The sequence below is a fragment of the Coregonus lavaretus genome, assembly GCF_964263955.1.
Source record: "Coregonus lavaretus genome assembly, contig: HAP1_SCAFFOLD_998, whole genome shotgun sequence".
Lineage (NCBI taxonomy): Eukaryota > Metazoa > Chordata > Actinopteri > Salmoniformes > Salmonidae > Coregonus > Coregonus lavaretus.
The window spans coordinates 92,011-164,099 of record NW_028163081.1 but is presented as its reverse complement, the minus strand read 5'-3'; the positions used below and the strand labels follow the sequence as shown (position 1 = coordinate 164,099).

The 72,089-nt window shown below is 39.5% G+C and overlaps 1 protein-coding gene across 1 annotated transcript; it reads right to left on the bottom strand.

Moving 5' to 3' along the window:
• Positions 1–30,760: 30,760 nt before the first annotated feature.
• On the bottom strand, positions 30,761–61,445 carry LOC311118509 (NACHT, LRR and PYD domains-containing protein 3-like). The gene is made up of 14 exons (XM_084193301.1): positions 61,126–61,445; positions 55,553–55,669; positions 51,250–51,366; positions 46,833–46,949; positions 42,691–42,807; positions 42,356–42,440; positions 41,998–42,226; positions 39,835–41,596; positions 39,380–39,545; positions 35,692–35,861; positions 34,077–34,250; positions 32,478–32,651; positions 31,946–31,992; positions 30,761–31,327 (listed from the first exon to the last, which is right to left on the bottom strand). Exons 1-14 carry the CDS (start codon positions 61,206–61,208, stop codon positions 30,801–30,803), a joined length of 3,885 nt encoding a protein of 1,294 aa, XP_084049427.1. The 5' UTR covers positions 61,209–61,445; the 3' UTR covers positions 30,761–30,800.
• Positions 61,446–72,089: the final 10,644 nt, after the last annotated feature.

The window sequence follows — 72,089 nt, the reverse complement described above, 5'->3', positions numbered from 1 at the left end:
ATTTTAATTGTCCAAATGAATAATTTTGTATATGGTGTTAAAGGTGTAGGCAGGTATGGACAGTGGAAACATGCTGATGATGTAATTCAATTCAGGAGCTTTAACCATCTTTATAACATGTGGCCTACCCCACAATGAGATTTGTAGCTTGTCCCAGTTCTTCAACTGGAGTTGAATTTTGTTCAAACACTGTATTGATTGATTGATTGATTGACTGCAAATACATTCATTCACCATTCAGTTAGTATTGGAAAAGACAAAGGAATTACACAGAACACACTATAATCACACTGTATTGATTGATTGATTCACTGTAAATACATTGATTCACTATTCAGTTAGTATTGGATTGAGGAAGGAGTAACACAGAACACACTATAATCACACTTCAAATACAGGTTCTTCAGTTTGACAAATGCCCTGTCCACCTCAGCTGACCACTGCAAATGAACCGGACCCCCCTTTAGCAGGGACGTAATGGGAGCTGCAACCTGTCCAAAGCCCCGGATAAACCTCCGGTAGTAATTAACAAAACCCAAGAACTGCTGCACCTCTTTTACAGTGGTTGGAGTTGATTGATTGATTCACTGTAAATACATTCATTCACCATTCAGTTAGTATTGGATAGACAAAGGAGTAACACAGAACACACTATAATCACACTTCAAATACATCCAAATACTTTATAGAGGCTAACCTGTTAGTAGATCCATAGCGAGCTTTAAACATTGTCTTGCTTTGGTCTGAAATACAGAGGACAGAACAATCCGCCCCAATACACCAACCTGAAAGACATCAATTAGACACAAACACAACATAAACAACATGAATATTCAATATCAAATGCATCTAACTAATCTGATCTGCTTTATGTATTCTTCTTTTTGTCAAGTCGAACATAATCTACATTGGGTCATCTGTGTGTGTGTGTGTGTCTGTTTTACCTGTTCGTGGTGGTTGATACATTTCTCTATCAGAGCTCACAGCTCCCAAACTCTCCACCACTTAACTGGACAGGGGCAGGATAAGCCAGGTACTAAAGGGAGGAGGATGGAAGGAGATGGTGAGAAAGTATATCATGGGTTTAAATGACTACAATTTCTCAATATTGAGTCTAGCTAGCTAAAGTTAGCTAACGTTACAGTAACTTTAACTAGCTAGCTACTGTAGCTAACGTTAGCTAAAACGTACCAACATTTATACAACAATTACCAGCTAACATTACAGGCTATGTAGCTTGGCTAGCTAATGAAAAACCAAGAGTACATTACATCATGTATTGTTTTTTAGTAATTTGATAGTAGTTTGATTAATTATTATCTTAGCTAGCGAATAGCTAAGGTTCACTCACCTTTCACGTCAATCCGTTGCAAGTCATCTCTTATTGGTCCCGTCTCTCCAACCATCCACGCGCTTCCCGCTTCCAGTAGTCTTTTGACCAACGGTCTCAATTTGAATTCTACGCTGGAGCGCCCTTTACTCACGAGGGCGCTGCTGGTTCCAAAATGAACCCCTCTTTTGAAAAGGCTTCTTCAAAGAACCCCTGAAGTCTACAACGGTTCAACAACGAGCTGATGGCAGAGTATAGGCTTGGAAATTCATCTTAAGGTATATTTTTTACCATATATTATCCTAAAGGATCCTACAGGAAGCTTTTATTTTAAGAGTGTAGTTCACTTTTACTCATTTATCTGCAAAACCATGCCTTCCGAGTTGTAAAGGGGTGGCCAGCCACATAATTAGTTTTAAAAGTCTACCACGACAACAACTATCCCATTGACTATATCCAGTAATAGTTTCTTATTGTTCTAGTTAAGATCTCACAACACAGTTACGCTACTACAATTAAGGCATAAGACATAAGTATATATCATTTGAAAATGCAGACAAAATTGGCTTGAACTTGTCGTGTAATAACAATTTTGAAAAACACTAAAAAGGTATTCTCCCAAGGTCAAAACTTAAAAAAATAATGAATCATAAAATGTTTGTCCTCTGTAGTTGCGTGTCTTTCTTTAAATGCTCGTTGTCCAATCAAATCACGCAATCTACAGATGGTGCTTCAACCAAAGAAAACTTTATTGACTTGGCACATTTTCTGTTTAGAGATACTGAGAAATAACAACCAGGAAAGATAAATCATAAAAATATATGTTTATTTACATATTACAATAATTGTATAGCCTAGGTTTCATTTACAAACAGACATATTCACTACATTTGTTAAATTATTCACTTAATTACTTATATTATTTTCAGTAAACTCTTATTCTACAACATTTATTGTTTTAACATTCACACTGCTAGTTTTACACATTATATTTATATATATATATATATACACACTACCTTCATTTATATAAATATAATATATAATGATCAATATATAACCATATAATATATATATATATATATATATATATATATATATATATATATATATATATATAGCATTTACTATATAGACACACACACACACACACACACACACACACACACACACACACACACACACAGCTAAGGAGAAGAAGGTGAGATTGGCTGTTACACCAGCTAAGGAGGAGAAGGTGAGATTGTCTGTTACACCAGCTAAGGTGAAGAAGGTGAGATTGGCTGGTACACCAGCTAAGGAGGAGAAGGTGAGATTGTCTGTTACACCAGCTAAGGTGAAGAAGGTGAGATTGGCTGGTACACCAGCTAAGGTGAAGAAGGTGAGATTGTCTGTTACACCAGCTAAGGTGAAGAAGGTGAGATTGGCTTGAACACCAGCTAAGGTGAAGAAGGTGAGATTGGCTGTTACACCAGCTAAGGAGAAGAAGGTGAGATTGGCTGTTACACCAGCCAAGGAGAAGAAGGTGAGATTGGCTGTTACACCAGCTAAGGTGAAGAAGGTGAGATTGGCTGTTACACCAGCTAAGGTGAAGAAGGTGAGATTGGCTGTTACACCAGCTAAGGTGAAGAAGGTGAGATTGGCTGTTACACCAGCTAAGGAGAAGAAGGTGACATTGGCTTGAACACCAGCTAAGGAGAAGAAGGTGAGATTGGCTGTTACACCAGCTAAGGAGAAGAAGGTGAGATTGGCTATTACACCAGCTAAGGAGAAGAAGGTGAGATTGGCTGTTACACCAGCTAAGGTGAAGAAGGTGAGATTGTCTGGAAGACCAACAAAGTCCCCTGTCCCCGAGGTGAAGAGGACACATTTACATTTACATTTTAGTCATTTAGCAGACGCTCTTATCCAGAGCGACTTACAGGAGCAATTAGGGTTAAGTGCCTTGCTCAAGGGCACATTTACGTCATTTAGCAGACGCTCTTATCCAGAGCGACTTACAGGAGCAATTAGGGTTAAGTGCCTTGCTCAAGGGCACATTTACGTCATTTAGCAGACGCTCTTATCCAGAGCGAATACAAATTGGTGCATTCACCCTATAGCCAGTGGGAAAACCACTTTACAATTTTTTTTTTTTTTTTTTTTTTTTTTTTTTTTTTATTCAGTTGATATAACATACCATACATCTACAATGTAGGATCATAGGTTTGTGTGATTTCTATGTACTTTCAGAGAAAAGGAGTTAGTGCTGGAAAAAGATGGTCCCTTGTCCCAACTCGTGGAGACAGAGGTCTTTCAGACCTTTTCCTGGAGTGAGACTCTGGCGTGGGCAGAGGAGAAGGCACCTTTGATGACCACCTGTTAGAGGGCAACCCTTCCCCAGGCCAGAAACCTCAAAGTAGACCTCATCAAAGGTAGAGAAATCACCACAATGTGAGGATTAACCCAATGTCATGTTCACACTAGATGTCCAATATCAATCATTTCACAATTGACATGTTGTATATAGTTGTACCGTTTCTACAAGTCAATTAGTAAAGTAAGTACAACTCTGACATGTAAGCCTTGTCCGAGACAAAAGACAAAACTAAGAGAAGAAACCTTCTAATGTCTCCTCTTTTCAGAGACGACTTTCAACGTAAGAAGCAGGACCTCCTTGACAGAGGGACATGGATGGTGCTGTCAATGGCCTTGTTCACCAGCAGGCAAAATATAATGACGTTTGTACCAACATGCCTGGACATGGAGCTGTGGAGGGGAGGATGCTGTGAGAAGATATTCTTCACTCTGAACTCCATGGCCACCTGCCTATGTTCTGATGCCACTAGAGGACATGTTAACAGGTTGAGGGTCGGCAATGATACCCAGATCATGAAGTGGAAGAAACAGGCTGAGGTAAGTGTGAGTCTTAAACATATGTAAACACAATTTGATTCATTGATTCATTGATTCAACACAACAATTTCATAATTCTATTATTTCATTGAATTTCTCATCTCAGTCAGGATGCTCTCGAATAGGCTTTGTCGTGCCCTCTCCACATCTTATACTTTTCTCATATTTTGTGTGTTCTTTCTTCCATATGGGAATGAATGCTGACAAATAAATGCTCATATTATTTTATTGATGAAGTATTCCACTAAATGAAAGAAGATAGAAATGAACTTTTGACCAATGCTAGCTGATAATATTTACTCTTCCATATGCGTTGTGTTCTTACATCTTCTTCAGTATGAGGTCTGGGATGTACACCATGTGATTTTCTTTGCCATATGCCTTTTTCAACAGCTTTTCTCTTTCTTTCTCCCTCTGTTTCTTTTCGTTATAGTTCCTTGCCACCTCGTCCAGGTGGGCTTTCACCCTCTCCTTATTCTTCCTGACTTCTTCCTTACTCTCTGCTTTTCTAGCTCTGAGCAGTTATTTTACTTTGTTCTTCTCCAACAAGTCTCTTTCTTTCCTCTCCTTTTTCTCCTGCTTTGCCCTGACTCTCTGGGCGCGTTTAGTTTCCATCTGAAAGAGAAAGTCCATACATGTTGGTCAGTGATCTGAAATATGATTATTACTCCTTCTCTAGCATGCAGTCAACTTAATCTGTTGAATCTGATAGTATAACCATTAGGAGGTGACTTATGACCTCCCTGAACTGTGACTGGTTAAATGGAGTACTGTACCTGTGCCTGCTCTTGCTCTCTGAACCTCAGGACAGTCTGCATCTGATACAGCTTTATGTACGCCTCCTTCATCCTCTCCACCACATCCCTCTTCTCTATTGCCCATCTATCTTTGTCCCTTTGCATTTTCTCAATTTCACTACTCTTTCTCTCCCGCTCCTCTGTAATCTTCCAGTTCTCCTTCTCCATCTCTCTCTTTTCCATCTCCCATCCCTTCTTCTCTTGTCCATTCAGGCACAGAATCCTAATCTTTTCTCTTTCCAGAGCCTCTATCGCTCTCTCCTTCTCTCTCAGCTCAATTATCCACTCCTCTGCTGCCTGCGTGCTCCTCCTCTTAATCTCCTCCTTCTCCTTCATCCATCTTTCCCCCCGTTGATCCAAGAGGCTTCGTAGGCCAGCCTTGGCCTTGGCCCATCTCCCCCTGTCCTCCTTCCAGGCTACTGATTCCTCTCCTGGTCTGCTTTGGCCAAAGCTGTCTCCAAACCATTTCTTATGAGGTTCCATCCATTCCTCTCTCTCACCCTCTCCTTCCCCACCCTTTCATTCTCAGCTAACAGTCTCTTCTTGTTCTCCACTGTCACCTTCCATAACTTGGCCAAGGACATCTTCACCTTTGATATCTTGTCCACCATTGTTTGTTTGTCGGTCGCTGCGCTTTCTCTCTGTTTGTCCGACACCTCTCTCACCCTTTCATTCTCAGCTAACAGCCTCGTGTTCTCCACGGTCAACTTCCCTATCTTGGCCATGTGCAGTATGTTCTGCACCTTCAGCTTTGCCATCTTGAGCTCCATATTTTTTCTGTCTGACACTGCACTTTCTCTCTGTTTCTCAAACAACTCTCTCTCCAGCTTCCATTGGTAGCAGTTTACCTCAATAGAAGCCTCAGTCTCCCTTATCTGTCTCAGCAACTCTTCAATTAGCCTTTCTCTTTCTTGCTCTGGTTCCACCCTCACCTTGTTGACTTCCTCCAACACCTCTCTCTGCAGCTTCCACCGGTAGTGGTCTACCTTGTTACAAGTCTCAATCTCCTTTCTCATTCTCAGCAGCCCCTCCATTTCTCTTTGTCTTTCTATCTCTCGTTCCCCCCTCATCTTGTTGCCTTTCTCCATCTCCTCACTTTCAGTCATCTCTTTCTCCATCTCAATGACTTCTCTCTGCATCAATATGTATGGAGAAACATGTATTCCTTATTTATTTTTATTTTGTGTGAATCTTTTCCATGTCATTTTCTTAAAACTGTCTGGCCATGCCAGTTTTCCAACTTCAGTTACCTTCAGGCTAACTGATATAATTTATTAAATGGTAATAAGTAGGCCTACCTTCACTGATTTCCTTAGAAGTCAAACACTTTTACACATTATTATGTTCTAACTCACCTCTCCTCCGCGATGTCTGTCCACTTATGAAGATTTAAAAAGATATACACTTGAGTAGTTATGGTGTGGTGAATGGATATGCTGGTTGTTTTCTTTGGTTTGGAACTTGTTGTAGCCAAGTTCTAATTCCAAATTCTATGGTTGTAGCCTAGCTTAATTGTTGAGTCATAATGAGATTGGAATGTTGGCTTGAATTCTGTATTATGGACAAAAATCTCAGAATTCTGAAGATTTTAGAATTATATTTAAAAATTATTGTTTGTCATACATTCTATATACATCATTCTAGCCCTTGGATGCTCTCTCAGAGTTATACGTCTTATATTCTCAGCCCAAAATAAATTTGGTCTATTTCAAAAATATTCAAAATAAGGATTACTTTGTAAGTATTGGTTGTCATGGTGCCGTGAGGAAGCCTAGGCAGAGAGCTCTGTTAATATGTGACCGACGAAATGATTGAGAATGACGAAATGATTGAGAATTACTTTCACCACTAAATAAACTTCCACAGTTTGACAAAGACACATCAGGGGAAAACAGCTACTCGTATTAAAAACCTTTCATTATGGCGATAGCTATTTGCTGCAGTGACTGAGAGCCAATTGAGGCCCAGTATTCTCAGTGCTTCTGGGGCCTGTGCAGTGCAGGTGAATGGTGTGCGTGTGTGTATGTGTGAAATGTAGGATTGTCTGAGCACAAACAGAGCTACTTATTTTGGCAACGCATGAAGCAGAGTTAGCAAACAGCTTGAGTGATGAATGACAGGCTGCTAGGAGAGGCAGAGAACCCAAAGATCCTTCCTCACTCACACTCCCAGAAAAAGCTTTTGAGTTGCTGTGGATCCAGTGGTTTGTGTGTGTGTGTGTGTGTGTGTGTGTGTGTGTGTGTGTGTGTGTGTGTGTGTGTGTGTGTGTGTGTGTGTGTGTGTGTGTGTGTGTGTGTGTGTGTGTGAGAGTTCAGGTGTATCCCTCAATGACTGTCTGTTCTTCTGCTTACCGCTACAGTGTGGAACATGGTGGAGAGAACACAATGAAACCTGGACTTAGAAAATGTGAGTGTTGACTGCTGTGAAGAATATGACTAAGAATAAGTCTTAATTCAAGTGAAGTCAAAGTCAAAGACCACCATCATTACTTACTTGGTCATATTAAATATCAGCTGTAGTTCTACAGAAGCACAAATCAGGGACACCTAAGTTTACTAAGAGTTGCTTTGACAATGTGTGTGTGTGTGTGTGACGTGTTCGTGTTACGTTAGAAATGTGTGTTTGTGTTCAGTTTGTCTGTGTATGTGTGTGTGTGTGTAATTAATGGGAATAAGTGTGTTTTATATTACCATACAGTATAACATATGATCATTCAACAAATATCAAGGTACCTTAACTTCTCCTTTTGATACCTAGAAACATCTACATTAAATGAATTACTGAAAAGTGATTTAACATTCTAATGTGAATGATGATGATTTCTAATATTGTGTCTGGTTTCATCCATCAGATGTCTGTGATCTCACACTGGACCCAAACACAGTAAACAGACGCCTCTCTCTGTCTGAGGAGAATAGAAAGGTGACATGGAGGACAGAGGAGCAGCCTCATCCTGCTGTGTAGAGAGGGTCTGACTGGGCGCTGTTACTGGGAGGTAGAGTGGAGTGGGAAAGGGGCTGGTATAGGAGTGACATATAAAGGAATCAGCAGGAGAGGAGGGGGTGATGACTGTTGGCTTGGATACAATGACAAGTCCTGGAGTCTGTTCTGCTCTGACAACAGTTACACTGCCTGTCACAATAATAAGTCCACTACCATAGACGTCCCCTCCTCCAGCTCCCACAGAGTAGGAGTGTATCTGGACTGGCCAGCCGGCACTCTGTCCTTCTACAGAGTCTCCTCTGACACACTGACCCACCTGAACTCATTCCACTCCACATTCACTGAGCCCCTCTATCCAGGGTTTAGGGTTTGGTATCATGGGGACTCAGTGTCCCTGTGTCAGTGTTAAACACACACACACACACTGGACACACACTGGACACACACACTGGACACACACTGGACACGCACACACTGGATACACACACACACACACACACACACACACACACACACTGGACACATTCACACACACAAACGAGACACACACAGGACACACACACACACACACTGGACACACACACACACTGGACACACACACACACTGGACACACACACTGAACACACACACACTGACACACACACTAGACACACACACACACACTGGACACACACACACACTGGACACACACACACACTGGACACACACACACTGGACACACACACACACACGCTGGACACACACACACACACTGGACACAGACACACACTGGACACACACACACACTGGACACATTCACACACACAAACGACACAAAAACGACACACACATAGGACACACACACACACACACACACACTGGACACACGCACGCACACACTGGACACACATGCTGAACACACACACTGGTCACACACACACTGGCCACACACACACTGGACACACACACCCTGGCCAAACACACACACACTGACACACACACACACACACACACACACACACACACACACTAGACACACACGCACACACACTGAACACACACACACTGACACACGCACACACACACTGAAAACACACACACTGGACACACACACCCTGGCCAAACACACACACACACTGACGCACACACACACACACACACACACACACACACACACACACACTAGACACACACGCACACACACTGAACACACACACACTGAACGCACACACACACACACTGAACACACACACACACAGACACACACTGGACACATTCACACACACAAACGACACACACACACACCCATACACACTGGACACACACACTGGTCACACACACACACACTGACATGCACACACACACTGGACACACACACACACACACACACTTGACACACACACACTAGACACATACACACACTGGACACACACACACACTGGACACACACACACCACTCACTGGATACACACACACTGGACACACACACACTGGACACACACACACACACACTGGACACACACACACACACACACACACACTGGACACACTCACACATCTTCTTATAATAGTGAGGACCTTGACTCAGGACCTTCAAATGAGGACCATCATTTCTGATAGAATTGGGAACAAACAGACACCTCATTCCAGCACTAAGTGTCCAACAAACACAGACATCACTTCAAAACCTGATAAACTCCAATGAACAAATAGACATGCAGGGCACCAGTCTAGTGAGGACCAGTGGTTGCTAGGCAGTTTCTGGATCCCAGGTTCCAGAACAGCTTCTATCCCAGTTCTATCTGCCTGTTAAATCAAGCAACCTAAACTGTTTTCATCAGACTTTTAGAACGTGACTGAACATTTTTGTCCTTTTATGATCTTACCACTTTGCATGTTTTATCGATGTTCTTATGATATATTTTACTGTTTGTGTGTACGTACCACAGGAGGTTGGTGGGACCGTAGTTGGGGAGGACAGGCTTGTAATGGCTGGAGCGGATTGAGTGGAATGGTATCAAATACATCAAATACATGGTTTCCATGGTTTCCATGTGTTTGATGCCATTTAATTGTCTCCGTTCCAGCCATTATTATGAGCCGTCCTCCCCTCAGCAGCCTCCACTGGTATGTACTGTCCTATATGAGCTCCAACAAGGAATTACAATGTATGTATTACTTTTCATACCTGCAAATGGCAAATAAACTACTTGAACTCCTTATGAGTGTCTGCAGCCGACTAGGCTGTTGCCGTCTGACAAGATGCCATCTGACATTACAGGAATATTCTGCAAATGTTGATGAATCCACCCAAAACAACATGTAGTCTTTCCACAAGACTCCCATGAAGTTATAGTGTGACGTTATGAGTTGACGTTACAGTTTTTTCCAACTGCTTACACACAAAATCTTTTCATGTCACACGATTTTTGAAACCTCTCACTCAAAGTGCAAAACTACACACAAAATCTCCAAAACCATAAGCTATTTCTCAGGCTTTGACTCAGTTGTCAATTGCATAAAACACTTTTTTCAAAACACTACACACAATTCTCTACCTAAAACACAAAAATCTAACAGGAAGTGACTTGCTTTCCTTTTCCAAACACAACCAATCAAAATGCTACACTTATTCACCAGGTCAAAGACACTCTCCTCACATGTTCAAACACTAATTGCTTAACTGAGCACTAACCAATCACTGCTTTACTGTAGTATAGGACTCTTTTGAACAATGGATGCCAACAATGGACAGAGAGCAAGAGGAGTAGGAGGGAGAGGCAGGGGACAACAACGAGGACAAATTCAATGACAAATAATTGGAAGAGGAGGAGTAGGAGGTAGAGGAAGAGGAAGAGGAAGAGGAAGAAGAGGACGAGGGCAAAGAAGAGAAGGAAGGAGAGCCAACTCTGATGAGATTAGGGCAACACTTGTTGATCATGTGATCAACCACGGTTTGACCATGAGAGAGGCTGGACTGAGAGTCCAGCCCAATTGAGTCGATTTACAGTGGCGTCCATAATTCGAACCTTCAGAAATGAGAACAGGTATGCAACTATCTAATTACTATTTTAGCATTACAGTAATGTACTGTAAAATACGTATGACTGCATAGTATTGCATAAACATTTGTAACTCTAAGCCATCCATTCAATGCACTGCATTGAATGAATGAGGTTGGTTATCATGCTGTACTACATTTTTGTGTACATTGTTTACAGTTCCTATGCTGAACACATACTGTGTTTGAATTCTGTACAGAGTGGAAAGGCAAAGACATCATGGAGGACGAGGACACTTGTTTACAGATGTACAAGAGACTGCAATTATAAATGTGGTTTTGGCCAACAATGCAATTAGGATTTGAGAGATAAGAGAGCATATCTTGAATAATGACACCATATTTAACAACATCAATGCTGTAAGCCTGTCGACCATACAACGCATCCTCCAATGGCACCAAGTGACGATGAAACAACTTTACAAGGTGCCATTTGAGAGAAACTCTGACAGAGTCAAGAATCTGCGACATGACTTTGTAGAGGTATGTATGCAACACTACTTCCAGTACTTCAGACATACCATATTTACTCATCTGTATATCATTTTGTCTGTTACAGAGAGTATTGGAGATGGATGCCCATGTACATTTATTTATGTGGATGAGGTTGGCTTTAACCTCACCAAATCCAGGCGCCGCGGAATAAATGTAAAAGGACAGAGGGCAATTACCAATGTCCCTGGACAGCGTGGGGGTAATATAACTATGTGTGCTGCCATCACTCAAAACGGAGTCCTCCATCACAATGCCACACTGGGTCCGTACAACACCGGCCATATCCTCACTTTTCTGGATGCAATTTACACAATGCTTGTCCCTGATCCATATCAGGAGCCTGCTAGATTTGTGGTTATATGGGACAATGTTAGTTTTCACCGGGCTGTTCTGGCCCAAAACTGGTTTGGTAACAGACAAAATGATATACAGATGAGTAAATATGGTATGTCTGAAGTACTGGAAGTAGTGTTGCATACATACCTCTACAAAGTCATGTCGCAGATTCTTGACTCTGTCAGAGTTTCTCTCAAATGGCACCTTGTAAAGTTGTTTCATCGTCACTTGGTGCCATTGGAGGATGCGTTGTATGGTCGACAGGCTTACAGCATTGATGTTGTTAAATATGGTGTCATTATTCAAGATATGCTCTCTTATCTCTCAAATCCTAATTGCATTGTTGGCCAACACCATATTTATAATTGCAGTCTCTTGTACATCTGTAAACAAACGTCCTCGTCCTCCATGATGTCTTTGCCTTTCCACTCTGAACAGAATTCAAACACAGTATGTGTTCAGCATAGGAACTGTAAACAATGTACACAAAAATGTAGTACAGCATGATATCCAACCTCATTCATTCAATGCAGTGCAGTAAATGGATGGCTTAGAGTTACAAATGTTTATGCAATACTATGCAGTCATACGTATTTTACAGTACATTACTCTAATGCTAAAATAGTCATTAGATGGTTGCATACCTGTTCTCATTTCTGAAGGTTCAAATTATGGACACCACTGTAAATCGACTCAAGTTGGGCTGGACTCTCAGTCCAGCCTCTCTCATGGTCAAACCGTGGTTGATCACATGATCAACAAGTGTTGCCCTAATCTCATCAGAGATGGCTCTCCTTCCTTCTCTTCTTTGCCCTCGTCCTCTTCCTCTTCCTCCTCCTCCTCCTCCTCCTCCTCCTCCAACTCTTCATCTTTGAATTTGTCCTCGTTGTTGTCCCCTGCCTCTCCCTCCTACTCCTCTTGCTCTCTGTCCATTGTTGGCATCCATTGTTCAAAACAGTCCTATACTACAGTAAAGCAGTGATTGGTTAGTGATCAGTAAAGCAATTAGTGTTTGAACATTCGAGGAGAGTGTGTTTGACCTGGTGAATAAGTGTAGCATTTTGATTGGTTGTGTTTGGAAAAGGAAAGCAAGTCACTTCCTGTTAGATTTTTGTGTTTTAGGTAGAGAATTGTGTGTAGTCTTTTGAAAAAAATGTTTTATGCAATTGACAACTGAGTCAAAGGCTGAGAAATAGCTTATGGTTTTGGAGATTTGGTGTGTAGTTTTGCACTTTGAGTGAGAGGTTTCAAAAATCGTGTGACATGAAATGATTTTGTGTGTAAGCAGTTGGAAAAAACTGTATATATGTTTATGGTTTTGTTGTATGCTACTGTTTACAACAGTAATGTTTGGCCTAATAAATATGTTCTGTTTCTACATTGCATTGGTGTTTACAGTGTACTTGTTACCCCTCTCAGCAGATTACGTTCACTGTAGAACATTGTATTGAAATGTAGACATAAGCCTATGAAAGACCAAAGAGCTTTAGATTTAGAACAACAGTGTTTACATGGTATATCCAAAAATTTACTATTATGAAAGAAGTGTTTGCCATTTGATGCAAATGCTTCATTCTGACATGTATTTATGGCATTTTGAATGCAGTGTTACATTTTGAAGGAGATGTGAGGCATTTTGCATTTTGTGTGTGCAGTTTTGGGAATTGTGTGTAGAGTTTTGAAAAAAGGAGACATCGTTTTGAAAACGTGTGTAAGCAGTTGGAAAAAACTGTAAGGTAACATACTCAGAACATACTGCACTTGTTTTATATTGTTTTAGATGTATCCTCTGTTTAAACATTTAAACTTTTACAATAACACCGTTAAAATACCAATGTGATAATTCTTTGTATGTCTTTTATGTTGATAAACAAATTGTACAATTATATCGACATATGCTCCATAATTGTACAATTGTACATGGATATATTGTACTTTTCATAATAAAACATATTTGAAACAAAAAATGCATGTTAATTGTGAAAACAATTTCGTTATTGATTTTACATCCCAGTCAGACCCCAGGCGGGTGGGTGGCAGGCAGGTTCAATACAGAGAAAACAATAGACTACATAAGAAAGATCCATCAATGGATAATTATTGTGCAATTTACACTAAGTGGACAAAACATTAAGGACACCTGCTCTTTCCATGACAGACTGAGCAGGTGAATCCAGGTGAAAGCTATGATCCCTTATTGATGTCACTTGCAGATGAAGGGGACGGGACAGGTTAAAGAAGGATTTTTAAGCCTGGAGACAATTGAGACATGGATTGTGTGTGTGTGCCATTCAGAGGGTGAATGGGAAAGACAAAATATTGAAGTGCCTTTGAACGGGGTATGGTAGTAGGTGCCAGGCACACCGGTTTGTGTCAAGAACTGCAACGCTGCTGGGTTTTTCACGCTCATGGTACACCACACAAAGGACATCCAGCCAACTTGACACAAGAATTGGCGTCAACATGGGCCAGCATCCCTGTGGAACGCTTTCAACACCTTGTAGAGTCCATGCCCTGACAAATTGAGGCTGTTCTGAGGGCAAAAGTGGGGAGGTAACTCAATATTAGGAAGGTGTTTGATATAACGTCTTTTGATACAGCATTTATTAATGTCTTTAAAGTCATCAGCTGTAGGTGAGAGAGAGGAGAAGGACACGCCATGTGTTGTGTCGGTCACGGATGGGGCGCCAGAAGGTCGGCGTGCCAAGATAGATTAGGGGCCACTGTTGCTAATCTTAGAAGGAGTACGTGATGGAATGGCCTGGCTAGGGTGCCACACGATACTATGTACGGGGATCCTATTGTAGGAGATGAGTGACACTCAATAATGGTTGGCAACTGTGGGATGGAAGTAGCTCGGAGAGCATTATATAAACTGAGAGGTTTTCTATGGAAGTCATTCAGATGACAAGAGGCTAAGCCCGTACCGCTTGTCATTGAATCCAGTACTGTGACCATTAAATAACAATGAATCAACTCTCCATCTAAGTGGTCGACTACTCTCTTACATCCTGAAGTAAGAGATACCAGAGAAACTGGTCATAACAGATTGGCGTCTAAATGAACAGGATGCAGTTTACAGCCGAACTAACAGGGAAGCAGACTTTTCATTATGTTAATAGGTTAAATTCTGCTTATCTGTGGTAAAGCTGAGCTGTAACGAACGTTTAAAATGCAATATTTTGTTGAGGGGAACAGATGAGTGGTGTTCAAGTACGTAAACAGATGTAAGGAGAAATAGCAAATAAGCCAATAACATGGTGCTGTGATTCAACAACAAATGCTCAGAGCGATCATGTTGAATCATGGCACCAATGACAAAATAGGCTAACTACATTTTAATAAAGATCAAGTTGGGGATTTGATTCCAGTATTTGATTACTAATATTGGATGAACTAATAAAAGTAATGGATAGCCAACTTAGTAGACCGATATCTGGAAAAACAGTATCCATTAAGAGTAAATCAGAGCTTCATTTTACCTCGAAGAGAGAGAAGGGAAACGACTGAATTATTACAGACAAATCCGCATTTAAAACAAGTGTCTTTTAAAAGTAGTGAAAATCAGACAATGTGCAAATGGATGTTAAGTAAATGAGGATTTTTCTATGTGGAACTATATTTTAGTGATTTATCAGCATGGACATATAATGACTATCCTCAAGCTGGTAGTTTTAAAAGGGTTAAATTACAAGTAGAGCGAAAGTATATAATTGATAATAAAGCCATAAGGTACCTGAAATGGGATTTAAATGACATGAAAGAGGTGTGTAAATCATGAGATTTAATGAGTGCACAATGGACTGTAAATATCATTAGGAAGGAGGAAAAGTCAGTTAAGAAATTAGGTAATTTGGCAATGGAGCAACATAATCTACCTTATGAAAAGAGTCAGTCCACAAGGGGCTATAAAAGGATCTGGAAGTATGAAAGGAATTTATCCACAGTTAGCGAACTCTATTCAGCCTCCAGCTTCTAGTACAGGGGAAGACGTAGAAGAGGATAGTGACAATATGATTGGTTATATCCACAGTTAGCGAACTCTATTCAGCCTCCAGCTTCTAGTACAGGGGAAGACGTAGAAGAGGATAGTGACAATATGATTGGTTATATCCACAGTTAGCGAACTCTATTCAGCCTCCAGCTTCTAGTACAGGGGAAGACGTAGAAGAGGATAGTGACAATATGATTGGTTATATCCACAGTTAGCGAACACTATTCAGCCTCCAGCTTCTAGTACAGGGGAAGACGTAGAAGAGGATAGTGACAATATGATTGGTTATTTATACAAAAAATATATAAAATCCAAAAATCAGGTCAAAATATATGATAACTTTGAGACCAAACGGAAATACCACAGTTAAGTTTATGTGTATCTGGTAAAATAATTCAATTTCTAATAGATACAGGGGCAACTATGTCATGTTTAAGGCAACCAGATTGAAGGTGTCCTTTAAGTAATCAGAAAGTCCAGTCTATCGGAATTAGTGGAACTATGCAAATTAATCCTATATCTCTCTCATTACAAATTGATTTGGAAGATATTATTTTTCAACATTCATGTATAGGAAGCGCTGCAACTCCTATGGCGTTAATGGGAAGAGACCTTTTAAGTCAACTCAATGCCACCATTTTTTGTTCACCAGATGGCATCGAGGTATATGGAACAACATGTGGTATTTTATGAACAAAGAGCAGGAAGTCATGTTAATCTGAAAGGGTGCATAATAAATTATATGAATGTGTTTATGATCATTTGATATAAGTTTGGATAATAAGCTTTGATATAACATTATATTGTGGAGTATGTTTGAAGAAGTTGATTTGTGTTGAGTGAGGATCGTTAAACAAAACACTAAGGGATTGTTTGATGTGAGTACATAGGAGTTTCTAAAGTTCTATATGGAGTATGTGACGATGTGAAAATAGGATGAATTTTTATGTGTGTGTAATCGATTACTAGAGAGGTGATAAAGTGATCATTTGAATAATATGTATTGATTAACTTGCTCACCCTAACGTAGACGTACGTCAGGGGTGGGAAATAATTAACAAAAGTTTTCTGAGTTTGAGCCATTGATGGATAATTTGATATAGATAAGGTTTAAGAAATGAACTACCCATAAGGAGTGGAATTTATAGACGTAACTTATAACATAACAAACCAGTGTAATTGGGCTATTTGTGGGATTTATTTGTCATTTCAATAGCATTGGGTAAATGGAATAGAGTAAAATCTGGGTTTCTGAGTGTAATTCAACTGTTGGTATGTGTTGCTTAGACAGATACTACAAAGTATTTGGTTTGGTGATGTAGAATGGAAGATTTAGCAGCGTGCTGGTTTAGCGAGACGATTTCGTGGTAGTCATTTTTTTTTACGTTGCATTATGGTGTGCTAGATTAAACGATGGCGAATGGTGGCGTAATGTCTGTCAATAAACTGGATATTGATAATATGGATATAAATTCAATATATGCTGATCAACTACAGCAACTGTTTGGTTTGTTACTTGTAGCCTACTTAGAAAGGACAGTTACCCAGATCTGCTGACTTCCAATAATGGTGGATTGGTGGTTTCATAAGAGCTGTGGCTATGATCTTAGTTGATAACAGGGGATACTAATAGGATAGTGACGAAGCACAGGGAAGAGAGGGTGTTTTCTTAATGGGAAGTGAAGAAACGGGACAAAGAGAATAAAAAGAGTTTTAAAAAACATCAGGGATAAAAAAGCAGTGTTGGAAAGAAGCAGAGTATGAAAGATAACATTAACTGAGGAATATAGAAACTTTTAGCTGAGGTAACTACAGAAATATTACTGACACAATATCCTAACAGATAAACTGAACCAAACATTAAGCTACTGCAGCAATCTAGGATTGTTAAAGTTGTAAAGTTAGTTTCTAACCCTACGATAAAGGTAAAGGCAGAACGCTGTTTGAGAATGGTTTTTATTTGTTGTTTGGAGAGTTTCTAGGTGTTGATCTGTGGGTGTTAGCAACTGGGGTTGGCTGAACGTACTCGTTAAACCTCCCAGATAGTTGCTAAGAGGGGGGTTTGAATCACCAGGTTTGCTTCCATAGACCACAGAGGCTGTGTCATGGTAAAGAACCCGACTCTGCAGGTGCTCCATGAGGGTGTGTAGTTCAAGTCGCCCACAGGCCGTGGTAAAAGCTGCAAGAAACACGTTTCCATTACTCGGGGGTAGAACCCCTTCTTCCACCTCAGCAATCAGCAGACGAACGGATGTCGGACAGGTGGGACACCCCAACGACCACCAATCAGGAAAACAAGGGACACCTGTGATTAGGGCTGAAGGAGAGGGAAAACATTACACCAGAGCTATGTCTTGATTCAAGAACAAAACATTTGAAATGTCAGATTGGTCATTTATTTAACCTTTATTTAACCAGGTAAGCCAGTTGAGAACAAGTTCTCATTTACAACTGCGACCATACACCATATACCGGTCAGGGCTCTTTCTTGATCTGAATGATCACAAGACTTTTCCTGGTTGTTGTTTTCACTGCAGGTGTGACAAAGGGGAAAGAAAAGTTTTCCTTGAGGTCCTTTGTAAGGCAACACTGACAAAAACAAGCCCCGGGGAGGGTAAACAGTTGCTTTTATCAAAGCAAAATAGTTTTGTGGTAAGTCAAAGTCACAGTTAATAATTTCAGGATGCCCCAAAGGATAACAAGAGGAACTCATTACTTGAGGATAAAGGGAAGTATAATCTATATATCCAATTTCCTCATCAGCTATATAACGTAAGGTCAAAGCATTGGTACGACCCCCAAACAAGGCCTGGCACGGCTCCAGGGGTTGGGGTCAAAGGTGGAAAGGAAAGCTGGAACATGAGGATCAGACCTTGTGAGTTCTGTCCCTTCGTACTCCCACATCACCTTCCCTTTCACCCCATCAGCAGCCTGGAAAGAGGACCACTTGTCTTGGAACTCCTGGTACATTTCCCCCAAAGTCTTCTGGGTTAAGACACACATGGCCTGGGGCAGAAAGCAAGATTTACAACCATGGAAGATATTTTTATTTTTTACTTAAGTTTATTTTAATAAATACTTTCTTAACACTTTTTTTTTCTTAAAGCTGAATTGTTGGTTAAGGGCTTGTAAGTAAGCATTTCACTGTAAGGTCTACACCTGCTGTATTCGGCACATGTGACAAATACAATTTGATTTGATTTGATTTGATCAAGGGATTGGAAAGAAGATAGGAATCACAGGATCTAGAAATGTGAACTATAAAAGTGAAGTTTCTGATATTGTCATCAGATTGCTGCTTATCAAACTTGGCATGTTTTTCATCATACCTCAACACATCATCCTCATCATAGCTCAACACATCATCCTCATCATACATCAACACATCATCCTCATCATACCTCAACACATCATCCTCATCATACCTCAACACATCATCCTCATTATAGCTCAACACATCATCCTCATCATACCTCAACACATCATCCTCATCATAGCTCAACACATCATCCTCATCATAGCTCAACACATCATCCTCATCATAGCTCAACACATCATCCTCATCATACCTCAACACATCATCCTCATCATACCTCAACACATCATCTTCATCATACATCAACACATCATCTTCATCATACATCAACACATCATCCTCATCATAGCTCAACACATCATCCTCAACATACCTCAACACATCATACCTCAACACATCATCTTCATCATTAACATCATTGACACTATCATCATTGAATGTATTGACCTGTTTAGATGCAGTAATCAGTATATCATCATCATCCTCTTCCTCCTCTTCCTCCTCTTCCTCTTGTTGTATTGGGTCTGCTATGCTTGTATAGGCCTTGGAGGAGCCCCAAAACACAATAGAATAAAATATATAAGAAATAGTGTATTAAAATAATAATAATAACTAAATTATAAGAATACATAAAAACAAATATTTAATTTTTTTAATAATAACAAAAAATATATAATGCTTTTTTAAACAGTTAATGTATTATGTGTTAACATATCAATATATCCTAACTCACTGTTTCTGTTCCTCACTGTTCGGACTTGGGTTACAGGGAAATAGCTGTCTGTTTGTTGACTAAAACTGTTTTTCTGTGGAGTCATGGAAGGCGTGTTTTCTTCCCGTTGTCCATTGTCTGAGTCTGTCTTTTTACAAAAATAATAATCATAATATTGTTTTTAACAAAGTCATTAAAAGTTATATCAATAATAAAACAGGCCATATCCATAAAGAGCTGGTTCTTCAATCCAGTCGTTTTCAGACCAATCGTTCTCCTCTGTCAAAGGTGAAGCCATTCTGTCAACTTGAACTATGTGTCTGTGGAGCCGTGCTGGACTTTGAAATAGTGTCGGTGCCCTATTATATACTGAACGCTTCGGGGGGGTTTGGAGGCGTGTCTAGGTATGACAATCCCTCTGTTCTTGGGTTGGTTTGAGTTTCGTCTATGTCAAAGCCTGCTGTACAGAAAGAGAGGAGAACGTCGTTTTCACAATCATTCAAGCAGTCATTCAACGGAGGAGTCCATAATGCCTGGGTTGAACGCTGTACACGCTTCTACATGGAGAGTCAGCTGTAAACACAAGATTAGGTTATTAAAACATAGTACACCTTTTGTTTATTGTTTATTATATAAAGATTATTACCCATTTAAATGTTGACTCACGTCTAAAATATCTTGATGGCGAGTGACTGAGTAAAGATACAGCTTCTGTCTGTTGTTCCTCAAACTCGTTATCCTCTATAACAATCACTTCTGTTTGTGGTGTTGCTTCTTGATCCACATCAATGACTTCGGGTACCTCCTGTATAAATGTAGGGTAACCTGTAGAATTTACATAATTTTACAATATACATTTTTTACTTAAAAATACTGAAATTTTACATAAAATACAATATAGTAATAATATAAATTAATAGAAAGGTTCAGAACTTTTGTAAAACATCACAGTACAGTAGAAACACATGGCAAATAGAAATCCAATATGGATGGTGTTAAGAGATAGATGGGAGGTATTGAATAGAGTTGAAGGATGGGACTAATAACAACTAACAACAAATAATAACAAGATAACTAATAACGTAAGCATACTGTGTCCATAATAAGTATATAGGTTGTAGGTTGGGAGCTTTTGGGAAAGAGCACAGTTAGAAAGATATGGTATATAGAAGCAAACCGGATGGACATCATGAAAATGATCGGAGAGGTTGAGAGTAGAAGAAGTTCAGGAGCAAAAACAAACAAAATATAATTATTGTAAAATTGACTGTGTCCATAAAATTTATATAGTAAGTATAAGCTGGAAGTAAAGGCCTAAGCGTTGTTGTTCACTAGTTTACTCCAATTAGGGAAGGGGTTGGAAAGTAATAAAGGGGAATATTTTTTTTTTAAAGGATATGTACTGTATGTATGTACAGTGAGGGAAAAAGTATTTGATCCCCTGCTGATTTTGTACGTTTGCCCACTGACAAAGAAAGTATCAGTCTATAATTTTAATGGTAGGTTTATTTGAACAGTGAGAGACAGAATAGCAACAAAAAAAATCCAGAAAAAAGCATTTCAAAAATGTTATGGATTGATTTGCATTTTAATGAGGGAAATAAGAACTCTGAACTAGAGAAAACTTCTGAAGACTTAAAGCAGAAGAACTCTGAACTAGAGAAAACTTCTGAAGACTTAAAGCAGAAGAACTCTGAACTAGAGAAAACTTCTGAAGACTTAAAGCAGAAGAACTCTGAACTAGAGAAAACTTCTGAAGACTTAAAGCAGAAGAACTCTGAACTAGAGAAAACTTCTGAAGACTTAAAGCAGAAGAACTCTGAACAAGAGAAAACTTCTGAAGACTTAAAGCAGAAGAACTCTGAACTAGAGAAAACGTATGAAGACTTAAAGCAGAAGAACTCTGAATTAAAGAAAACTTCTAAAGACTTAAAGCAGAAGAAATCTGAACTAGAGAAAACTTCTGAAGACTTAAAGCAGAAGAACTCTGAGCTAGAGAAAACTTATGAAGACATAAAGCAGAAGAACTCTGAATTAAAGAAAACTTCTGAAGACTTAAAGCAGAAGAACTCTGAATTAAAGAAAACTTCTAAAGACTTGAAGCAGAAGAACTCTGAGCTAGAGAAAGACTTGGAGCAGAAGAATCAACAGGAAAAGTCATGTTCTATAAGTTAACCTCAGACTACACTCTTAGAAAAGAAGGCGCTACCTAGAACCGTAATGGTTTTTCAATTATCCTCGTAGGAGAACCCTCTGAAAATATTTTTTTTTTGTTACAAGTGGAACCCTTTCACCACTAAAAGGTTCTAAGTAGAACCTTTTTCACCACCCGAGGGTTCTACCTGAAACAAAAAAAGGGTTTTCCTATGTGGACAAACGAAGAAGCCCTTTGCGTGTAGTATCAAAATAACTATACATGGAAATTATCTTCTTGGAGATAAGTGTCAGAATCTGGGCACTAAACTCGCTGTTTTTGTGTTTTAATCACTGTTTATATCCATTTCTACTCAGAACAGACTAATAATACCCACCCAGTCCTGTAGATGAATACCTCTCTGAGTGGTTCTCCAGTGTCCCAGTCCTGTAGATGAATACCTCTCTGGGTGGTTTTACAGTGTCCCAGTCCTGTAGATGAATACCTCTCTGAGTGGTTTTACAGTGTCCCAGTCCTGTAGATGAATACCTCTCTGAGTGGTTTTACAGTGTCTCAGTCCTGTAGATGAATACCTCTCTGAGTGGTTTTACAGTGTCCCAGTCCTGTAGATGAATACCTCTCTGAGTGGTTCTACAGTGTCTCAGTCCTGTAGATGAATACCTCTCTGAGTGGTTTTACAGTGTCTCCGTCCTGTAGATGAATACCTCTCTGAGTGGTTCTACAGTGTCCCAGTCCTGTAGATGAATACCTCTCTGAGTGGTTTTACAGTGTCCCAGTCCTGTAGATGAATACCTCTCTGAGTGGTTTTACATTGTCCCAGTCCTGTAGATGAATACCTCTCTGAGTGGTTTTACAGTGTCTCAGTCCTGTCGATGAATACCTCTCTGAGTGGTTTTACAGTGTCTCAGTCCTGTAGATGAATACCTCTCTGAGTGGTTTTACAGTGTCTCAGTCCTGTAGATGAATACCTCTCTGAGTGGTTTTACAGTGTCCCAGTCCTGTAGATGAATACCTCTCTGAGTGGTTTTACAGTGTCCCAGTCCTGTAGATGAATACCTCTCTGAGTGGTTTTACAGTGTCTCAGTCCTGTCGATGAATACCTCTCTGAGTGGTTTTACAGTGTCTCAGTCCTGTAGATGAATACCTCTCTGAGTGGTTTTACAGTGTCTCAGTCCTGTAGATGAATACCTCTCTGAGTGGTTTTACAGTGTCCCAGTCCTGTAGATGAATACCTCTCTGAGTGGTTCTACAGTGTCTCAGTCCTGTAGATGAATACCTCTCTGAGTGGTTTTACAGTGTCTCAGTCCTGTAGATGAATACCTCTCTGAGTGGTTCTACAGTGTCCCAGTCCTGTAGATGAATACCTCTCTGAGTGGTTCTACAGTGTCCCAGTCCTTTAGATGAATACCTCTCTGAGTGGTTTTACAGTGTCCCAGTCCTGTAGATGAATACCTCTCTGAGTGGTTTACAGTGTCCCAGTCCTGTAGATGAATACCTCTCTGAGTGGTTCTCCAGTGTCCCAGTCCTGTAGATGAATACCTCTCTGAGTGGTTCTACAGTGTCCCAGTCCTGTAGATGAATACCTCTCTGAGTGGTTTTACAGTGTCTCAGTCCTGTAGATGAATACCTCTCTGAGTGGTTCTACAGTGTCTCAGTCCTGTAGATGAATACATCTCTGAGTGGTTCTCCAATGTTTCTCCACTGTGTTTAATCTACATGATATATCAACTCTTACTGGTCAGAATTGAAGGAATGATGGAAGGCGCTAAACACAGGGAAATTCTTGAGGGAAACCTGTTTCAGTCTTCCAGAGATTTGAGACTGGGACGGAGGTTCACCTTCCAGCAGGTCAATGACCCTAAGCATACTGCTAAAGCAACACTTGAGTGGTTTAAGGGGAAACATTTAAATATCTTGGAATGGCCTAGTCAAAGCCCAGACCTCAATCCAATTGAGAATCTGTGGTATGACTTAAAGATTGCTGTACACCAGCAGAACCCATCCAACTTGAAGGAGCTGGAGCAGTTTTGCCTTGAAGAATGGGCAAAAATCCCAGTGGCTAGATGTGCCAAGCTTATAGAGTCATACCCCAAGAGACTTGCAGCTGTAATTGCTGCAAAAGGTGGCTCTACAAAGTATTGACTTTGGGGGGGGGGGGGTGAATAGTTATGCACGCTCAAGTTTTCAGTCTTGTTGTCTTATTTCTTGTTTGTTTCACAATAAAAAATATTTTTCATCTTCAAAGTGGTAGGCATGTTGTGTAAATCAATTGATACAAACCCCCAAAAAATCAATTTTAATTCCAGGTTGTAAGGCAACAAAATAGGAAAAATGCCAAGGGGAGTGAATACTTTCGCAAACCACTTATATATATATATACATTTATAATTAAAATTAATATGTTTTGTTTAACTGATTGAACAAACTTTTTTTTTTTTACTTTTATTTGTGGTGTGGTTTTCATATCAGCCCTTTTGAGCTTCCCATCCTCACCTGAACACCGTTTTTACCTGTTTATTTATCTGCAGTGTTTTGTCTTTCACTTCTTTTCTTTGGTGTGAATAAAACCTAAAACCTAATTGAGAAATGTTTTCACTTGCAATGACTTGTTATGTTTAAACCGTGATTTAAACTGAGACTCAGTGATATGACATGTAAGGCTGTGTGTCTGCTTGATTTCATATATGGACCTGATTTCCATTCAGACTGCTTTGTCCAGCCAAGTGGCACTTTGTGGGATACATTGAATGTAATGGAGTTGAAGTTGTGTTCCCAGCAGTCCACAGGATGGCGCCAGAGCAGCATAACTGGACTGGTGAGACATGAGTAATATACCAGGGAAATACACTATATATACAAAAGTATGTGGACAACCCTTCAAATTAGTGGATTTGGCTATTTCAGCCAAACCCGTTGCTGACAGGTGTATGAAATCGAGCACACAGCCATGCAATCTCCATAGACAAACATTGGCAGTAGAATGGCCTTACTGAAGTGCTCATTGACTTTCAACATGGCACCGTCATAAAATGCCATCTTTCCAACAAGTCACATTTCTGCCCTGCTAGAGCTGCCCCAGTCAACTGTAAGTGCTTTTATTGTGAATTTGAAACGTCTAGGAGCAACAACGGCTCAGCCTTGAAGTTGTAGGCCACACAAGGTCACAGAACGGGACCGCTTAGTGTCTATGGAGATTGCATGGCTGTGTGCTCGATTTTATACACCTGTCAGCAACCGGTGTGGCTGAAATATCCAAATCCACTAATTTGAAAGGGTGTCCACATACTGCTGTATATATAGTGTATAGTTACACAGTGCTTTCGGAAAGTATTCAGACCCCTTGACTTTTTCCACATTTTGTTACGTTAAAGCCTTATTCTAAAATTGATTAAACTGTTTTTTTCCCTCATCAATCTACACACAACATCCCATAATGACAAAGTTATGGGTTTTTAGAACTCCTGTGTTGTCTTGGTTGTGTGCTTAGGCTCATTGTCCTGTTGGAAGGGGAACCTTCACCCCAGTCTGAGGTCCAGAGCGCTCTGGAGCAGGTTTTCATCAAGGATCTCTCTGTACTTTGCTCTGTTCATCTTTCCCTCGATCCTGACTAGTCTCCCAGTCCCTGCCACTAAAAAACATCCCCACAGCATGATGCTGCCACCACCATGTTTCACCGTAGGGATGGTGCCAGGTTTCCTCCAGACGTGACGCTTGGCATTCAGGCCAAAGAGATCAATCTTGGTTTCATCAGACCAGAGAATCTTGTTTCTCATGGTCTGAGAGTCTTTAGGTGCCTTTTGGCAAACTCCAAGCGGCTGTCATGTGCCTTTTACTGAGGAGTGGCTTCCGTCTGGCCACTCTACCATAAAGACCTGATTGGTGGAGTGCTGCAGAGATGTCCTTCTGGAAGGTTCTCCCATATCCACAGAGGAACTCTGGAGCTCTGTCAGAGTGACCATCGGGTTCTTGGTCACCTCCCTGACCAAGGCCCTTCTCTCCTGATTGCTCAGTTTGGCCGGGCGGCAAGCTCTAGGAAGAATCTTGGTGGTTCCAAACTTATTCCATTTAAGAATGATGGAGGCCACTGTGTTCTTGGGGACCTTCAATGCTGCAGAAATTTTTTGGTACCCTTCCCCTCGGCACAATCCTGTCTCGGAGCTCTACGGACAATTCCTTCGACCTCATGGCTTGGTTTTTGCTCTGACATGCACTGTCAACTGTGGGACCTTATATAGACAGGTGTGTGCCTTTCCAAATCATGTCCAATCAATTGAATTTACCACAGGTGGAATCCAATCAAGTTGTAGAAACATCTCAGGGATGATCAACGGAAACAGGATGCACATGAGCTCAATTTCGAATCTCATAGCAAAGGGTCTGAAAACTTCTGTAAATAAGGTATTTCTATATATTTGCAAACATGTCTAAAAACCTGTTTTCACTTTGTCATTATGGGGTATTGTGTGTAAATTGATGGGGAAAAATAACTAATTTAATCTATTTTAGAATAAGGCTGTAACTTAACAAAATGTGGAAAAAGTCAAGGGGTCTGAATACTTTTTGAATGCACTGTAGATATGGTGTGGACTGTATACTCAATACAATCTTAATCTGATACCTCACTGTCTGTCTTTTGACTGATACTGCTTTTTAAACTGCTCTGGTCAGTCTACTCAAATATTTGGACCATACATTTTTCTCTCTACAAGCAGTACTTTGATAATTTGTCATTTCTAATAATGAAACATCCATTTATGAATAGATAGAGCAGGTTTCAGGACACTGATTTAACTGAAAATGTTGAAAAATATACTGCCAATATCTTCCCCACCAAAGAATAGCAGTGTGGTTTTAATATGATTTGACTCTTTGCAGGCTGTCAGGCTGTCTAGTCACAGAGGAAGGCTGTGCTTCACTGATCTCAGCTCTGAGGTCAAACCCCTCACACCTGAGAGAGCTGGACCTGAGCTACAATCACCCAGGAGACTCAGGAGTCAGACTGCTCTCTGCTGGACTGGAGGATCCACACTGCAGACTGGAGAAACTCAAGTGTGTAGAGGGTTTATGTCAATGTTCATATCAGACATGTTGGAGTTATCAGGCTAGTTAAGACAAACATTCTGACCACCACTTGGACTAAGTTATGCGATGTCCGTCTCCAGTCCTTTTCTGCCGTCCATGACGATGTTAACTCCAGTGGTGGAAAAAGTACCCAATTGTCATACTTGAGTAAAAGTAAAGATACCTTAATAGAAAATGACTCAACTAAAAGTGAAAGTCACCCAGTAAAATACTACTTGAGTAAAAGTCTAAAAGTATTTGGTTTTAAATATACTTAAGTATCAAAAGTAAATGTAATTGCTATAATATACTAAAGTATCAAAAGTAAAAGTACAAGTATAAATCATTTCAAATTCCTTACATAAATCAAACCAGACGATTTTCTTGTTTTTAAAATGTACGTTCAGCCAGAGGCACACTCCAACACTCAGACAATTTACAAACAAAGCATTTGTGTTTAGTGAGTCTGCCAGATCAGAGGCAGTAGGGATGTTCTCTTGATAAGTGGGTGAATTGGACCATTTTCTGTCCTGCTAAGCATTCAAAATGTAACAAGTACTTTTGGGTGTCAGGGAAAATGTATGGAGTAAAAAGTTCATTATTTTCTTTAGGAATGTAGTGAAGTAAAAGTAAAAGTTGTCAAAAATATAAATAGTAAAGTCAAGTACAGATACCCCAAAAAACTACTTAAGTAGTACTTTAAAGTATTTTTACTTAAGTACTTTACACCACTGGTTAACACTCTTTCTTAGCTAGCTAGACTATGCACTTGCCTCTGCTAGCAATACACTGTGCTAACATTAGCCTATTCTGTACCACAGAAAATAACAGTTTTAAACAGTTGTAAAAACCCACTTCTTCCAGACAGAATAGTTCCTGTAGATTCAGACTTACTCATCACCAATCTTTTGTTATGTCTCGTGGGTTTTATAACCAAGTCTGTATAACAATTCAATAATGATGAGACAGGAGACAGGAATCAGTTCAACCATTTATCTGGAACGTGATCATCTCAATACATACAAACCCCCATGATGCTCTGCAGCACAACCCCAATATACAACAAATACATAAATAAGTAAATGGACACTAAACAAAACTCATAGAGGAATTTAAATGTTCAGTTGTAGAAAGTAGGGCCATGGGATAGGGTCAGAAAGGTCAGTATGTTTGATAACTGGTTACAGAGGTGACACAACAAGCATAAGGTCCATTATAACACAGTGAAGTAGAGGTGGGAGCTAAAAGCAGACATGGACAGTGAGATGGTGTGAGGAGGTCAGGGGCGAAACACTAGATCAGGACAGGTAGAAATGGCAGGGCTGGAAAAAGACAGAGACACATTCTGATCATGGCTCAGACCTGACCTGAGACACCCAAACAGAATATGCCATAGCAAAGTCCTGTCCAGTAGGCTATATGGGATTTCCTTTCATCAAAATCCAACACATGGAAATGTGTCCAGTGTGTGTGTGTCCAGTGTGTGTGTGTTTGTGTCCAGTGTGTGTGTGTGTGTGTGTCCTGTGTGTGTTTGTCCAGTGTGTGTGTGTGTGTGTGTGTCCAGTGTGTGTCCTTTGTGTGTGTGTCCAGTGTGTGTGTGTGTGTGTGTCCAGTGTGTGTGTGTCCAATGTGTGTGTGTGTGTGTGTGTGTATCCAGTGTGTGTGTGTATGTGTCCAGTGTGTGTGTGTTCAGTGTGTGTGTGTATGTGTCCAGTGTGTGTGTGTCCAGTGCGTGTGTGTGTGTCCAGTGTGTGTTTGTCCAGTGTGTGTGTGTGTGTGTCCAGTGTGTGTCCTTTGTGTGTGTGTCCAGTGTGTGTGTGTGTGTGTGTGTCCAGTGTGTGTGTGTCCAATGTGTGTGTGTGTGTGTGTGTGTGTATCCAGTGTGTGTGTGTATGTGTCCAGTGTGTGTGTGTTCAGTGTGTGTGTGTATATGTCCAGTGTGTGTGTGTCCAGTGTGTGTGTGTGTGTGTGTGTGTGTGTGTCCAGTGTGTGGTGTGTGTTTGTATCCAGTGTGTGTGTATGTGTATTCAGTGTGTGTGTGTCCAGTGTTTGTGTGTGTGTGTGTGTGTGTGTGTGTGTGTGTATCCAGTGTGTGCAGTGTGTGTCCTGTGTGTGTGTGTGTGTGTGTGTGTGTGTGTGTGTGTTTGTGTCCAGTGTGTGTATGTGTGTGTCCAGTGTGTGTGTGTGTATCAAATCAAATCAAATGTTATTTGTCACATACACGTGTTTAGCAGATGTTATAGCGGGTGTAGCGAAATGCTTGTGCTTCTAGCTCCGACAATGCATTAATATCTAACAAGTAATATCTAACAATTTCACAACATATATCCAATACACACAAATCTAGTAAGGAATGGAATTTAAGAATATATACATATATGGACAAGCAATGACAGAGCAGCATTGACTAAGATACAGTAGTATATTATAGAATAGAATACAGTATATACATATAAGATGAGTAGTGCAAGATATGTAAACATAATTAATGTGACTAGTGTTCCATTTCTTAAAGTGGCCAGTGATTTCAATAGGCAGCAGCAGCCTCTAATGTGCTAGTGATGGCTATTTAACAGTCTGATGGCCTTGAGATAGAAGCTGTTTTTCATTCTCTCGGTCCCAGCTTTAATGCACCTGTACTGACCTCCCCTTCTGGATGATAGCGGGGTGAACAGGCAGTGGCTCAGGTGGTTGATGTCCTTGATGATCTTTTTGGCCTTCCTGTGACATCGGGTGCTCTAGGTATCTTGGAGGGCAGGTAGTTTGCAGACCGCAACACCCTCGGGCGGTGCAGTTGCCGTAGGATACTCTCAATCCCGACAGGATGCTCTACAATTGTGCATCTGTAAAAGTTTGTGAGGGTTTTAGGTGCCAAGCCCAATTTCTTTAGCCTCCTGAGGTTGAAGAGGCGATGTTGAGCCTTCTTCACCACACTGTCTGTGTGGGTGGACCATTTCAGTTTGTCAGTGATATGTACGCAGAGGAACTTGAAACTTTCCACATTCTCCACTGCGGTCCCGTCGATGTGGATAGGGGGATGCACCCTCTGCGGTTTCCTGAAGTCCACAATCATCTCCTTTGTTTTGTTGATGTTGAGTGAGAGGTTATTTTCCTGGCACCACACTCCCAGAGCCCTCACCTCCTCCCTGTAGGCTGTCTAGTCATTGTTGGTAGTCAAGCCTACTACTGTTGTGTTGTCTGCAAACTTGATGATTGAGTTGGAGGTGTGCTTGGCCACGCTGTCATGGGTGAACAGGGAGTACAGGAGGGGGCTGAGCACGCACCCTTGTGGGGTGTTGAGGATCAGTGAAGTGGAGATGTTGTTTCCTACCTTCACCACCTGGGGTGGCCCGTCAGGAAGTCCAGGACCCAGTTGCACAGGGCTGGGTTCAGACCCAGGGCCCCGAGCTTGATGATGAGCTTGGAGGGTACTATGGTGTTGAATGCTGAGCTATAGTCAATGAACAGCATTCTTACATAGGTATTCCTCTTGTCCAGATGGGATAGGGCAGTGTGCAGTGTGATGGCGATCTGCATCATCTGTGGATCTACTGGGGGCGGTAAGCAAATTGAAGTGGGCCTAGGGTGACAGGTAAGGTAGAGGTGATATGATCCTTGACTAATCTCTCAAAGCACTTGTGTGTGTGTGTGTGTGTGTGTGTGTCCAGTGTGTGTGTTTGTGTGTGTCCAGTGTGTGTGTGTGTCAGTGTTACCATGGTTATTATCTACAGGGACACTGAGGAGTCAACATCATCAACCCTAAACCCTGGATAGAGGGGCTCAGTGAATGTGGAGTGGAATGTGTTCAGGTGGGTCAGTGTGTCAGAGGAGACTCTGTAGAAGGACAGAGTGCCGGCTGGCCAGTCCAGATACACTCCTACTCTGTGGGAGCTGGAGGAGGGGACGTCTATGGTAGTGGACTTATTATTGTGCCAGGCAGAGTAACTGTTGTCAGAGCAGATCAGACTCCAGGACTTGTCATTGTATCCAAGCAAACAGTCATTACCCTCTCCTCTCCTGCTGATTCCTTTATATGTAACTCCTATACCAGCCCAACTCCCACTCCACTCTACCTCCCAGTAACAGCGTCCAGTCAGACCCTCTCTACACAGCACCTGTCCACAGACCTGAAATCTCTCTGGGTGATCAGGATACGGCTGCTTCTCTCTCCTACATGTCACCTTTCTGTTCTCCTCAGACAGAGAGAGGAGTCTGTTTACTGTGTTTAGGTCCAGTGTGAGATCACAGACATCTGATGGATGAAACCAGACACAATATTAGAAATCATCATCATTCACATTAGAATGTTAACTCACTTTTCACTAATTCATTTAATGTAGATGTTTCTAGATATCAAAAGGAGAAGTTAAAGTAACTTGAGATTTGTTCAATGATCATATGTTATACTGTATGGTAATATAAAACACACTTTTTCCCATTAATTACACACTCACACACACACACATCCTGAACACACACACACACACACACACACTGGACACACACACACACACACTGGACACACACACACACACACTGGACACACACACACACACACACACACACACACACATCCTGAACACACACACACACACACACACACTGAAAACACACACAAACACACACATCCTGAACACACACACACTGAACACACACACACATTTCTAATGTAACAGGAACACACCACACACAGACACACACATTGTCAAAGCAACTCTTTGTAAACTTTGGTGTCCCTGATTTGTGCTTCTGTAGAACTACAGCTGATATTTAATATGACCAAGTAAGTAATGATGGTGGTCTTTGACTTTGACTTCACTTGAATTAAGACTTATTCTTAGTCATATTCTTCACAGCAGTCAACACTCACATTTTCTAACTCCAGGTTTCATTGTGTTCTCTCCACCATGTTCCACACTGTAGCGGTAAGCAGAAGAACAGACAGTCATTGAGGGATACACCTGAACTCACACACACACACACACACACACACACACTCATTCAGCATATAACTTTGTACAAGCGGTGGTAAGAATGTTTGTCTGTGTGTGTGTCCAGTGTGTGTGTGTGTCTGTGTGTGTCCAGTGTGCGTGTGTCCAGTGTGTGTGTGTGTGTCCAGTGTGAGTGTGTGTGTGTGTGTCCAGTGTGTGTGTGTCCAGTGTGTGTGTGGACACACAAACACACACACACACACACACACACAAACACACACACAAACACACACACAAACACACACACACACACACACACACACAAACACACACACACACACACACCGGACACACACACACACACACAGTCTTTATATAACTTAGTCCAAGTGGTGGTCAGAATGTTTGTCTTAACTAGCCTGATAACTCCAACATGTCTGATATGAACATTGACATAAACCCTCTACATACTTGAGTTTCTCCAGTCTGCAGTGTGGATCCTCCAGTCCAGCAGAGAGCAGTCTGACTCCTGAGTCTCCTGGGTGATTGTAGCTCAGGTCCAGTTCTCTCAGGTGTGAGGGGTTTGACTTCAGAGCTGAGACCAGAGAAGCACAGCCTTCCTCTGTGACTAGACAGCCTGACAGCCTGCAAAGAGTCAAATCCTATTAAAACCACACTGCTATTCTTTGGTGGTGAAAATAGTGGCAGTATATTTTTTCTACATATTAAGATATATCAGTGTCCTGAAACCTGCCATATCTATTCATATTTTAATGTATCATTATTAGAAATGACAAATTATCAAAGAATTGCCTGCAGATAGAAAGATGTATAGTACAAATATTTGAGTAGACTGACCAGAGCAGTTTAAAAACCAGTATCAGTCAAAAGACAGACAGTGAGGTATCAGATTTAGATTGTATTGAGTATACAGTCCAAACCATATCTATTTTGACAGTGAAGATAACATTTTAAATGTGGCTCTATACTCCAGCATTTTGGATTTGAGATCAAATGTTTCATATGAGGTGACAGTATATAATGTCACCTTTTATTTGAGGGTATTTTAATACATATCTGTTTCACCATTTAGAAATGAAAGAACTTTATGTATCTAGTCCCCATTTGAATAAGTCGTAAGTATTCTGACCAATTCACTTATAGTGTATTAAAGTAGTCAAAAGTTTAGTATTTGGTATCAAACTCTTTGAATGCATTTGCAGTTTGTTTTGGTTGTGTTTTGGGTTATGTTTTGTCCAATAGAAACTGAATGGTGGATGATGACTGCAGTAATTTTCTGTCTAAGTGAGTAGATAACATGTTTCTAAACACTACTAAATTAATCCTGATGATGACATGAAGAAAAATCATGAATGAATCATGAATAATAATTAATGAGAAAGTTACAGAGGCTACAACAAAACATGCTAACCTCTCACCATTAAAAATAACAGAGGGGTATGATCCTTGCTCCTCTGTAACTTTCTCATTCATCATCATTCACGATTCATTCATGATTATTCATAATCATAGTAGCGTCCACATGAATGTAAAAGTGTTCAGAAACATATTCTATTCTTACTGACAATACAAGTGAAGTGACTCCAAAATGACAGGACATTATTCACCATTCAGTTTCTATTGGGAAAAACATCATCCAAAACACAACCAAGACAAACTGCAAATGCATTCAACAAGTTTGTAGAATCACAAGTTTGATGTAATCACTGCAGGTAAGGAATATTGGACCAAATAATAAACATTTGACTAAATGTATTTGTCCAAATTATTACGACTTTTTCATTGGGGAGAATTACACACATAAAGTGCTTTCATTTCTAAACGGTAAAACAGATATGAATTAATACCTTCAAATAAAAGATGACATTATATACTGTCACCTAATATGAAACATTCTATCTCAAATACAAAATGCTGGAGCATAGCACCAAATTTAAAACTGTAAGCTTCACTGTCCAAACACATATGGTGTGGACTATGTGTGCCTGGTAAACACATGTGGATCTGGTGAACAGTTATCACTTGTTGACCAACTACAGGAATACTGACCTCAGAGTCTCCAGTTTACAGTGGGGATTCCCCAGTCCAGCGGAGAGCAGCTTCACTCCTGAATCCTTCAGGTCATTGTTACTCAGATCCAGCTCTCTCAGGTGTGAGGGGTTTGACTTCAGAGCTGAGACCAGAGAAGCACAGCCTTCCTCTGTGACTAGACAGCCTGACAGCCTGCAAAGAGTAAAATCATATTAAAACCACACTGCTATTCTTTGGTGGTGAAAATAGTGGCAGTATATTTTTTTCAACATATTCAGATATATCAGTGTTCTGAAACCTGTCATATCTATTCATAAATGAATGTATCATTATTAGAAATTATCATAATATTGCTTGTAGAGAGAAAAATGTATAGTACAAATATTTGAGTAGACTGACCAGAGCAGTTTAAAAAGCAGTATCAGTCAAAAGACAGACAGTGAGGTATCAGATTTAGATTGTATTGAGTATACAGTCCAAACCATATCTATTTTGACAGTTAAGCTAACATTTTAAATGTGGCTCTATACTCCAGCATTTTGGATTTGAGATCAAATGTTTCATATGAGATGACAGTATATAATGTCACCTTTTATTTGAGGGTATTTTAATACATATCTGTTTCACCATTTAGAAATGAAAGCACTTTATGTATCTAGTCCCCCATTTGAAGAAGTCATAAGTATTCTGACCAATTAACTTATAGTGTATTAAAGTAGTCAAAAGTTGAGTATTTGGTCCCAAACTCGTTGGTTGCATTTGCAGTTTGTTTTGGTTGTGTTTTGGGTTATGTTTTGCCCAATAGTAACTGAATGGTGGATGATGACTGGAGTAATTTTCTGTCTAAGTGAGTAGATAACATGTTTCTAAACACTACTAAATTAATCCTGATGATGCCATGATTAAGAAAAATCAAGAATGAATCATGAATAATAATGAGTGAGAAAGTTACAGAGGCTACAACAAAACATGCTAACCTCTCACCATTACCAATAACAGAGGGGGTATGATCCTTGTTCCTCTGTAACTTTCTCATTCATCATCATTCACCATTCATTCATGATTATTCATAATCATGGTAGCATCCACATGAATGTAGAAGTGTTCAGAAACATCTTCTATTCTTACTGACAATACAAGTGAAGTGACTCCAAAATGACAGGACATTATTCACCATTCAGTTTCTATTAGGAAAAACATAATCCAAAACACAACCAAAACATACTGCAAATGTTTTCAACAAGTTTGTAGAATCACAAGCTTGATATAATCACTGCAGGCAAAGAATATTGGACCAAATACTAAACGTATGACTACTTTAATACAATATAAGTGAATATGTCCAAATTATTACAACTTTTTCAAATGGGAGAACTAGATACATAAAGTGCTTTCATTTCTAAACAGTAAAACAGATATGTATGAAAATATCTTCAAATAAAAGGTGACATTCTGTACTGTCACCTAATATGAAACATTCTATCTCAAATCCAAAATGCTGGAGCATAGCACCAAATGTAAAACTGTAAGCTTCACTGTCCAAACACATATGGTGTGGACTATGTGTGCCTGGTAAACACATGTGGATCTGGTGAACAGTTATCAGTTGTTGACCAACTACAGGAATACTGACCTCAGAGTCTCCAGTTTACAGTGGGGATTCCCCAGTCCAGCAGAGAGCAGCTTCACTCCTGAATCCTTCAGGACATTGTTACTCAGATCCAGCTCTCTCAGGTGTGAGGTGTTTGACTTCAGAGCTGAGACCAGAGAAGCACAGCCTTCCTCTGTGACTAGACAGCCTGACAGCCTGCAAAGAGTCAAATCATATTAAAACCACACTGCTATTCTTTGGTGGTGAAAATAGTGGCAGTATTTTTTTTCAACATTTTCATATATACCAGTGTCCTGAAACCTGCCATATATATATCATTATTAGAAAAAATCATAATATTGTGTGTAGAGAGAAAAATGTATAGTACAAATATTTGAGTAGACTGACCAGAGCAGTTTAAAAAGCAGTATCAGTCAAAAGACAGACAGTGAGGTATCAGATTTAGATTGTATTGAGTATACAGTCCACACCATATCTAGTTTGACGGTGAAGCTAACATTTTAAATGTGGCTCTATACTCCAGCATTTTGGATTTGAGATCAAATGTTTCATATGAGGTGACATTATATAATGTCACCTTTTATTTGAGGGTATTTTAATACATATCTGTTTCACCATTTAGAAATGAAAGAACTTTATGTATCTAGTCCCCATTTGAATAAGTCATAAGTATTCTGACCAATTCACTTATAGTGTATTAAAGTAGTCAAGAGTTTAGTATTTGGTCTCAAACTCTTTGGATGCATTTGCAGTTTGTTTTGGTTGTGTTTTGGGTTATGTTTTGTCCAATAGAAACTGAATGGTGGATGATGACTGGAGTAATTTTCTGTCTAAGTGAGTAGATAACATGTTTCTAAACACTATTAAATGAATCCTGATGATGACATGAAGAAAAATCATGAATGAATCATGAATATTAATTAATGAGAAAGTTACAGAGGCTACAACAAAACATGCTAACCTCTCACCATTACCAATAACAGAGGGGGTATGATCCTTGTTCCTCTGTAACTTTCTCATTCAAATTCATTCACGATTCATTCATGTCTGAGGCTAGGAAACACTATCACCACCGATAAATCTACAATAATCGTGAATTTCAACAAGCATTTTGCTACAGCTGGCCATGCTTTCCATCTGGCTACCACTAACCCGGCCACCAACTCTGCACCCTCTGCTGCAACTTGCCCATGCCCCCCCCGCTTCTCCTTCACACAAATTCAGACAGCTGATGTTTTGAAAGCGCTGCAAAATCTGGACCCCTACAAATCAGCTGGGCTAGACAATCTGGACCCTTTCTTCCTAAAACTAGCCGCCGAAATTGTCGCAACCCCTATTACTAGTCTGTTCAACCTCTCTTTCATAACGTCTGAGATCCCCAGAGATTGGAAAGCTGCCGCGGTCATCCCCCTCTTCAAAGGGGGTGACACTCTAGATCCAAATTGCTACAGACCTATATCCATCCTGCCCTGCCTTTCGAAAGTATTCGAAAGCCAAGTTAACAAACAGATCATCGACCATTTCGAATAACACCGTACCTTCTCCGCTATGCAATCCGGTTTCCGAGCTGGTCACGGGTGCACTTCAGCCACGCTCAAGGTCCTAAACGATATTATAACCGCGATTGATAATAGACAGTACTGTGCAGCCGTCTTCATCGACCTGGCCAAGGCTTTCGACTCTGTCAACCACCGCATTCTTATTGGCAGACTAAATAGCCTTGGTTTCTCAAATGACTGCCTCGCCTGGTTCACCAACTACTTCTCAGATAGAGTTCAGTGTGTCAAATCGGAGGGCCTGTTGTCTGGACCTATGGCAGTCTCTATGGGGGTGCCACAGGGTTCAATTCTTGGGCCGACACTTTTCTCTGTGTATATCAATGATGTCGCTCTTGCTGCTGGTGACTCTCAGATCCACCTCTACGCAGACGACACCATTTTGTATACATCTGGCCCTTCATTGTACACTGTGTTAACAAACCTCCAAACGAGCTTCAATGCCATACAACAATCCTTCAGTAGCCTCCAACTGCTCTTAAACACTAGTTAAACTAAATGCATGCTTTTCAATCGAACGCTGCTGGCACCCGCCCACCCGAATAGAATCACCACTCTCGACGGGTCTGACCTAGAGTATGTGGACAACTACAAATACCTAGGTGTCTGGTTAGACTGTAAACTCAACTTCCAGACTCACATAAAGAATCTCCAATCCAAAGTTAAATCTAGAATCGGCTTCCTATTTCGCAACAAAGCCTCCTTCACTTATGCTGCCAAACATGCCCTCGTAAAAATGACTATCCTACCGATCCTTGACTTCGGCGATGTCATTTACAAAATAGCCTCCAACACTCTACTCAGCAAATTGGATGTAGTCTATCACAGTGCCATCCGTTTTGTCTCCAAAGCCCCATACACTACCCACCACTGTGACCTGTACGCTCTTGTTGGCTGGTCCTCACTACATGTTCGTCGTCAAACCCACTGGCTCCAGGCCATCTATAAATCACTGCTAGGCAAATCCCCGCCTTATCTTAGCTCATTGGTCACCATAGCAGCACCCACCCGTAGTCTGCGCTGCAGCAGGTATATCTCACTGGTCATTCCCAAAGCCAACACCTCCTTTGGCCGCCATTCCTTCCAGTTCTCTGCTGCCAATGACTGGAACGAATTGCAAAAATCTCTGAAGCTGGAGACTCTTGTCTCCCTCAATAACTTTAAGCATCAGTTGTCAGAGCACCTTACCGATCACTGCACCTGTACACAGCCCATCTGAAATTAGCCCAACCAACTACCTCATCCCTATATTGTTATTTATTTTGCTCTTTTGCACCCCCAGTATCTCTATTTGCACATAATCTCTTGCACATCTAGCATTCCAGTGTTAATACTATTGTAATTATTCTGCACTATAGCCTATTTTTTGCCTTACCTCCATAACTTGCTACATTTGCACACACTGTATATATATTTTCTGTTGTATTTCTGACTTTATGTTTTTTACCCCATATGTAACTCTGTGTTGTTTTTATTGCACTACTTTGCTTTATCTTGGCCAGGTCGCAGTTGTAAATGAGAACCTGTTCTCAACTGGCTTACCTGGTTAAATAAAGGTGAAATAAAAAAATTTAAATGATTATTCATAATCATGGTAGCATCCACATGAATGTAGAAGTGTTCAGAAACATCTTCTATTCTTACTGACAATACAAGTGAAGTGACTCCAAAATGACAGGACATTATTCACCATTCAGTTTCTATTGGGAAAAACATCATCCAAAACACAACTAAAACAAACTGCAAATGCATTAAACCAGTTTGTAGAATCACAAGCTTGATGTAATCACTGTGGGTAAGGAATATGGGACCAAATACTAAACTTATGACTACTTTAATACAATATAAGTGAATATGTCCAAATTATTATGACTTTTTCAAATGGAAGAACTAGACACATAAAGTGCTTTCATTTCTAAACAGTAACACAGATATGTATGAATACCCTCAAATAAAAGGTGACATTCTGTACTGTTGCCTAATATGAAACATTCTATCTCAAATCCAAATTGCTGGAGCATAGCACCAAATTTAAAACTGTAAGCTTCACTGTCCAAACACATATGGTGTGGACTGTGTGTCTGGTAAACACATGTGGATCTGGTGAACAGTTATCACTTGTTGACCAACTACAGGAATACTGACCTCAGAGTCTCCAGTTTACAGTGGGGATCCCCCAGTCCAGCAGAGAGCAGCTTCACTCCTGAATCCTTCAGGTCATTGTTACTCAGATCCAGCTCTCTCAGGTGTGAGGGGTTTGACTTCAGAGCTGAGACCAGAGAAGCACAGCCTTCCTCTGTGACTAGACAGCCTGACAACCTGACAAAGAGATCATCATGATTTCACAAACTGTTAATTTAACACCAGTAGTGTAGAAGGACATTGGCAGATGCATTTGGTTTATTCTCTCAAACAACATATAGATTCATCTTCCGTCTCCTAGAATTGTATGGTCATATTGTTATACTAATATGAACATCAATGCATTGATTCAGTACGTTTTTCAATGTAATATTATATATTATATACATATTATAATAAATATATTTCTCTAAACTGAATATTTCTTCCTGATGATTAGTACTTAAATGTCATTTTATGTACTCACAGAGCAGCTCTGGAGGCTTTGACCACTGGCAGCAGCCTCAGAAGACCTTCCTCTGATCTGGAGTATTTCTTCAGGTCAAACACATCCAGCTCCTTTTCTGAAGTCAGCAACACAAAGACCAGAGCTGACCACTGTTCAGGTGACAGTTCTTCTTTTGAGATACTTCCTGATCTCAGGTAGCTTTGGATCTCCTCCACTAGAGAATGGTCATTCAGTTCATTCAGACAGTGGAACAGATTGATGCACCTCTCTGAAGAGGGATTCTTCCTGATCTTCTTCTTGATGTACTTGACTGTTTCTTCATGGCTCTGTGAGCTGCTTCTTGTCTTTGTCAGTAGACCTCGTAAGTGCTTCTGATTGGACTCCAGTGAGAGGCCCAGAAGGAAGCGGAGGAACAGGTCCAGGTTTCCCGTCTCACTTTGTAAGGCTTTATCCACAGCACTCTTGTAGACAGTAACTTCAGTAACTTGCGGTTTGGCCATTAGATTCTCATTGTTGTTGATGAATGAGAGGAACACATATACAGCAGCCAGAAACTCCTGAATGCTCAGATGCACAAAGCAGTACACCTTGTCCTGGTACAGCCCCCATTCCTCTTTAAAGAGCAGTGTGCACAATCCTGAGTACACTGAGGCTTCATTGACATCAATGCCAGCCTCTTTCAGGTCTTCTTCATAGAAAATCAGATTGCCATTCACAAGCTGTTGAAAAGCCAGTTTTCCCAGTGACAGAATGCTCTCTTTATTCCAGTGTGGACCTGTCTCTTCTTTCCCAAGATACTTTTCATTATTCTGTTTGGTATGAAACTCCACAAGGTGTGAGTACATCTCAGTCAGAGTCTTGGGCATCTCTTCTCTCTTGTGTTTCAGCATGTGTTCAAGGACTGTTGCAGAAATCCAACAGAAGACTGGAATGTGGCACATGATGTGGAGGCTCCTTGATGTCTTTATGTGTGAGATGATTCTGCTGGCCAGGTCCTCATCACTGAATCTCTTCCTGAAGTACTCCTCCTTCTGTGGGTCATTGAACCCTCGTACCTCTGACACCTGGTCAACACACCCTGAAGGGATCTTATTGGCTGCTGCAGGTCGGGTAGTTATCCAGAGGAGAGCAGAGGGAAGCAGATTTCCCTTGATGAGATTTGTCAGCAGAACATCCACTGAGGTTGACTCTGTGACGTCACAACAGATCTTGTTCTTCTGGAAGTCTAGGGGCAGTCGGCACTCATCCAGACCATCAAAGATGAACAGAACTTTGTACTTGTCGTAGTTGGAGATCCTTGATCCTTTGGTTTCGATTGAGAAGTGATTGAGAAGTTCAATGAAAGTGTGTTTTTCCTTTTTCATCAAATTCAGCTCCCGAAAAGGGAATGAAAATACAAATTGGACATCCTGATTTGCTTTTCCTTCAGCCCAGTCAAGAATGAACTTCTGCACAGAGACTGTTTTTCCAATGCCAGCGACTCCCTTTGTCAGCACAGTTCTGATAAGTGTGTCTTGTCCAGTTAAGGGTTTGAAGATGTCGTTACATTTGACTGCAGTCTCTGGTCTTGCTTGTTTCCTGGTTGTTGTCTCAATCTGTCTCAGCTCATGTTCATTATTGACCTCTCCTTTTCCACCCTCTGTGATGTAGAGCTCTGTGTAGATCTTATTGAGAAGTGTTGGGTTTCCTTGTTTAGCGATCCCCTCAAATACACATTGAAACTTCTTCTTTAGATTAGATTTGAGTTCACGTTGAAGAATCACAGCACGCTTATCTGAATCTAGAAATAACACAGAGGATATTAATATTACATCTATTTTAATGCCTACAGTATTGTAAGACTGTCTTATAAAGTTTAAATTATAATCATTTATTCTCTTAACTGTCTGTATAAATCTGTAAATGTTTTCATAATGCATTACACACTGGTGTGACTGATTTATATCATTATTGGTATTATTGATTAATAATGTTATCTCTCTCTCTCTCTCTCTCTTTCTCTCTCTCTGTCTAAATGAATCACCACAACACATCCCTGCTGCTACTTAATGAGGTCACTAGGTGTTGTGTTAAGGCTGCTACAATATCACTGAGTTACACAGCTACTTTAGCTGTACTTTAGCTACAGCTTTTAAATGTTTGTTATAAAACAGCATTCAACATGAGGCAGACAGCTCTTACTTTTCTCCAGTGTGTCAGCAAGCTCCTTCTGGTTCATTTTCCTCAGGACGTTCAGTATGATCTTCAGAGCCCCCTCTCTGGCACTGCTCTCCTGGTTCTCATCTTCAGCATCCACCACTTCCTTATCCTGCTTCTGACTCTCAAAGCCTTCTGGGAGTTCTGGACTAAGAATCCTCTTGAACCTCTTCAGCTCGTTCTTCACAAATGTCATAATAATCTCTTCAAGCAACTGAAATAAATCAAGTAAATAAGTTAAGCAAGAGACTAAATGCTTTCTCATTAACACATGAATGAATGATTGACAGATCAACTTTACTTGAGGTAAACAAAAACAAATGTACATAACAGGACCACATACACTGAATATGGAGGCCAGGTCTGTTTGATGACTCTGGGAAGATTGACCACTGAGAATCTCTGACTCTGATCTCTCCTGTTGGTTTCTGTAGAAAAAACATGAGATTACATCTCATCCAGGGAGTGCACACACACACACACACACACACACACACACACACACACAGGGAGGGAATGTAGTGTTTGTTTAATATTGTTTCAGGACTATGAAAATGGAAAAAAGGTTTAGCCTATGGATTATGAAAACAACAAAAAGAAATGGGAAAATGGGAGAGGAGAAATGACTAGAGACAGTGTTGTTTAACTCACTGACCATGACCCATGAGTTCTTCTTACCTTTGTTCAGTAGAAAAGTCTCCCTCTCTAAACACTATAGGACTATCCATAGACCGGTCACTCTTCATGGACACACAGCTGGGTACAGGGGAGGCTGGTCTCTCCTGCTTGATTGGACTTCAACACAACAGAGACAAACATTACTCATCTACTCTGAGCTCAGATTTGGAAACATAACAAGAGTTTCAATCACTTAATGGCTTCATTTCAGAGAGACAAATGTTTTTTTTTGCAAAATGCTATATATCTAATGAACTCTCAGAAAATATAGTAGTAATGCTAGATTTTACACAGTTAAATGTAACAAATACAGTGGGGAAAAAAAGTATTTAGTTAGCCACCAATTGTGCAAGTTATCCCACTTAAAAAGATGAGAGAGAGGCCTGTAATTTTCATCATAGGTACACGTCAACTATGACAGACAAAATGAGGAAAAGAAATCCAGAAAATCACATTGGAAATTATGGTGGAAAATAAGTATTTGGTCAATAACAAACGTTTCTCAATACTTTGTTATATACCCTTTGTTGGCAATGACACAGGTCAAACGTTTTCTGTAAGTCTTCACAAGGTTTTCACACACTGTTGCTGGTATTTTGGCCCATTCCTCCATGCAGATCTCCTCTAGAGCATTGATGTTTTGGGGCTGTCGCTGGGCAACACGGACATTCAACTCCCTCCAAAGATTTTCTATGGGGTTGAGATCTGGAGACTGGCTAGGCCACTCCAGGACCTTGAAATGCTTCTTACGAAGCCACTCCTTCATTGCCCGGGCGGTGTGTTTGGGATCATTGTCATGCTGAAAGACCCAGCCACGTTTCATCTTCAATGCCCTTGCTGATGGAAGGAGGTTTTCACTCAAAATCTCACGATACATGGCCCCATTCATTCTTTCCTTTACACGGATCAGTCGTCCTGGTCCCTTTGCAGAAAAACAGCCCCAAAGCATGATGTTTCCAACCCCATGCTTCACAGTAGGTATGGTATTCTTTAGATGCAACTCAGCATTCTTTGTCCTCCAAACACGACGAGTTGAGTTTTTACCAAAAAGTTCTATTTTGGTTTCATCTGACATTCTCCCAATCCTCTTCTGGATCATCCAAATGAACTCTAGCAAACTTCAGACGGACCAGGACATGTACTGGCTTAAGCAGGGGGACACGTCTGGCACTGCAGGATTTGAGTCCCTGGTGGCGTAGTGTGTTACTGATGGTAGGCTTTGTTACTTTGGTCCCAGCTCTCTGCAGGTCATTCACTAGGTCCCCCCGTGTGTTTCTGGGATTTTTGCTCACCGTTCTTGTGATCATTTTGACCCCACGGGGTGAGATCTTGCGTGGAGCCCCAGATCGAGGGAGATTATCAGTGGTCTTGTATGTCTTCCATTTCCTAATAATTGCTCCCACAGTTGATTTCTTAAAACCAAGCTGCTTACCTATTGCAGATTCAGTCTTCCCAGCCTGGTGCAGGTCTACAATTTTGTTTCTGGTGTCCTTTGACAGCTCTTTGGTCTTGGCCATAGTGGAGTTTGGAGTGTGACTGTTTGAGGTTGTGGACAGGTGTCTTTTATACTGATAACAAGTTCAAACAGGTGCCATTAATACAGGTAACGAGTGGAGGACAGAGGAGCCTCTTAAAGAAGAAGTTACAGGTCTGTGAGAGCCAGAAATCTTGCTTGTTTGTAGGTGACCAAATACTTATTTTCCACCATAATTTGCAAATAAATTCATTAAAAATCCTACAATGTGATTTTCTGGATTTTCTTTCTCAATTTGTCTGTCATAGTTGACGTGTACCTATGATGAAAATTACAGGCCTCTCTCATCTTTTTAAGTGGGAGAACTTGCACAATTGGTGGCTGACTAAATACTTTTTTTCCCCACTGTAACTACATTTTTAATAAAGAACTGTACAAATGATACACTTGTGACATCAATATTTAAATATTGTAAAATAATAATTCAATACAGTAATATGAGATCTGTATGTAAAACATTTACATTTGATATTTTAGTCATTTAGCAGATGTTTTTTATCCAGGGTCTGGTTTTCCAAAAGCATTATAAGGCCAAGTTCATCATTAGAACCTTGGTAGGAGCATTGTTAAATCTCTGAGCTGTTTCCCAAAACCATCGTTATTAACGTTGCACTTGAAAACGCTCATATTCTAACACCTGCCTCAGACCACTTGTAGAACAGCCAAGTGCGTCGTTAGATGCTATTTTGCCCTCTCGCGTCACTTTATACACAGAACATCTCCGCTAAACATAGAATCACATGGTTTATCCGTCTCTTTTTGACCACCGATAAATTCAGAACAAAGTTGACTACAAATACAAAGTTGCCAATGTCTTTGCAATTGATTCAAACAAGGGAAGTACACAAATTATGCTTCAAATGAAAACAGAGATGACTGCATTACAATATAAACAGTAGGCTATAGGCCTATTTCAATCATATTGGAATATATTCAATGTTCAATATATTTAGTTTTATTTTGCTACTTGTAGGCTACTGTCTGTAATTTGTCTCAATATATTTCATGATGTGTAGCCTAACATGTGACCAATGATGTGCCAAATATGTGATTTAGTGCATTTTTATTGTGTAAGCACTAGAATAAACTACCTCAATATTTGCAGCCGTAGGTAGTAATATCTTTCTAGAAGCTGATCCGTGGTCAGTATTGTGAAATAATTCTAATGTTATGGAAAGATTTGAATGGACAAAACTGATCCGAGAGCAGCGCTCCCCTTCTTTCGATCCTATCAGTGTCGATACATGCTCCACCTGAGGTGCTGACCTGTTGCAACCTCTATAACCACAGTGATTATTATTTGACCCTGCTGGTCATCTATGAACATTTGAAAATGTTGAAGAACGATCTGGCCTTAATGGCCATATCCTCTTATAATCTCCCCCCAGCACAGCCAGAAGAGGACTGGCCACCCCTCAGAGCCTGGTTCCTCTCTAGGTTTCTTCCTAGGTTCCTGCCTTTCTAGGGAGTTTTTCCTAGCCACCGTGCTTCTACATCTGCATTGCTTGCTCTTTGGGGTTTTAGACTGGGTTTCTATATAAGCACTTTGTGACAACTGCTGATGTAAAAAAAATATATAATTGTGGTACGCATATGAAGCAGACCAGGCCAGGGTTTAGGGTTTGAGAAAACAACGTAGTAAAAATGACTTCCTTAGTTGTTAGTAAAAAAAAAATAACTCAGCATTGTTGGTTAAGGGCTCGTAAGTAAGCATTTCACAGTAAGGTCCACACCTGTTGTATTAGGAGCATGTGACAAATCTAATTTGGATTGATTGATTTGTTCATTTTATAAATGTTCTGTCTTTAGTAGTTGAACACATTATTACTTCAACCTCGTGAAAGTGACAAACTGACACGTTTTCATGTTAGTCAAAAACAACTTTATATGGAAGGAGTGCCTTTGATTTGACGGCCTGCACATGCGCAGTTCGGCGTGAGACGACTGTTCGGCGTGAGACGACTGCTCGACCTTATGACATGTTTTTACGCATGACCTTCAAATTAAATTAAATGAAATTGTATGTCACATGCGCCGAATACAACAGTGGTACACTTTACCGTGAAATGCTTACTTACGAGCCCTTTCCCAACAATTTAGTTAAAAAGTAACAAAAATTAGCTAAATAAAAAAAGGAAATAGTAACATAATAAAATAACAATAATGAGGCTATAAGGAGTACTGAGTCAACGTGCAGGGGTACCAGGTAGTTGAGTTAATAACTAGACTATATACAAGGAGTACCAGTACTGAGTCAATATGCAGGGTACCAGGTAGTTGAGGTAATATGTACATGTAGGTAGCGGTAAAAGTGACTAGGCAATCAGGATAGAGATGACATCTCATCCAGGGAGTGCACACACACTCCCTGACAGACACACACACACACACACACACACACACACACACACACACACACACACACACACACACACACAGGGATGGAATGTAGTGTTTGTTTAATATTGTTTCAGGACTATGAAAATGGAAAAAAGGTTTAGCCTATGGATTATGAAAACAACAAAAATAAATGGGAAAATGGGAGAGGAGAAATGACTAGAGACAGTGTTGTTTAACTCACTGACCATGACCCATGAGTTCTTCTTACCTTTGTTCAGTAGAAAAGTCTCCCTCTCTAAACACTATAGGACGATCCATAGACCGGTCACTCTTCATGGACACACAGCTGGGTACAGGGGAGGCTGGTCTCTCCTGCTTGATTGGACTTCAACACAACAGAGACAAACATTACTAATCTACTCTGAGCTCAGATTTGGAAACATAACAAGAGTTTCAATCACTTAATGGCTTCATTTCAGAGAGACAAATGTTTTTTTTTGCAAAATGCTATATATCTAATGAACTCTCAGAAAATTTAGTAGTAATGCTAGATTTTACACAGTTAAATGTAACAAATACAGTGGGGAAAAAAAGTATTTAGTTAGCCACCAATTGTGCAAGTTATCCCACTTAAAAAGATGAGAGAGAGGCCTGTAATTTTCATCATAGGTACACGTCAACTATGACAGACAAAATGAGGAAGAGAAATCCAGAAAATCACATTGGAATTTATTTGCAAATTATGTTGGAAAATAAGTATTTGGTCAATAACAAACGTTTCCTAATACTTTGTTATATACCCTTTGTTGGCAATGACACAGGTCAAATGTTTTCTGTAAGTCTTCACAAGGTTTTCACACACTGTTGCTGGTATTTTGGCCCATTCCTCCATGCATATCTCCTCTAGAGCAGTGATGTTTTGGGGCTGTCGCTGGGCAACACGGATATTCAACTCCCTCCAAAGATTTTCTATGGGGTTGAGATCTAGAGACTGGCTAGGCCACTCCAGGACCTTGAAATGCTTCTTACGAAGCCACTCCTTCATTGCCCGGGCGGTGTGTTTGGGATCATTGTCATGCTGAAAGACCCAGCCACGTTTCATCTTCAATGCCCTTGCTGATGGAAGGATGTTTTCACTCAAAATCTCACGATACATGGCCCCATTCATTCTTTCCTTTACACGGATCAGTCGTCCTGGTCCCTTTGCAGAAAAACAGCCCCAAAGCATGATGTTTCCAACCCCATGCTTCACAGTAGGTATGGTATTCTTTGGATGCAACTCAGCATTCTTTGTCCTCCAAACACAACGAGTTGAGTTTTTACCAAAAAGTTCTATTTTGGTTTCATCTGACCATATGACATTCTCCCAATCCTCTTCTGGATCATCCAAATGCACTCTAGCAAACTTCAGACGGACCTGGACATGTACTGGCTTAAGCAGGGGGACACGTCTGCACTGCACGATTTGAGTCCCTGCCGGCGTAGTGTGTTACTGATGGTAGGCTTTGTTACTTTGGTCCCAGCTCTCTGCAGGTCATTCACTAGGTCCCCCCGTGTGTTTCTGGGATTTTTGCTCACCGTTCTTGTGATCATTTTGACCCCAAGGGGTGAGATCTTGCGTGGAGCCCCAGATCGAGGGAGATTATCAGTGGTCTTGTATGTCTTCCATTTCCTAATAATTGCTCCCACAGTTGATTTCTTAAAACCAAGCTGCTTACCTATTGCAGATTCAGTCTTCCCAGCCTGGTGCAGGTCTACAATTTTGTTTCTGGTGTCCTTTGACAGCTCTTTGGTCTTGGCCATAGTGGAGTTTGGAGTGTGACTGTTTGAGGTTGTGGACAGGTGTCTTTTATACTGATAACAAGTTCAAACAGGTGCCATTAATACAGGTAACGAGTGGAGGACAGAGGAGCCTCTTAAAGAAGAAGTTACAGGTCTGTGAGAGCCAGAAATATTGCTTGTTTGTAGGTGACCAAATACTTATTTTCCACCATAATTTGCAAATAAATTCATAAAAAATCCTACAATGTGATTTTCTGGATTTTCTTTCTCAATTTGTCTGTCATAGTTGACGTGTACCTATGATGAAAATTACAGGCCTCTCTCATCTTTTTAAGTGGGAGAACTTGCACAATTGGTGGCTGACTAAATACTTTTTCCCCCACTGTAACTTCATTTTTAATAAAGAACTGTACAAATGATACACTTTTGACATCAATATTTAAATATTGTAAAATAATAATTCAATACAGTAATATGAGATCTGTATGTAAAACATTTACATTTGATATTTTAGTCATTTAGCAGATGTTTTTTATCCAGGGTCCGGTTTTCCAAAAGCATTATAAGGCCAAGTTCATCATTAGAACCTTGGTAGGAGCATTGTTAAATCTCTGAGCTGTTTCCCAAAACCATCGTTATTAACGTTGCACTTGAAAACGCTCATATTCTAACACCTGCCTCAGACCACTTGTAGAACAGCCAAGTGCGTCGTTAGATGCTTTTTTGCCCTCTCGCGTCACTTTATACACAGAACATCTCCGCTAAACATAGAATCACATGGTTTATCCGTCTCTTTTTGACCACCGATAAATTCAGAACAAAGTTGACTACAAATACAAAGTTGCCAATGTCTTTGCAATTGATTCAAACAAGGGAAGTACACATATTATGCTTCAAATGAAAACCGAGATGACTGCATTACAATATAAACAGTAGGCTATAGGCCTATTTCAATCATATTGGAATATATTCAATGTTAAATATATTTAGTTTTATTTTGCTACTTGTAGGCTACTGTCTGTAATTTGTCTCAATATATTTCATGATGTGTAGCCTAACATGTGCACAATGATGTGCCAAATATGTGATTTAGTGCATTTTTATTGTGTAAGCACTAGAATAAACTACCTCAATATTTGCAGCCGTAGGTAGTAATATCTTTCTAGAAGCTGATCCGTGGTCAGTATTGTGAAATAATTCTAATGTTATGGAAAGATTTGAATGGACAAAACTGATCCGAGAGCAGCGCTCCCCTTCTTTCGATCCTATCAGTGTCGATACATGCTCCACCGGACGTGACTGATCCAGTTTCTGCTGGTCTGCCTGCGGATATGGAACTCTGACCTGTTCAATGGATGTGCTACCTTGTCCCGAACCTGCTGTTTCGACCCTCTCTCTCGCTCTACCACTCCTGCTGTCTCGACCTCTGAATGCTCGGCTACGATAAGCCAACTGACATTTACTCCTGAGGTGCTGACCTGTTGCAACCTCTATAACCACAGTGATTATTATTTGACCCTGCTGGTCATCTATGAACATTTGAAAATCTTGAAGAACGATCTGGCCTTAATGGCCATATCCTCTTATAATCTCCCCCCAGCACAGCCAGAAGAGGACTGGCCACCCCTCAGAGCCTGGTTCCTCTCTAGGTTTCTTCCTAGGTTCCTGCCTTTCTAGGGAGTTTTTCCTAGCTACCGTGCTTCTACATCTGCATTGCTTGCTCTTTGGGGTTTTAGACTGGGTTTCTATATAAGCACTTTGTGACAACTGCTGATGTAAAAAAATATATAATTGTGGTACGCATATGAAGCAGACCAGGCCAGGGTTTAGGATTTGAGAAAACAAAGAAGTAAAAATGACTTCCTTAGTTGTTAGTAAAAAAAATGTAACTCAGCATTGTTGGTTAAGGGCTCGTAAGTAAGCATTTCACAGTAAGGTCCACACCTGTTGTATTAGGAGCATGTGACAAATCTAATTTGGATTGATTGATTTGTTCATTTTATAAATGTTCTGTCTTTAGTAGTTGAACACATTATTACTTCAACCTTGTGAAAGTGACAAACTGACACGTTTTCATGTTAGTCAAAAACACCTTTATATGGAAGGAGTGCCTTTGATTTGACGGCCTGCAATTGCGCAGTTCGGCGTGAGACGACTGTTCGGCGTGAGACGACTGCTCGACCTGATGACATGTTTTTACGCATGACCTTCAAATTAAATTAAATGAAATTGTATGTCACATGCGCCGAATACAACAGTGGTACACTTTACCGTGAAATGCTTACTTACGAGCCCTTTCCCAACAATTTAGTTAAAAAGTAACAAAAATTAGCTAAATAAAAAAAGGAAATAGTAACATAACAAAATAACAATAATGAAGCTATAAGGAGTACTGAGTCAACGTGCAGGGGTACCAGGTAGTTGAGTTAATAACTAGACTATATACAAGGAGTACCAGTACTAAGTCAATGTGCAGGGTACCAGGTAGTTGAGTTAATAACTAGACTATATACAAGGAGTACCAGTACTGAGTCAATGTGCAGGGGTACCAGGTAGTTGAGGTAATATGTACATGTAGGTAGCGGTAAAAGTGACTAGGCAATCAGGATAGAGATGACATCTCATCCAGGGAGTGCACACACACTCCCTGACAGACACACACACACACACACACACACACACACACACACACACACACATACACACACACACACACACACACACACACACACAGGGAGGGAATGTAGTGTTTGTTTAATATTGTTTCAGGACTATGAAAATGGAAAAAAGGTTTAGCCTATGGATTATGAAAACAACAAAAATAAATGGGAAAATGGGAGAGGAGAAATGACTAGAGACAGTGTTGTTTAACTCACTGACCATGACCCATGAGTTCTTCTTACCTTTGTTCAGTAGAAAAGTCTCCCTCTCTAAACACTATAGGACGATCCATAGACCAGTCACTCTTCATGGACACACAGCTGGGTACAGGGGAGGCTGGTTTCTCCTGCTTGATTGGACTTCAACACAACAGAGACAAACATTACTCATCTACTCTGAGCTCAGATTTGGAAACATAACAAGAGTTTCAATCACTTAATGGCTTCATTTCAGAGAGACAAATGTTTTTTTTTGCAAAATGCTATATATCTAATGAACTCTCAGAAAATTTAGTAGTAATGCTAGATTTTACACAGTTAAATGTAACAAATACAGTGGGGAATAAAGTATTTAGTTAGCCACCAATTGTGCAAGTTATCCCACTTAAAAAGATGAGAGAGAGGCCTGTAATTTTCATCATAGGTACACGTCAACTATGACAGACAAAATGACGGAAAAAAATCCAGAAAATCACATTGGAATTTATTTGCAAATTATGGTGGAAAATAAGTATTTGGTCAATAACAAACGTTTCTCAATACTTTGTTATATACCCTTTGTTGGCAATGACACAGGTCAAACGTTTTCTGTAAGTCTTCACAAGGTTTTCACACACTGTTGCTGGTATTTTGGCCCATTCCTCCATGCAGATCTCCTCTAGAGCAGTGATGTTTTGGGGCTGTCGCTGGGCAACACGGACATTCAACTCCCTCCAAAGATTTTCTATGGGGTTGAGATCTGGAGACTGGCTAGGCCACTCCAGGACCTTGAAATGCTTCTTACGAAGCCACTCCTTCATTGCCCGGGCGGTGTGTTTGGGATCATTGTCATGCTGAAAGACCAAGCCACGTTTCATCTTCAACGCCCTTGCTGATGGAAGGAGGTTTTCACTCAAAATCTCACGATACATGGCCCCATTCATTCTTTCCTTTACACGGATCAGTCGTCCTGGTCCCTTTGCAGAAAAACAGCCCCAAAGCATGATGTTTCCAACCCCATGCTTCACAGTAGGTATGGTATTCTTTGGATGCAACTCAGCATTCTTTGTCCTCCAAACACGACGAGTTGAGTTTTTACCAAAAAGTTCTATTTTGGTTTCATCTGACCATATGACATTCTCCCAATCCTCTTCTGGATCATCCAAATGCACTCTAGCAAACTTCAGACGGACCTGGACATGTACTGGCTTAAGCAGGGGGACACGTCTGGCACTGCAGGATTTGAGTCCCTGGCGGCGTAGTGTGGTACTGATGGTAGGCTTTGTTACTTTGGTCCCAGCTCTCTGCAGGTCATTCACTAGGTCCCCCCGTGTGTTTCTGGGATTTTTGCTCACCGTTCTTGTGATCATTTTGACCCCACGGGGTGAGATCTTGCGTGGAGCCCCAGATCGAGGGAGATTATCAGTGGTCTTGTATGTCTACCATTTCCTAATAATTGCTCCCACAGTTGATTTCTTAAAACCAAGCTGCTTACCTATTGCAGATTCAGTCTTCCCATTCTGGTGCAGGTCTACAATTTTGTTTATGGTGTCCTTTGACAGCTCTTTGGTCTTGGCCATAATGGAGTTTGGAGTGTGACTGTTTGAGGTTGTAGACAGGTGTCTTTTATACTGATAACAAGTTCAAACAGGTGCCATTAATACAGGTAACGAGTGGAGGACAGAGGAGCCTCTTAAAGAAGAAGTTACAGGTCTGTGAGAGCCAGAAATCTTGCTTGTTTGTAGGTGACCAAATACTTATTTTCCACCATAATTTGCAAATAAATTCATTAAAAATCCTACAATGTGATTTTCTGGATTTTCTTTTCTCAATTTGTCTCTCATAATTGACGTGTACCTATGATGAAAATTACAGGTCTCTCTCATCTTTTTAAGTGGGAGAACTTGCACAATTGGTGGCTGACTAAATACTTTTTTCCCCCACTGTAACTACATTTTTAATAAAGAACTGTACAAATGATACACTTGTGACATCAATATTTAAATATTGTAAAATAATAATTCAATACAGTAATATGAGATCTGTATGTAAAACATTTACATTTGATATTTTAGTCATTTAGCAGATGTTTTTTATCCAGGGTCCGGTTTTCCAAAAGCATTATAAGGCCAAGTTCATCATTAGAACCTTCGTAGGTGCATTGTTAAATCTCTGAGCTGTTTCCCAAAACCATCGTTATTAACGTTGCACTTGAAAACGCTCATATTCTAACACCTGCCTCAGACCACTTGTAGAACAGCCAAGTGCGTCGTTAGATGCTATTTTGCCCTCTCGCGTCACTTTATACACAGAACATCTCCGCTAAACATAGAATCACATGGTTTATCCGTCTCTTTTTGACCACCGATAAATTCAGAACAAAGTTGACTACAAATACAAAGTTGCCAATGTCTTTGCAATTGATTCAAACAAGGGAAGTACACAAATTATGCTTCAAATGAAAACCGAGATGACTGCATTAAAATATAAACAGTAGGCTATAGGCCTATTTCAATCATATTGAAATATATTCAATGTTCAATATATTTAGTTTTATTTTGCTACTTGTAGGCTACTGTCTGTAATTTGTCTCAATATATTTCATGATGTGTAGCCTAACATGTGCACAATGATGTGCCAAATATGTGATTTAGTGCATTTTTATTGTGTAAGCACTAGAATAAACTACCTCAATATTTGCAGCCGTAGGTAGTAATATCTTTCTAGAAGCTGATCCGTGGTCAGTATTGTGAAATAATTCTAATGTTATGGAAAGATTTGAATGGACAAAACTGATGCGAGAGCAGCGCTCCCCTTCTTTCGATCCTATCAGTGTCGATACATGCTCCACCGGACGTGACTGATCCAGTTTCTGCTGGTCTGCCTGCGGATATGGAACTCTGACCTGTTCAATGGACGTGCAACCTTGTCCCGAACCTGCTGTTTCGACCCTCTCTCTCGCTCTACCACTCCTGCTGTCTCGACCTCTGAATGCTCGGCTACGATAAGCCAACTGACATTTACTCCTGAGGTGCTGACCTGTTGCAACCTCTATAACCACAGTGATTATTATTTGACCCTGCTGGTCATCTATGAACATTTGAAAATCTTGAAGAACGATCTGGCATTAATGGTCATATCCTCTTATAATCTCCCCCCAGCACAGCCAGAAGAGGACTGGCCACCCCTCAGAGCCTGGTTCCTCTCTAGGTTTCTTCCTAGGTTCCTGCCTTTCTAGGGAGTTTTTCCTAGCCACTGTGCTTCTACATCTGCATTGCTTGCTCTTTGGGGTTTTAGACTGGGTTTCTATAAAGCACTTTGTGACAACTGCTGATGTAAAAAAAATATATAATTGTGGTACGCATATGAAGCAGACCAGGCCAGGGTTTAGGATTTGAGAAAACAAAGAAGTAAAAATGACTTCCTTAGTTGTTAGTAAAAAAAATGTAACTCAGCATTGTTGGTTAAGGGCTCGTAAGTAAGCATTTCACAGTAAGGTCCACACCTGTTGTATTAGGAGCATGTGACAAATTTAATTTGGATTGATTGATTTGTTCATTTTATAAATGTTCTGTCTTTAGTAGTTGAACACATTATTACTTCAACCTCGTGAAAGTGACAAACTAACACGTTTTCATGTTAGTCAAAAACAACTTTATATGGAAGGAGTGCCTTTGATTTGACGGCCTGCAATTGCGCAGTTCGGCGTGAGACGACCGTTCGGCGTGCGACGACTGCTCGACCTGATGACATGTTTTTACGCATGACCTTCAAATTAAATTAAATGAAATTGTATGTCACATGCGCCGAATACAACAGTGGTACACTTTACCGTGAAATGCTTACTTACGAGCCCTTTCCCAACAATTTAGTTAAAAAGTAACAAAAATTAGCTAAATAAAAAAAGGAAATAGTAACATAACAAAATAACAATAATGAGGCTATAAGGAGTACTGAGTCAACGTGCAGGGGTACCAGGTAGTTGAGTTAATAACTAGACTATATACAAGGAGTACCAGTACTGAGTCAATGTGCAGGGTACCAGGTAGTTGAGGTAATATGTACATGTAGGTAGCGGTAAAAGTGACTAGGCAATCAGGATAGAGATGACATCTCATCCAGGGAGTGCACACACACTCCCTGACAGACACACACACACACACACACACACACACACAGGGAGGGAATTTAGTGTTTGTTTAATATTGTTTCAGGACTATGAAAATGGAAAAAAGGTTTAGCCTATGGATTATGAAAACAACAAAAATAAATGGGAAAATGGGAGAGGAGAAATGACTAGAGACAGTGTTGTTTAACTCACTGACCATGACCCATGAGTTCTTCTTACCTTTGTTCAGTAGAAAAGTCTCCCTCTCTGAAGAATATAGGAAGACCCATAGACTTGTCACTCCTCATGGACACACAGCTGGGTACAGGGGAGGCTGGTCTCTCCTGCTTGATTGGGCTTCAACACAACAGAGACAAACATTATGTCTCTCATCTACTCTGAGCTCAGATGGGGAAACATGAGAAGAGTTTCATTCCAAAACGCTATATATCCATTTTCAGAAATGTTAGTAAATTAGCTTCTATTGTTTAAAGAAATTATCAAATAAATGGCTGTGTTTTCTCACTAGCTAATCATGGCATGGGGTTGTTCAATGACAGACATGTGTTTGTTTAAAATCGATCACTTAATGGCTTCATTTCAGAGAGACAAATGTTTTTTTTGCATTTTCTGTTTGTGGTTTTAGACTGGGTTTCTATATAAACACTTTGTGACAACTGCTGATGTAAAAAATGTATTCAGGGAATGCATATGAAGCAGACCAGGCCAGGGTTTGGGGTTTGAGATGTCAATGAGAGATACAAATGACTTCCTTAGTTGTTCATTTAGAAAATGTCCTGTCTTAAGTAGTTTAACAAACTGACACATTTTAATGTTAGTCAAAAACTACTTTATATCGAAGGAGTGCCTTTGATTTGACTGCCTGCACATGTGCAGTTCAGCACAAGACGACCATTAGACCCAATCAATGAACAATAATTGAGTCACCTCTGGTAGAGAAAAATTTATTTTCCTAGTACATTCATTGTCAGATTCATCAACCAGCAGCGAGCACTCTGCCTTCTCGAACAAGTAGCCAACTCAGCCCCAATAAGAAGCTTGTGCCGTCAGCGGCAGCGAGTACTCTGCCTTCTAGCGCAAGCGAGGGGAATGTTGAGGTACATTTGCATGATGTAATTTATTGGCGGGCTGGAAGATGCACTCTTGTCTTATCTATTCCGAGGTTGTTTACTCCCAATATCAGATATTAAGATAATTTTTTATAATACATGAATACTAGGGTTGAGGTTAAAGCATCTGACTAGTGATTATTTACCCGGGGTTCAACACCTGCTATAGTCACTATTTAATTGCTCTTCCAAAAGCATCACAGGCCTAATGCGAGATATATAGCTAACTAAAGTATTGAGTGAACATCTTAGAAAATCATGGGACATATAGTCTTTAGTTGCATGCTATTTTATGTTAATCATATTGCTGCTTGTAGCCTATAACTGATGCTTCGTGGTCATATGCTGCCATCTATTGGAAATATTTAGCAATTAAAAGTTATTAATTCACGTTCAGACATTGGTGAGGCAGCTGAGAATAAAGTGTATTTTTCTTGTTAATTCCTTAGATCAGTCTCAAACCTGCCCCACCTATCCGATGCCATTTTCTGGACTTTCACATAGAGAATACTAGGTCACCCAGTTCAAAGCACATTTGAAAAATAAAATGTATGTATCTTGTTTATCAAGCGTTCTGCCTTGCAATAATAAATATCATAAAATAACTAATAACAACAAAAAAAGCAAAATGCGTAAACAGGTTTTGATTAACAAAATAATCAAAATGCTATTTAATACTATAATTGTATTTACTAACATAATAATATTATTACTAAAATAGTTTCTAAAAGTGTTCTAGGCTACCCTACCCTTAAGGCTGAAATAGGTAATACGTAGGGTAATAGTTTCTGTATAGCACTTTGTGACATCTGCTTGTGTAAAAAGGGCTTTATAAATACATTTGATTGATTGTTAGGTTTAGGGTTTTTATGGCAAAAAACAGTATTGGTTTATATAAAATAAAATAAATAATATGCCATTTAGCAGACGCTTTTATCCAAAGCGACTTACAGTCATGCGTGCATACATTTTTGTGTATGGGTGGTCCCGGGGATCGAACCCACTACCTTGGCGTTACAAGCGCCGTGCTCTACCAGCTGAGCTACAGAGGACCACAGTTTATAGCTCTCTTGCGCCTCCCTGTGGCCGTCTGTGGTTACTACATCACTCATTCATGACACTTGCTAGGTTCATAATCTGAGGTAGCAACTGCATCCGATCTACAAATCCATTAGCTAGACCACCCGATTAGACAACAATCACCCCATTATATCCATTTGGTTTGCAACTCTGTGAACCTGTGCAGCATTCGCTCAAATTTGATGCCTACTAATAAAGATTTCGATGCATATCAAATTACCCAGAGGCCATTTAGAAACAACAAATCAAAGAAAATGTGTTATTTCTTAATTTAAAAATGTATAACGGCTGTATAAATCGGCCACCTCTTGAAAAGGAGGACAGGGACATGCGTTTTGTTTAGGTTGTACACCTTTTTCTGAAAACATGGTTAACCATGCCATCGCTAGCGCTATGGGTTACCACAAGGTGAACTGTGAGCCATAAGTAGGCGTAACCTTGTTAATAATATATTACCTGAGGTAAACCTACAGGGTTAACGCTCACCAAGTAGCCGTAACCTTGTTAATAATAAGTTACCTGAGGTAAACCTACAGGGTTAACGCTCACCAAGTAGCCGTAACCTTGTTAATAATAAGTTACCTGAGGTAAACCTACAGGGTTAACACTCACCAAGTAGCCGTAACCTTGTTAATAATCAGTTACCTGAGGTAAACCCACAGGGTTAACGCTCACCAAGTAGCCGTAACCTTGTTAATAATAAGTTACCTGAGGTAAACCTACAGGGTTAACGCTCACCAAGTAACCGTAACCTTGTTAATAATAAGTTACCTGAGGTAAACCTACAGGGTTAAGGCAGGCAGGTCTCATTGATAACAATAGTGAAGCTGGCATTGTGACGCAGAACAATGGGCTGGGAATAGAACGTTTTGAAGGCGAGTCGGTGTCACGGAGCTCAATAGAACTATTAGGAGCTGGTAGGGTGAAAAATTCCCAAACATAAGGCCTGTTGTTTCGCGATTACTTCATAACCAGGGACAGAAGGTAATATTATGAAACTGGGCTCCATGGCGGATGCAATGAACTAATTTTATCAGAAATAAACGTAAAAAATGTCACTTGAGGCGCCCCAAAAATAATATTTAAAAGTTCAGTCCTTGGACACAGAGGGGTTAAACACTAAAGTTACCGTCCATCTAGTGAAGAGAAGAGAACCGGACAGAGGGAGCGTAGGCCAGCATCCGTCAACGAGAGAGGGAGAAGCCCTCCACGGTATTTAACAGGTGGAAGAAACAACCAGGGAGCTCCATCGGTCCACAAGAAATGCAGGCAGCCGGTGATGATGTAGTGGTAGCTAGGATAACTAGGATGCTGCTGGTAGAGTAGCTAGCTTAGCTCGCTGTACCGACTAGCTTGGCTAGCTAGCAGGTCGTTTGTCTGTCCCTCGAGGATGATGACGAATCCGGTGAACCACAAGATGAAACAAGAATAGCGAGTGAAAAGGATCTGGCTACACTCATACTGTCACTGACCATTACGCAAAAAAGCTAATTGAACAATAAACGTTGGTGTCTCAACACTGTAACGAACTCCGTCGTTATTCCCCAACATCACCTCAGCCCACTCTGCGCGTAACTGGACAATATGCTTGGCGCCACACCGTACGTGGACGCGGACAGTTCCAGAACGCGGACATGAGCAGAGCCACGCAATAAACTAAACCCAGTCTTTACAGTGGCTTACATTAGTAATATTCATGTATTTATTTTTTATATGTAAAACAAACATTCAACGTTTTTTATAACAATATTTTGAGGTCTGGGCCCAAAGTATCTCAGAGTAGAAAATTGGTCGTATAAGTGCTGAGAATAAAGACTTCTACTCTTATGGGTATAAATTAAAGCTATGCATGAAGCCTAAAGTCCCACCTAGTCGGCAGATATTTAGGACACCTCATGAGCTGTCCTAACCAGTTAAGAGTTAACAGCAGGTGTCTTGATAATACTATAGAATAATGCAGTGAGTCAGTGGTTCCTGCGGCACATGTAATTGCTTTGGAGTAGTTTAAATTGTTTTCTATATTTCTATATGATCAATCCATAATAATATAGAACTACATGGAACAGTATCTCTTCAGCTTTTGACAATGATTTCTGTATAATAATGATGTATAATAAGTGTTGGTGATTCAATAGCCTAGTTAATCATTCCATGACTTTTAACACACTATCTATCTATGTTTTGCTCAGTCTGGCAAATGAGTTGGAGCTGTGGCAGGTGTTGGACCTGTGGCCGAAAAGTGTCCAGTTTGAATCCCGGGCCAGGCGCTGGAAAGAAGGGGCGTAATTGATCTGATCACTGTAGGGCTGTTGTGTTCACGTCCTCAAAACATTCACCTTTCATTGGGCCCTTGAGCAAGGCCCTTAACCCCACAACATGCTCTCCATCCAGGGGCGCTGCACTGCAGCTTGAACCTGTGCTGGTCTCAACTGTATGTGTGAGGTCTGCTGTTTGGGGGGGTTGAGAACGGATTAGACGTGGGCCATCGTTCAAACAAAGAGATGCCTCCCTGGCCAACAGCGTGTTGGCATATAACGAAGATCAATTCTACCCCCCATACAATACTTTTATACACAGTAATTACTTTTTTTATATATAATAATACTAATACTAATACTAATACTAATACTAATACTAATACTAATACTAATAATAATAATAATAATAATAATAATAATAATTAATTATACACATTACATTTTGGATAGATAGTACTCAGACATCTATAGTGTTTACAGTATTGACTATTACCGATCATGATCTTTTTTAATCCCACCCCTCTGCTACTCTCAGCCCCGCCCACCTATCTCCGTAGAACATCCTCTTTTGATTTCCACCTGCCATGTTTTTTCAAATGTGCTGTGATGTCATACATGCATGTTTAACCTTTCTAGTCGCATAGTATCCACAGACTGTAAGTTAAAGATACATATTTTTCATAAGAGTATTGTTCTATTGTTGATTGACTGACTATGGCTTTCCAAATCCCCAGCAGTTCTGATCAAAGAACCCTATAAAAGGTTTCTATATATAACTTTTAGTGGTTCCGTATATTAAGCAGGTGATAGAACCCTTTTTGGTTTAAACAGGACTGTTAATTTGACGGTAATATTGTCAAAATTCCGCTTGTAACTACGATCAGAATTAGTAAAAACAATAAGGTCATGCATGACAACATATTAGACAATAACTAAGAGTAGGATAAATGATTGTGTCATGCAAAACTTCTATAGATGTGTGTGTGTGTGATGGTAAAGATGTGTGTGTGTGTGTGTGTGTGTGTGTATGCTGGTAAAGATGTGTGTGTGTGTGTGTGTGTCTGTGTGTGTGTGTGTGTTTGTGTGTGCTGGTGAGACATCCACATATCACAGTCAAATATACAGGATACAAACATTTCATTCCAGCTATATAGTGTTTTGCAAAACAAAAATTCATACACAAAAATCTATTAATTAAAATCTTAGAACAACAATATTTGACAGACACATGAAGGTACCCATAAGCAATCATTTCTGATGTAAAATAACAAACGTGAAAAAATTGTGGATATAACGTTTTAGAAATAAACTCCTTATAAATTCTTAAACAACATTGTCATCTCACCTCTTAGCTTTGGTGTCATGTTCCCCAGAGAGACTCATTTTAGAGGCAGGGCCCCCCTCCTCTCTCTCTCCAGAGAGACTCATTTTAGACCACTGACCCCTAAACAGAGATGCAACATGTTGGTTGTGGTGAACACAGTGACAACTAATTATTGAAGGTCAATTGTTCTATTTTATTCATTATCTCTTAGAAATCAAACATTTACTAACAGACACGTCCGAACAGTCAGGATTTAATGCAATCACATGAACATGTAGTCATGACTGATATTTCTCACCTTTTCTCCATGTAGTGAAGCTAATAATAATAATAATAATAATAATAATCATAATAATAATAATAATAATAATCATAATCATAATCATAATCATAATAATATTAATAATACAATAATAATGATGGATCCAGTTCCAACATATCTCTAACTTTGAAGTATACAGTGGGGTCCCAAATTATTGACTCCCTTGATAAAGATGAGTAAACATGACTGTATAAAATAAATCATTCAAATACTGAGCTATATTGTATGCTCAAAACAATGGTACATTAAATTATTTTATACTAATACGTTTGCTCAGAGAAAGAGATTTTGTTTAACAAGTAATACGTTTTTCCTCAAAAAGGTAGGGGTCAAAATTGACCCCCCCTTTCAATACCTCCCTTGCGAGGATAACGGCACTGAGCCTTTTTCTAAAATGTTTTATGAGTTGGAGAACACTTTAGGAGTGATCTTAGACCATTCCTCAATTTAGAATCCTTCCAAATGGTCAACTACAGGAAGTTAAGGTACAACTAAACACACAATAAAGAAACAAATCTCCCTAACTGACGGGAGGCTTGAATCTTAGTCATTTACCCACCGGCCTCTTACTACTATCCCAATGTATACATTCTACCAACATCACACATAAATTATCCCTGGTAGGATCCTTACTACTATCCCAATGTATACATTCTACCAACATCAAACATAAATATCCCTGGTAGGATCCTTACTACTATCCCAATGTATACATTCTACCAACATCATACATAAATAATCCCTGGTATGATACTTACCTTGCAGCCTGAATTCAAAAACAGAACATGTCAAATCATCGAGATGTTCCTTTGTGCTGAGAAAGAAACCTTGGGAAAAGTTTATTCACCTCCCCAATGTCAACTGACTTTGTGTAATTTTTGTTACTGATTAATTTAACATCTGCTAAAGTCTAGTGACATTGACCCCATGTCAGAATAATCAGAAAACCAGTTGAACCTGTTTAGGAGAAAAGCCATGGGTTTCCAACATGGCTGTGTAGCTACTGCTAGAGGTCTCATGGATGGAATGGCATTTATATTTTTAATAATTTCATCATTAATAAACGGTTTTGTTATATTTCAGTATTCTGTCATGTATATAAAGTGTAATATTGGGATGTAAACTCAAAATGTAATACATTTCAACTCTGTATCTGACATGGTCCAGGTGTCTTCTTTTTTTAAAGCCCATAACCATGTGTGTGAGGTGTATACTTTTGTTTCAAAGTAGATTTGTTTAAGAATACCAAGAAACACTGTGTGACCCTGATTTAGGCCACTGCAGTACAAGGTTAATCATTAAAAACAATACGGTATGAACAACTGGCAGTGTCCAGGACCAGTGATTCAAGTCTGAGGTTCCATCCCAAATGGCACCCTGTTCCCTACATAGTGCACTACTTTAGACCAGGACCAATAGGGCTGTAGTAGTGCACTATATAGGGTGCCATTTGAGGAGGCAGACTGAGTGTTATCCAGTCTTCTCTCTCTCTCTCTCTCTCTCTCTCTCTCTCTCTCTCTCTCTCTCTCTCTCTCTCTCTCTCTCTCTCTCTCTCTCTCTCTCTCTCTCTCTCTCACTCTCACTCTCTCTCTCTCTCCCTCCCTCCCTCCCTCCCAGGCTGTTAGGTTAATGGATTATGGAAACCTACTGAGAATCTGCCCTACAGAGAGACCTACAAATTAACATGACTAAACTATTTTAGTAAAAGGGAATTGCATTAAACCGTGTTAAACACATTTCCATGTATGTTGTTCTCTCTCTCTCTCTGTTTGCAGGACTAGAAATTGGGTTTAAATCAGGTCAATACAGCCAGAGAATGAATTATATATCCTCAAAACGTAGACACATGTCCGTCCACATGCTGGCTCAAACCTAACCCTAACCCAACCCTAACCCTGTCCCTAACCCAACCCTGTCCCTAACCCTATCCCTAGCTCCAATCAACAGCACTGTGGAAAGGACTTATGCCAAGTTGTTTGGATGAATTGTGATCTGTATGATTTTTAACAAGCAACTCCACTCTACTACAAAGTTAATATTCAATGTGATAAAAACAACTTGTTCCTTACTTTTTATTGTTAGAAACCACTTTTCAGACCTTGTTTTTCCATTACCACATTTAAATGTACCCCTTGATTTCTGTTGAAATATTTAGTGTTTGTGTGTGTATCTTGTTGCCACGTTTCCAGCAGAAGGGATCCAGGTGGGTATCTGAAGTTCAATTGATCCTGATTGTTTACAGGTTTGATGCCAGGAACAACTAGTGAAGATATCGACACACAATAGCTTTCATTGGTTCTACGGTTGGTTCAGCTAGATATGTAGTCTGTACCTCATTATAGATCCATCTGTGGTTGGTTCAGCTAGATATGTATGCTGTACCTCATTATAGATCCATCTGTGGTTGGTTCAACTAGATATGTATTCTGTACCTCATTATAGATCCATCTGTGGTTGGTTCAGTTAGATATGTATTATGTATCTCATTATAGACCCATCTGTCAGCATTGTAAACAATGTCAAGTCTAGAGTGGAATGTCACACACACAGTTTGTGATACCACAACTGTCTCACAACAGTTCCTCTGCATTACAGCCCCACCCTGTGGTTAACATCAGTATTGCAGCTGTGTCAATCAGGCAGGTTTGGAGTGGATGAATGAAATAATCTTTCAAGGGTTTTTATTTATCTAAACATTCTTTTTGTTTTTTTTTGCCGCAAAATTGTCTTTGTACAGAAAGGGCACACGTACAAGACACACATAACTAGTATTGTTAAAATCATTTAATAACACAACACTAACAACCAGTCTATACAGTAGAAGAACGGCAGAGACAAAACACCATTTTCATTTCAGAATCCTAGTAGACAATACAATAGTTGCTATTTGGCGTATCACAAAGATTTAAAACAGTAATGCTCATTCGTTCATTAACACAATTATAATTCGTTGTATCCTAAACATATCCCCATTTTCCTTCATCAAGAAAACTGTTGTTGTTTATGAATGAACTTTGTCTGAAGGAGATGACTAGCCTGATGGCCAGTCTGTTCTTGCTTTCTTGACAACTCTTTATGGAATTGTCATGTTTGACTTGACAATGACAAGCTAGGAGTTGACACTACTCTATAGTAAAGCAAAATAAACATTTAAAAGGTTTTTAAAATGTTCGCTTTTTCCCTAAACGCTGATATCACAGCTTTATCTCTTTGGCACAGAGGAGAAAGTATGAAAACAACAAGCGCTCTAACAATGAACTGAGCTCAACAAAGCAACTCAACCCCACTATGTACTAAAGGTGCTCTAACAATGAACTGAGCTCAACAAAGCAACTCAACCCCACTATGTACTAAAGGTGCTTTAACAATGAACTGAGCTCAACAAAGCAACTCAACCCCACTATGTACTAAAGGTGCTTTAACAATGAACTGAGCTCAACAAAGCAACTCAACCCCACTATGTACTAAAGGTGCTTTAACAATGAACTGAGCTCAACAAAGCAACTCAAACCCACTATGTACTAAAGGTGCTTTAACAATGAACTGAGTTCAACAAAGCAACTCAACCCCACTATGTACTAAAGGTATGTAGACATGTAATAAACATTCAACAGCAAAGATTATGTACAGTGAGGGAAACAAGTATTTGATCCCTTGCTGATTTTGTACGTTTGCAAATCAATTTATAACATTTTTGACATGCGTTTTTCTGGATTTTTTTGTTGTTTTTCTGTCTCTCACTGTTCAAATAAACCTACCATTAAAATTATAGACTTATCATTTCTTTGTCAGTGGGCAAACGTACAAAATCAGCACGGGATCAAATACATTTTTCCCTCACTGTACATCTTTCCACTGGAACCTTGGATTGTCTGTTTGTCTCTGTAGTTTACTCACACATGGGTGTGTATAATGTAGACCTGGGTTCAAATAGGATTTGTTTTCTTACAAATGCCTTAGCTGGGCTTTTTTGAGCTTGCCTGGCACAATGAAACCAATGGAATAATCCCAAAAGTGCAAACACTCAAAATGTAATCAAATGCTCAAAGTGTTTGATAGAAAACAAATACTATTTGAACCCAGGTCTGATATGTGGTCCTATCAGTTTCCTGATTCAGATCTGTTTAAACCAACTCTTAGTTTCCTGATTCAGATCTGTTTAAACCAACTTTTAGTTTCCTGATTCAGATCTGTTTAAACCAACTCTTAGTTTCCTGTTTCAGATCTGTTTAAACCAACTCTTAGTTTCCTGATTCAGATCTGTTTAAACCAAGTCTTAGTTTCCTGATTCAGATCTGTTTAAACCAACTCTTAGTTTCCTGATTCAGATCTGTTTAAACCAAGTCTTAGTTTCCTGATTCAGATCTGTTTAAACCAAGTCTTAGTTTCCTGATTCATATCTGTTTAAACCAACTCTTAGTTTCCTGATTCAGATCTGTTTAAACCAACTCTTAGTTTCCTGATACAGATCTCTTTAAACCAAGTCTTAGTTTCCTGATTCAGATCTGTTTAAACATTTACATTTACATTTACGTCATTTAGCAGACGCTCTTATCCAGAGCGACTTACAAATTGGTGCATTCACCTTATGATAACCAGTGGGAAAACCACTTTACAATTATTATTATTATTATTTTTATTTTTTTGTGGGGGGGGGGGGGGGGGATTACTTTTATACTATCCCAGGTATTCCTTAAAGATTTAGGGTTTCAAGTGTCTCCGGAAGGTGGTCAGTGACTGTGCTGTCCTGGCGTCGTGAGGGAGCTTGTTCCACCATTGGGGTGCCAGAGCAGCGAACAGTTTTGACTGATTCAGATCTGTTTAAACCAACTCTTAGTTTCCTGATTCAAATCTGTTTAAACCAACTCTTCTGACTGTCATTGTCATGCCATGTACACTACCAGTCAGAAGTTTGGACACACCTACTCATTCAAGGGTTTTTCTTTATTTTTACTATTTTTTACATTGTAGAATAATAGTGAAGACATCAAAACTATTAAATAACACATACGGAATCATGTAGTAACCAAAAAAGTGTTAAACAAATCAAAATATATTTTATATTTGAGATTCTTCAAATAGCCACCCTTTGCCTTGATGACAGCTTTACACACTCCTGGCATTCTCTCAACCAGCTTCATGAGGTAGTCACCTGGAATGCATTTCAATTAACAGGTGTGCCTTCTTAAAAGTTAATTTGTGGAATTTATTTCCTTCTTAATGCGTTTGAGCCAATCAGTTGTGTTGTGACAAGGTAGGGGGGTATACAGAAGATAGCCCTATTTGGTAAAAGACCAAGTCCATATTATAGCAAGAACAGCTCAAATAAGCAAAGAGAAACAACAGTCCATCATTACTTTAAGACATGAAGGTCAGTCAATACGGAACATTTCATGAACTTTGAAAGTTTCTTCAAGTGCAGTCGCAAAAACCATCAGGCGCTATGATGAAACTGGCTCTCATGAGGACCACCACAGGAATGGAAGACCCAGAGTTACCTCTGCTGCAGGGGATAAGTTCATTAGAGTTACCAGCCTCAGAAATTGCAGCCCAAATAATAATAATAATAATATGCCATTTTGCAGACGCTTTTATCCAAACCGACTTACAGTCATGTGTGCATAAATTTTTACATATGGGTGGTCCCGAGGATCGAACCCACTACCCTGGCATTACAAGCGCCATGCTCTACCAATTGAGCTACACTTCACAGAGTTCAAGTAACAGACACATATAACAGACACACATTTTATTTTATTATACAACAGGTGTAGACTTTACAGTGGAATGCTTACTTACAAACCCTTAACCAACAATGCATTTTTTCTTTTAAAAAGAGTAAAATGTAAAAAACAAAAAAAACATGTTAAGTAAAAAAAATAAAAATTGCAAATAATTAAAGAGCAGCAGTAAAATAAAATAACAGAAGGGAGGCTATATACAGGGGGGTACCGGTGCAGAGTCAATGTGCGGGGGCACCGGCTAGTTGAGGTAGTTGAGGTAATATGTACATGTGGGTAGAGTTAAAGTGACTATGCATAAATAATAAACAGAGTAGCAGCAGTGTAAGAGAGGGGGATGGGGTAGATGTCATCAAGGCAAAGGGTGGCTATTTGAAGAATCTCAAATAAAAAATAGATTTTGATTTGTTTCACACTTTTTTGGTTACTACATGATTCCATATGTGTTATTTCATATTTTTTATGTCTTCACTATTATTCTACAATGTAGAAAATAGTTTTCAAAAAATTAAGAAAAACCCTTGAATGAGTAGGTGTTCTAAAACTTTTGACCGGTAGTGTATACTATACCATAGAGAGAGTCTACTATACTGTATATATACTATACTATAGAGAGATGTTACTATACTGTATATATACTATACTATAGAGAGTGAGTCTACTATATTGTATATATACTATACTATAGAGAGAGAGAGAGTATACTATACTGTATATATACTATACTATAGAGATAGTCTACTATACTGTATATATACTATACTATAGAGAGAGAGTCTACTATACTGTATATATACTATAGAGAGAGAGTCTACTATACTGTATATATACTATACTATAGAGAGAGATACTATACTGTATATATACTATACTATAGAGAGATAGTCTACTATACTGTACATATACTATACTATATAGAGAGAGTCTACTATACTGTATATGTACTAAACTATAGAGAGAGAGATACTATACTGTATATATACTATACTATAGAGAGAGAGTCTACTATACTGTATATGTACTAAACTATATAGAGAGAGTATACTATACTGTATATATACTATACTATAGAGAGAGAGTCTATTATACTGTATATATACTACACTATAGAGAGAGTCTACTATACTGTATATATACTATACTATAGAGAGAGAGTCTACTATACTGTATATATACTATACTATAGAGAGAGTCTACTATACTGTATATATACTATACTATAGAGAGAGTATACTATATTGTATATATACTATAATATAGTGAGAGTATACTATACTGTATATATACTATACCATAGAGAGAGTATACTATATTGTATATATACTATACTATAGTGAGAGTCTACTATACTGTATATATACTATACTATAGAGAGATATTCTACTATACTGTATATATACTATACTATATAGAGAGTCTACTATACTGTATATATACTATACTATAGAGAGAGTATACTATATTGTATATATACTATACTATAGTGAGAGTCTACTATACTGTATATATACTATACTATAGAGAGAGTCTATTATACTGTATATATACTATACTATAGAGAGATAGTCTACTATACTGTATATATACTATACTATAGAGAGAGAGTCTACTATACTGTATATATACTATACTATAGAGAGAGTATACTATACTGTATATATACTATACTATAGAGAGAGAGTCTATTATACTGTATATATACTACACTATAGAGAGAGTCTACTATACTGTATATATACTATACTATAGAGAGAGAGTCTACTATACTGTATATATACTATACTATAGAGAGAGTCTACTATACTGTATATATACTATACTATAGAGAGAGTATACTATATTGTATATATACTATAATATAGTGAGAGTATACTATACTGTATATATACTATACCATAGAGAGAGTATACTATATTGTATACATACTATACTATAGTGAGAGTCTACTATACTGTATATATACTATACTATAGAGAGATATTCTACTATACTGTATATATACTATACTATATAGAGAGTATACTATACTGTATATATACTATACTATAGAGAGAGTATACTATATTGTATATATACTATACTATAGTGAGAGTCTACTATACTGTATATATACTATACTATAGAGAGAGTCTATTATACTGTATATATACTATACTATAGAGAGAGAGTCTACTATACTGTATATATACTATACTATAGAGAGATATTCTACTATACTGTATATATACTATACTATAGAGATAGTCTACTATACTGTATATATACTATACTATAGAGAGAGAGTCTACTATACTGTATATATACTACACTATAGAGAGAGTCTACTATACTGTATACAGTGGGGGAAAAAAGTATTTGGTCAGCCACCAATTGTGCAAGTTCTCCCACTTAAAAAGATGAGAGATGCCTGTAATTTTCATCATAGGTACACGTCAACTATGACAGACAAATTGAGGGGAAAAAATCCAGAAAATCACATCGTAGGATTTTTAATGAATTTATTTGCTAATTATGGTGGAAAATAAGTATTTGGTCACCTACAAACAAGCAAGATTTCTGGCTCTCACAGACCTGTAACTTCTTCTTTAAGAGGCTCCTCTGTCCTCCACTCGTTACCTGTATTAATGGCACCTGTTTGAACTTGTTATCAGTATAAAAGACACCTGTCCACAACCTCAAACAGTCACACTCCAAACTCCACTATGGCCAAGACCAAAGAGCTGTCAAAGAACACCAGAAACAAAATTGTAGACCAGCACCAGGCTGGGAAGACTGAATCTGCAATAGGTAAGCAGCTTGGTTTGAAGAAATCAACTGTAGGAGCAATTATTAGGAAATGGAAGACATACAAGACCACTGATAATCTCCCTCGATCTGGGGTTCCACGCAAGATCTCACCCCGTGGGGTCAAAATGATCACAAGAACGGTGAGCAAAAATCCCAGAACCACACGGGGGGACCTAGTGAATGACCTGCAGAGAGCTGGGACCAAAGTAACAAAGCCTACCATCAGTAACACACTACGCCGCCAGGGACTCAAATCCTGCAGTGCGAGACGTGTCCCCCTGCTTAAGCCAGTACATGTCCAGGTCCGTCTGAAGTTTGCTAGAGTGCATTTGGATGATCCAGAAGAGGATTGGGAGAATTTCATATGGCCAGATGAAACCAAAATGGAACTTTTTGGTAAAAACTCAACTCGTCATGTTTGGAGGACAAAGAATGCTGAGTTGCATCCAAAGAACACCATACCTACTGTGAAGCATGGGGGTGAAAACATCATGCTTTGGGGCTGTTTTTCTGCAAAGGGACCAGGACGACTGATCCGTGTAAAGGAAATAATGAATGGGGCCATGTATCGTGAGATTTTGAGTGAAAACCTCCTTCCATCAGCAAGGGCATTGAAGATGAAACGTGGCTGGGTCTTTCAGCATGACAATGATCCCAAACACACCGCCCGGGCAACGAAGGAGTGGCTTCGTAAGAAGCATTTCAAGGTGCTGGAGTGGAGTAGCCAGTCTCCAGATCTCAACCCCATAGAAAATCTTTGGAGGGAGTTGAAAGTCCATGTTGCCCAGCGACAGCCCCAAAACATCACTGCTTTAGAGGAGATCTGCATGGAGGAATGGGCCAAAATACCAGCAACAGTGTGTGAAAACCTTGTGAAGACTTACAGAAAACATTTGACCTGTGTCATTGCCAACAAAGGGTATATAACAAAGTATTGAGAAACTTTTGTTATTGACCAAATACTTATTTTCCACCAAAATTTGCAAATAAATTCATTAAAAATCCTACAATGTGATTTTCTGGATTTTCTTTTCTTATTTTGTCTGTCATAGTTGACGTGTACCTATGATGAAAATTACAGGCTTCTCTCATCTTTTTAAGTGGGAGAACTTGCACAATTGGTGGCTGACTAAATACTATTTTCCCCACTGTATATACTATACTATAGAGAGAGTATACTATATTGTATATATACTATACTATAGTGAGAGTCTACTATACTGTATATATACTATACTATAGAGAGAGTCTACTATACTGTATATATACTATACTATAGAGAGAGAGAGTCTACTATACTGTATATATACTATACTATAGAGATAGAGTCTACAATACTGTATATATACTATACTATAGAGAGAGAGAGAGAGTCTACTATACTGTATATATACTATACTATAGAGATAGAGTCTACTATACTGTATATATACTATACTATAGAGAGATAGAATCTACTATACTGTATATATACTACACTATAGAGATATAGTCTACTATACTGTATATATATACTATACTATAGAGAGAGTATACTGTATATATACTATACTATAGAGAGAGTATACTATACTATAATGTATATATACTATACTATAGAGAGAGAGAGTCTACTATACTGTATATATACTATACTATAGAGAGAGAGTCTACTATACTGTATATATACTATACTATAGAGAGAGTCTACTATACTGTATATATACTATACTATAGAGAGTGAGTCTACTATACTGTATATATACTATACTATATAGAGAGAGTCTACTATACTGTATATATACTATACTATAGATAGAGTGTACTATACTGTATATATACTATACTATATAGAGAGAGAGTATACTATACTGTATATATACTATACTATAGATAGAGTCTACTTTACTGTATATATATTATACTAGAGAGAGAGAGTCTACTATACTGTATATGTACTAAACTATAGAGAGAGTCTACTATACTATATATATACTATACTATAGAGAGAGAGTCTACTATACCGTATATATACTATACTATAGAGAGAGTCTACTATACTGTATATATACTATACTATAGAGAGAGTCTACTATACTGTATATGTACTATACTATAGAGAGATAGTATACTATACTGTATATATACTATACTAT

Coding starts and splice junctions, on each gene's coding strand:
- LOC311118509 (XM_084193301.1), bottom strand. CDS start 61,208: ATGAGTCTCTCTGGAGAGAGAGAGGAGGGGGGCCCTGCCTCTAAAATG. Junction 41,597..41,997: donor TGCTGACACACTGGAGAAAA/GTAAGAGCTGTC, acceptor TGTTATTTCTAG/ATTCAGATAAGCGTGCTGTG. Junction 34,251..35,691: donor TGTAAACTGGAGACTCTGAG/GTCAGTATTCCT, acceptor TACTCTTTGCAG/GCTGTCAGGCTGTCTAGTCA.